This window comes from Theropithecus gelada, chromosome 12 (genome assembly GCF_003255815.1).
Source record: "Theropithecus gelada isolate Dixy chromosome 12, Tgel_1.0, whole genome shotgun sequence".
Classification (NCBI taxonomy): domain Eukaryota; kingdom Metazoa; phylum Chordata; class Mammalia; order Primates; family Cercopithecidae; genus Theropithecus; species Theropithecus gelada.
In genome coordinates this window covers 77,439,372-77,509,561 of record NC_037680.1, presented here as the reverse complement: position 1 = coordinate 77,509,561, position 70,190 = coordinate 77,439,372, and the positions used below count along the sequence as shown (strand labels likewise).

Genomic DNA, 70,190 nt, shown 5'->3' with positions numbered 1-70,190 from the left:
TCCCATCCATCAAGCTTATTTGGATTTTGCTATTATACATGCTGCACGTGTGTGTGTGTGTGTGTGTGTGTAAATTTCTGTGCAGTTTTGTTACCTGTAGCCTTGTATAACTACCTCCATGTATACAGCTGTACCATCACCACAAGACTCAAATGTTGACCCTCAAATGCTAATTTTAATGAATGTTGTTACTCTATAAAGCTGATTTCAACACTGAAGATAAGATTAGCATTGAACTCGGCCGGGCATAGTGGCTCACCCCATAATTTTACTACTTTGGGAGCCTGAGGAGGGAAGATTGCATGAGGCCAGGAGTTTGAGACGAACCTGGGCAACATAGTGAGACCCCATCTCTACAAAAAATAAAAATAAAGCCTTGCATTAATATTGAAATATGCAGGCTGGGTGCGGTGGCTCATGCGTGTAATCTCAGCACTTTGAGACGCTGAAGCAGGCAGATCATTTGAGGTCAGGAGTTCGAGATCAGCCTGGCCAACATGGTGACACCCCGTCTCTACTAAAAATACAAAAATTAGCCCGGCATGGTGGTGCATGCCTGTAATCCAACTACTTGGGAGGCTGAGGAGGGAGAATCGCTTGAACCCAGGAGGTAAAGGTTGCACTGAACTAAGATCACACCACTGCACTCCAGCCTGTGCAACAGAGTGAGACTCTGTCTTTAAAAAAAAGAAAAAAAGGCCGGGCGCGGTGGCCCACACCTGTAATCCCAGCACTCTGGGAGGCCGACGCGGGTGGATCACGAGGTCAGGAGATCAAGACCATCTTGGCTAACACGGTGAAACCCCGTCTCTACCAAAAAATTAGCCAGGCGTGGTGGTGGGCACCTGTGGTCCCAGCTACTTGGGAGGCTGACGCAGGAGAATGGCGTGAACCCGGGAGGCGGAGCTTGCAGTGAGCCGAAATCGCACCACTGCACTCCAGCCTGGGTGACAGAGCGAGACTCCGTCTCAAAAAAATAAAATAAAAATTGAAATAGGCATTAAATGGTTATCTAATGAAATTTTTTGATGGAATTGGGGACAAAGTCTTCATTCAGTTTTGTTATTACTAATAATAAAAGTCCTTAATTGCTGAAGGACTGTTGGAAGTTATTGTGTGTAAAGTTGAGGGTCCATCCATTGTGAGAACTCACAACATTAAATATGGCAATGGCTACTCTAATGCAAGCTTTTTTTTGAGATGGAGTCTCATGGTGTCGCCAAAGCTGGAGTGCAGTGGCGAGATCTCAGCTCATTGCAACCTCCCTCTCCAGGTTTTAAGGCATTTTCATGCCTCAGCGTCCTACAAGTAGCTGGGACTAGAGGTATGCACCACCACACCTGGCTAACTTTTGTATTTTTAGTAGAGATGGAGTTTCACCATGTTGGGCAGGCTGGTCTTGAACTCTTGACCTCAAGTGATCCACCCACCTTGACCCCCAAAGTGCTGGGATTACAGGCATGAGCCACCATGCCCAGTCTAATGCAAGTATTTTTTAGTTTGGCATGCCTCAGTGTCTGTGTGCTGACCTCAGCATTTTCTTATTTGAACTATTTTGAAATTTTGCTTGATTCTGCAAACACCAGTATCATTTAGACTTTACTTGGTATGTGATTGAATAAAAATTTTAACCAAAATTCAGCTCTGGAGTTAGTAGTAGTACCTAGTTAAAAAGTAGTCATTGAGGGCGGGATGCGGTGGCTCACTCCTATAATCCTAGCACTTTGGGAGGCTGAAGTAGGCGGATCACTGGAGGCCAGGAGTTTAAGACCAGCCTGGCCAACATGGTAAAACCTCATCTCTACTAAAAGTATAAAAATTTAGCTGGGTGTGGTGGTGTCCACCTGTAATCCCAACTACTCAGGAGTCTGAGGCATGAAAATCGCTTGAACCTGGGAGGCCAAGATGGCAGTGAGCCAAGATTGCACCACTGCACTCCAACCTGGGCAACAGAGCGAGATCCTGTCTCAAAAAAAAAAGTGTTCATTGAGACGATCCAAAATATGACTATAGTCATTGTTTTCTGGACCTGCATAAAAATGAAAATGCATATAAGTTTTGAATTTTTGGCATACTCAAGGACTGATGGGAGTCTTCGTTTGTGTAACACTGCTTCCAATCCCATAATTCTACCTGGTTCACTCTCCTATGGAAATAATTCAGAATATGAAGAAATAGGTACAGTTTTATTTAGTGCAGAATTATTTCTTCTGTATCCAGTCATCCATTAAGAGTTATTTTTAATCTAAAATTAGAAATAATGTAAACATCCAAACCAATAGGGAAATGGTAAGTTTATGGTACATGGTAGATAAGCAGCTGTTAAAACTTCCTTAAGTTCTTCTTACATATGGCCAAAAAAAAAGAAAAACTTGTTTAGGAGAAGTTTTAAAGATGTGGGAAAAATAAAAAAGTGAAGAAGCAAGGTATAAAGTGCTATATGCAGTATATAAATGTATGAATTTATGGTGTTTCCACCCGCTTCATTCCACAAAGATTTGAGACAACAGCATACCCCATATGATCTCAATACCAAGTGTTAATGGATATTGGATTGATATTTTTCTCTTTAGATGTTATTCTGTATTCCAACTTTTCTACCAAGGCTAACCTAAAAAGTAAGAAAAAAATACTTTCATATTTGTTTTGAGACAGGGTGTCTGTCGCTCAAGTACAGCCTCAAGCTCCCAGGCTCAAGTGATCTTTGCACCTCAGCCTCCCGAGTAGCTGAGACCATGGGCGCATACCACTATGCCTGGCTGATTTTTAAATTTTTTATAGAGACAGAGTCTCACTGTGTTGCCCAGGGTGGTCTCAAACTCCTGGGCTCAAGCAGTTCTCCCACCTCAGTCTCCCAAAGTGCTGAGATTATAGGTGTGAGGCACCACACTCAGCCTATATTTTTCTTTAGAAGAAATAAAAAAGCTTTCTGTTTAAGTAGGCAAGGATATGATATTCCTTGGAGGAACAGAAGATAATGCAGATAGGCCAAGTATTTGACATTTTCTTTGTGTATTTTGCTATTAGTTGTTACCTTTTGATGTTAACGTTTTGGATTTAAATTCTTATTTTTTGTTTTTAGGGGAATTTTCAGGCTACTAATAAAGTACCAGCTGGACAACCAGGATAACCCTTCTTACACTGGTATCCAATATTTATGACATTCAATTGTATAATTTTTGTTTTACCCCATACATTTCCTTTCTCTGGAATTTAATGACAGAAGTGCAGTTTTTCACAGCAGTGAGTAAGTGGTCACTCATGATGGGTATGTCTGCCACATAGCAAATTTTCAAGCAGCTCTACAGATCCACTGCTGAGCAAGGTGTTTGCCAACACAAATTGAAAGACAAACCCAGCTTACTTTAAAAATGTTCTGTGCTAACTATGGATGTGTATCTGCCAATTACATATTTTTTATATTCTAGGCATCTTAGGAGATTGTCTTCCCCTTTGGCAGAAATGATTTCAACAAACATTTTAATAATTGTTCTGCTCTCATGACTGACTTGTTCCTTCTTTAAAAGTCCTATCAATACTTGTTCACTGCTCTGGGATAACATGCAAATAGCACTTTTATTCTGTGTTCTTTTGTATGGGTGTTTGTATATTGGGTCATGTCTTAAGTGCTGACTTATGTTCATATCCTTTTGAACTTGCCAGGCCTTTCTTTTCAAGATTTTTACCAGCAGTGTCGGGAGGCATTCCTCGTCAATAGTGAGCTGACACTCCGGGCCCAGTTAACTGAATTTAGGGACCACAAGCTTATAAGAACAAAGAAGGTAAGACTCCACTGTTGTAGCATTGTATGCCAGGAATAGTCTATATCATTTACTTAAGGATAAGTATACCTTTGACTCAGACCTGATTTTGAAACTGACGTCCCATGTTGGGTCGCAGATTCATTTAGGGGATATGCCATTTGAGTTTGTAGAAAGAGCCGTGGTAGAAGTACCCTGCTTCAGAGCAGAGCAGAGCAGAGCAGAAAACTCCTCATATGTTCTAGTCCAGAGTAATAGGCAATTAGAAACATGGTGTGAGTCAAATAATTCTGTTCTTTGGTTTTTTCCCTATTGCTCATTCATTAATTTGGTCTATATTTATTGAGTATTAACTGCATAGATATTGCACTAAGTATTAGGATACAGTAGTAAGCAAAAACCTGATTGCTTTTCTTATGGAGCTTAAAGTCTAATGGGGGAGATGGACATTAGTCAAGTAATCACATACATAAAATTTTAACTGTAAGGAAGTCCTATGATTAGAAAGTACAGTTCTGAAAGAGTTTATTTAAATAGGTGGATTTGACCTATTTATGGATAGATATCAGAAGAGACCACTGAGCTGAGATCTAAAGGAAGACTAGGAGGCCAGACGTGGTGGCTCACGCCTGTGATCCCAGCACTTTGGGAGGCCAAGGTGGGTAGATCATTTGAGCCCAGGAGTTCGAGACCAGCCTGGCAACACAGCGAGACCCTGTCTACGGGGGGGAAAAAAAAAAAAAAAAAGAGCTGGTTGTGATGGCACACACCTGTAATCCCAGCTGCCCAAGAGGCTGAGGTGGGAGGATCACTTGAGCCTGGGAGATGAAGGCTGCAGTAAGCCATGATCACACCACCGCACTCCAGCTTGGGCAAGAGTGAAACCCTATTTCAAAAAGAACAACACACACACACAGAGAAAGAGCGGCATTTTAGGGAGACAGATGATGAGTTCATGATCTTAATCAGTTTAGACAACTCTGTTTGAGGTTCCTTTGAGATTTCCAGATGGAAATGTCAACTATGCAGTTGGATACCTAGGACAAGAAACCAGAGGAAAGATCTGGGTTGGAGAGAGAAGATTATGATTCTTATGTATTTAGATTATAACTGAAACCAGGCATTGGGGGTACTACCTAAAGGGAGGACATTTAGTGAGAATAGAGAGCTAGGAGGTAAGACCAGAAGTCTGACATTTAACAAGCCAAGTAAAGGATAAGGTGAGAGAAACAGCCAGAGAACTAGGAAGAAAACCAGGATGTGATGTCACAGAAGCCAACAGAAGCATGTTTTAATGCAGAGAAAATAGTCAGCAGTGTCAGATGCTGCTGAGAGGCCAAAAAGATGAAGACTGAGAATGTCTGTGAGATTTAGGAATATAAAATTCCTGATGGTCTAAGCAAACGATGTGATAATGGGAGCAGTAGCTCAGTTGAACTGTGTTGAATGAGGTGTGGAAATGGAGACTGCCATCATAGCCAACTTGCCTGGAGAAGTGCAGAGATAATGTGATAGATGGAGAGGAATGAAGATGTCTAGTGAGGGTTACTGAAAAATTGGACATACTTAAATGTATTAAATATTGAAAAGCCAAAGGGAAGGATCTTGTTGAAAGGAGGAAGAAAGGATAGAGACATCAATAGTGTTAGATTCCGGACAGGGCAGGAAAGTGAAAAATGATCTAAAGCACAATACCCACCCTCTAATTAGTTGTCTTTTCCACTATAAGGCTGTTTAACTGTAACTCCATATATTTAAGTATATATGACTGTGTGCCCTTTTGCCTTAATTTTTATACTTATATATTTAAAATATTACATCAAAGAAATAAATTCATTTTTTCTTTAGCCTCTACAGTAGAAGAGTTCATATACCTCTCATGAATGACTAACGTACAGGTATTCTTAAATCTTTCAGGGAACTGATGGAGTAGAGTATTTATTAATTCCTGTTGATAATGGAACATTGACTGATTTCTTGGAAAAGGAAGAAGAGGAGGCTTGAAGCTTTCCTTTATTCTTGAACCTCCCATGGAAGGGTTGTACCCCAGCTGCCACTCCTCTAGTTGAAAGTGTTGTGTTTACATCTGACATTAAATTATTTTTCCAGCGTACAAGATTTAAATTTGGGAAGGGGTGGGGGATGTCCTCAATTAGAACTTTTGATCGGCCTGGCTGGTACCGTCTAGTACTATGCAGCGGTCCTCAAGTTGGAGAAAATGTGCCTTTCATTCATTACCTCTCTGGAGACTTCTTGCTGGAATGAACAGTGTGCTCAGGGACTATTTGGAACTGGATGTTTTTGAAATATTTTATACTTAGAGATATTCTGAATTTTTTGAGGGCCTTTTAACACTCCCCGAGCTGATTGTTTGCAAGTGTGTTTGTTCCAGAGTGTGGAAGTATCAAGACATGGGCATCACGTAAATTGGCTTTGTTTGCTATTCTGTGTGTCAGAACCAACGAGTGTAATGGAGAAGGCAGGTCATCTCTTACTGTTTCTAAAACAACTTAAAAGGTATAGATTGGGAAGAGGTGGGTGATCCAGCTTTCTCCTTTTGGATTGAGGCTATGTACTTGGTGGGGGCAGGGGAGGGAATATATTATACTACTATTCAGTTGGGATAGTGGGAAAAACAAAGAGTATATAGGGTATCTACCCAGCCTAGAAAGCACAGAACAATACGTCATATATTTGGAACAGTTAATGTCTGTGCCATGACCTTCATGATACCAGTGAGAAGCCAGGCTAGAGAAATAAAATCCTGAATTACATTTTAGTAATTGTTTTCAAGACACAAAAAATAAAACATTTCATTATTCTTGTATATTGACATATTTTTCTTTTCCTGAATAACATGCAGGTGAGTAGCATATTAATGGCTGGCTGTAAATTTAATCTTGATTCCTCTGTCAAGTAGACCTAAAACTCACTGTAAGATATTTCAGTTTTTTCCTTAAAATGATGATTTCAAGCCTCCTAAATATTTGCACGAGACTTTTTTCTTAGGAAAGAAGAAAAGGCTCACCTTGGCTACTGTTGTCAGCTTACAGTCGTCACATACCCCCTGAAATATCCGACACTTGGAAATGAAGTTCTTCCTGAAAATATCACTGCAATAAAATGTGTACTACATCAGCATTTCTCACTCATTTCTTATCTTGTAAACCTCTTTCATGAAAATATTTCCAAAAATCCTTGGAATTTTTAAATAATTTTTCTTGTGGTTTATACTTAAGTAATTTTGGCTAGGCATAATGGCTTATGCCTGTAATCCCAACACTTTAGGAGGCCAAGGCAGGAAGATCTCTGGAGCCCAGGAGTTTAAGAACAGCCTGGACAACATAGTGAGACCTTGTCTCTACAAAAAATTTAAAACATCATCTGGGCATGGTGGCCCATGCCTATTGTCCTAGCTGCTGTGGAGGCTGAGGCAGGAGGATCGCTTGAACCCAGGGGTTCAAGATCACAGTGAGCTATGATTGTGCCATTGCACTCCAGTACGGGTGCAGAGCAAGACCTTCTTTTTTTACTTTTATTTTTTTAAAGGCATTTTTTTAAAAAGTAATTTTATGTTAAGTCCATGGGCTTAGTCTTTTTTTTTTTTTTTTTTTTTTAAAGATGGAATTGCACTGTCGCCCAGTCTAGAGTGCAGTGGTGTGATCTAAGCTCACTGCAGCCTCTGCCTCCCAGGTTCAAGCGATTCTTGTGCCTCAGCCTCCTGAGCTAGGACTATAGGCACACGCCACCATGCCTGGCTAATTTTTGTATTTTTAGCAGAGATGGGGTTTCACCATATTGGCCAAGCTGGTCTCGAATTCCTGATCTCAAGTGATCCCACCTCGGCCTCCCAAAGTGCTGGGATCAGGGGTGAGCCACTGCGCCTGGCCAAGGGCTTAGTCTTAAATATAACCTCTAGTCAAAATGTTTAAACAAATGTGTACATGAATGTGATTTTAAAAATTGTTTTAATAGTACCACAGGATATTCAGTGAAAGTGAGTTTCCTGCCCACTCCCTGATCCACCCAGTTCTTTAGGCAACCACTAATAGCATTTTCTTAAGTATTCTTCCAGATATAGCCTATGCATATGTAAAAGTATCTGTCTCCTTTTAAAAACACAATTGGTAATATACTTGCTGGTTTGCACCTTGCTTTTTTTGCTTAAGCTATCTAGTTTATAATGACCTAATGTGCAAATTTTTGCATCTGCCCTAAATATCTACTGGTTTATTTTTATAATTTTTGTGTCTATACTATTTGCAAGCAGTATCTGTCAGTAGACTTTATTATTAATAAATAAAAAGCCAATTTGGATAGAATCACTTTGTAAATTTGTAGTGCTACTTTTTTACTAAGAATATTTGTAAGTTCTTCAAAAGAAGTTTTATGAGTGCATCTTACAGATCTGGTGAAGATCTTGGCATATTATTGTATGCTGTTTGTTGACTTGTGTCCGCATCGGTGTCCCTCAGGCTCTAGCAGTTATGTCTTGACTGCTAAGGCTCTAATTTCTTCTACTGTGTTAACTTGCTTCTGGCAAGATTGAACAGACCTACTGAAACCTTGAAAGGTTTTCTGGGTACTCTTAATAAAATTACCAAAAAAAAAAGGCACAGGAGATGTCAGACATTTATTGTTTATAAATTTGCCACAGTGCTGAATTTATTGTGAAAGGACTGCTAAATTAGTCCTCACAGTAGTCCTGAAACTAGACTTTCTTAGCATCATTTGTTATTTTAATACATGATCACTTCACTCATATAAAAGATCAGTGTAAACAGGTGCAGTAGCTCACAGCACTTTGGGAGGCCAAGGCAGGCCAATCTCGAGACCAGGAGTTCAAGACCAGCCTGGTTAACATGGCGAAACCCTGTCTCTACTAAAAATACAAAAAATTAGCCGGGCGTGGTGGCACCCACCATGTAGTCCCAGCTACTCAGAAGGCTTAGGTGGCTCGATCATCTGAGCCCAGGAAAGCTGAGGCTGCAGTGAGCTGTGATCATGCCACTGCATTCCAGCCTGGTGGGTAACAGAGTGAGACCCTGTCTCAAAATAAAAGATCAGTTGGTTTGGGGGCTGATTAATAGATTTTGCCTAACTTTTAAACAAAATGACTAACTTTAGAAGTTCACTCTTTTTGTTCCAGCTAATTCAAATGTGGAGGCAGTAGCATTGTTCAGAATGTACTTTTTACATTCTGTGAGGTGAAATTACTCTTCCAGCATAATCCTGAATAGCCTAAATTTGAACACTTACTACACAAAAGGCAGTAGTTGTGAGGATATGAAGATGAAATATGAAATGTCTGTTAAGTGTTTGTTTTTGACAGGGTCTCTTGTCATCCAGGCTAGAGTGCAGTAGTGCCGTCTCAGCTCACTGCAGCCTTGACCTCCTGGGCTCAAGTGATCCACCCACCTTATCCTCCTGAGCAGCTGGTACTACAGGAGGCACACACCACACCCAGCTTTTTTTTTTTTTCTTTTCTTTTTCTGTAGAGATGGGGTTTCACCATGTTACTTAGGCTGGTCTTGAACTTCTGGGCTCAAGTGATCCACCCACTCGGGTCTCCCAAAGTGCTGGGATTAACAGGTGTGAGCCACCTCACCCAGCCTATGAGGTTTTAATAGCATAAGTTAAAGCATCCTTAATGTGTTGAATAAAGCAAATTTCAAAAGACTGATGCTATGGATAACTTTAGACATAGTACAATACAAAGCTCATTCCTAAACTTTTGTAACCATTTTTATATTTATCACTGGCCCCAGGCCTCTCAAGTATTTAGGGTCAACATCTTTACTTTTGCTACCCAAAGTGTAGGCCTTAAAATGGCAGCATTTGCCTGGCACGGTGGCTCATTCCTGTAATCCCAGCACTTTGGGAGGCTGAGGCAGGTGGATCACTTGAGGTCAGGAGTTCTAGACTACCCTGGCCAACATGGTAAAACCCTGTCTCTACTAAAAATACAAAATTAGCTGGGCATTGTGGCGAGCGCCTGTAATCCCAGCTACTTGGGAGGCTGAGGCTGGAGAATTGCTTCAACCTGGGAGGCAGAGGTTGTAGTGAGCAGAGATCGTGCCACTGCACTCCAGCCTGGGTGACAGAGTGAGACTCTTGTCTCAAAAAAATAAAAATAAGGCCAGGTGCGGTGGCTCATGCCTGTAATCTCAGCACTTAGGGAGGCTGAGGTGGGCGGATCACCTGAGGTCAGGAGTTCGAAACCAGCCTGCCCAACATGGAGAAACCCTATCTCTACTAAAAATGCAAAATTAGGTGGGCCTAATATCCCAGCTACTCAGGAGGCTAAGGCACGAAAATCACTTGAACCTGGGAGGCGGAGGTTGTGGTGAGCCGAGATCACGCCATTGCACTCCAGCCTGGGCAACAAGAGTGAAACTCTTGTCTCAAAAAAAAAAAAAAAAAAAAAAAGGCCAGGCTCAGTGGCTCACGCCTGTAATCCCAGCACTTTGGGAGGCCAAGGCAGGAGGATTCCCTGAGCTCAGGAGCTCAAGACCAGCCTATGCAGTGTAGCAAAACCCTGTCTTTACAAAAGTAAAAATTTTAATTTGAAAAAATTAGTAGGGGATGGGTGGTGGCAGGTGCCTATAGTCCCAGTTACCCAGGAAACTGAGGAGGGAGGGTCACTTGAGCCCAGGAGTTCGGAGCTGCAGTGAGCTATGATCACACCACTGCACTCCAGCCTGGGTGACAGAGCAAGACCCTGTCTCTAAAAAAGAAAAGGGAGGGAGAAGATTAGGATTTTGCCTTGGGGGTGAAGGAAGGGCAGGAGAACTCTGATTGTTTCCTGAGGCCTGCCCCTGAGGCTTAACACACCCAAAAGACTGTAACAAGGGCTAGGGGAGTTGTAAGCCAGGAACTGTACAGAAACACCTATATATGTATGTTTTATATATGATAATATGTGTATATTTTAACACCACACATTAAAAATCCAGATTTCCTATGCCCCTGAAAGATCAGGAAGACTTGGCCACGCTGGACCTTCATTCTGCTCAGCAGCAGTTGCCTTGAGCTGAACTGTTGCTGCCACCTCCTGGCCAGCTGCTGCTTTCCTGCGCTAGTGTCTGATTTGGATCCTGATCTAGATTGGTATGCAGCACCCTCCAATACCTGTGCACAAAAGATTATATAAGGTGTCGTGGATGCACAACAAAGGTGGTGACACTGTTCCCTACAATCTGCAACCTTCCACCTGGAATGTACCATCCATTTGGGCATCCAAAGCGACCTTGTAAGTCCTACAGGATGGGGAAGATTTTTCATGTGACGCCTGTGAGAGAATGTGCATGTCCTTCCTCAGCCTTCAGCTTTCAGGAGTAGACAAGGGATTACTAAACCACTATTTCATGTCAGTATGTGGCCTTATTTATTAAATCAGCAAAACAGCACAAAACATGTCATTAGACACTAAGCTTAAAAATGGCATTTCAGGCCAGGCACAGTGGCTCACACCTGTAATCCCAGCACTTTGGGAGGCTGAGGTGGGCGGATCACTTGAGCCTAGCAGTTGGAGACCAGCCTGACCAACACGATGAAACCTTGTCTCTACTAAAGATACAAAAATTAGCTGGGAATGCTGACGGGTGCCTGTAATCCCAGCTACTTGGAATGTTGAGGCAGGAGAATCGCTTGAACCCAGGAGGCAGAGGTTGCAGGGAGCTGTAATCATGCCACTGCTCTCCAGCCTGGGCAACAGAGTGAGACTATGTCTCCAAAAAAAAAAAAAGGATATTTTTTTAAAAATGACATTTCTTTTGAGCAATGTTCCTTTGTATTTTAATAATCCTGTATTTAATACAGATTAAGTAAATATTTAAGTTATAATGGATGTGACATAAAATTTCCTTTAAAGATAGGTAAGAATATATATATATAAGGAAATAAGGGAGTCAAAATACAAGGAAAAAAACACAAAAGGCGGCAGTAATGGAGAAAACATAAGTGAAAGATGCCGGACACAAGGGACCACGTGTTTATGATTCCACTTACAGAAAATATCCAGAATAGACAACTCCATAGAAATAGGATTCAGGGGATGGGAGGAGGGAGTTATTACTTAATGGGGCTTCCCTTTGTGGTGATGAAAAATGTTTTGGAACTGTAGTGGTAACGGTACCACAACACTGTAAATGTACTAAAAGCTACGGAATTATATACTTTAAATAAAATGGTGAATTGGGGGGAGGGGCACGAAAATGGTGAATTTTATGTTATGTGAATTTTACCACAATAAAAAATAAAAAGAGAAAAAGTTGCTTTACACAAAAGCATGAAGTAAAAATTATATGTGGTATGGTAAAACAGCACAAATCATAAAGGCAATCCAAGAATGCCTAAACTGGAGGGAATATTGCTTTAGCCAGATTATCTGAAAACGGGTGGAGAAAGGTGTATCTGCCCTGCCCAACCAGTGGAGGCAGGCAGGGGCCTCGCAGCCCAGTGTGGGCGCTGTTTAGAAAAGGGCATCCACATGGAGAAAGGGCCCAGATTAAATGGGGCAGGATGATATTTTGAGATATCTGACTTCGTTCTTTCTGCTCTGGAATTTCACTCCCTGGCCCTGCCCCCTGCCTGTGTCAGCCAAGTTCATTGCCAAGAGAGGGAAGTGACAGAGCAGAAATTGGGAACAAAGGACTGTAGAAGACAAAAAAAATTACAAGTAAGTCATCTAAAAAGCAATAAAGTAATAGTAATATGAATAATGATTGTGTATATATATATTTAAAACAACATCCTGATAAATCTCATTCTGATTCTGAAATTTAGGTGAGAGACTAGATCGTAGGCACAACTAGGAACAGGGACAAACAGACCTTATCATTGCAAAGAGGCTACTACCTAGAAAGAAGTATTCAAGCCCAAGTTTTTCAAGCATAATGTTAAACTAAGCAAGGGCAAAGATACCCAAATGGATCCATCCCATCCCATCTACAATTAAACTAAGGAGAGAATCACTTGAGCTCCTTCCAAAGAATGTTAAGTAAACAGATTTTATTCAATCTTTCCTAGATTTTATATGAATACTTGTTATTTAATGTGGTAGTGACATTACAGTTTTACTGTATGAGCAATAGAACATTTAGTGAATCTGCCGGGCGTGGTGGCTCACGCCTGTAATCCCAGCACTTCGGGTGGCCGAGGCGGGTGGATCACGAGGTCGAGATCCAGACCATCCTGACCAACATGGTGAAACCCCATCTCTACTAAAAATACAAAAATTAGCTGGGTGCGGTGGCACACACCTGTAGTCCCAGCTGCTCGGGAGGCTGAGGCAGAAGAACTGCTTGAACCTGGGAGGCAGAGGTTGCAATGAACCAAGATCGCGCCACTGCACTCCAGCCTGGTGACAGAGCGAGACTCCATCTCAAAAAAAAAAAAAAGAAAAAAAAAGAATGTTTGGTGAATCAGATTAATAAACCGGAAATGATCATACCCTCTAAGACACTCTTCTAGAAGCACACTAGTCCCACTGACTCATGTTACAAATTCAAGTTGGCATCCAACTAATTTGTACAATGTGTTATCCTGATGTTTCTGCAATTATACCACCTGAAGAGGGTCCCTGTCAGTCTCTGATAGGATAATATTTATCTTATTCTCCAAGTGAGAACCCAGCATATCTCGAAGGTCAGAAAGAAAGCCTCGTTCAGTGTTGCTGTGTTCACAGAGGATGACATTTATTCCTTGGGAAGCAGCATCCAAAATATCATGATGGGACATCTCACCTACCAAAAAGGAAACAGCAAATTCTTAAATGCTAGATATGGAATCTGTGGAATGAGGAAACACAAAAGCAGAAATACCAAGTTTATATTCTATATAAAGTGAATGTAATACAGCAGAACTGTTATAAATCTAGAAAGTACTGTACAGTTTTCTTTTATGTCCTCCAACTTAAAAACAGAGAAAAGTCTGGGCACGGTGGTTCACGCCTGTAATCCCAGCACTTTGGGAAGCCTAGGCAGGGGGGTCACCTGAGCTAAGGAGTTCCAGACCAGCCTAGCCAACATGGTGAAACTCCATCTGTACTAAAAACACAAAAATTAGCTGGGTGTGCTGGCGTGTGCCTGTAATCCCAGCTGCTCAGGAGGCTGAGGCGGGTGAATTGCTTCAGTATGGGGGCTGGAGGTTGCAGTGAGCCGAGACTGCACCACTGCACTTCAACCTGGGTGACAGAGCAAGACTCTGTCTTGAAAATATAATAAAATAAAAATAAAAGCCATCCCATTGAGAATTTCAACTTCTTTTTCCTTGGCAGACCCCAAGGCAATTGTCCAATCCAACATATCTGGCCAGAACCAGATCTGTAAACACCCATTTTACTGTGTTTCCACCGTAAAAAGAATGACCACTGCTAAGTAAAATGAGGCCTTCAGAAAATCTGCCTCTTATGTAATAAATACCTCTGGAGGACATTCTGTGTATACTGCTCAGCAGACTTAGGCTTTGTAAGCACCAGTATTTCTGTCGTCAACTTAGTCTAATATACAAGGATGAAATGAATTTAAGATTATTTCCCGATTAAAACAAAGTATTTTTCTTTGACTTAAGCAAAATCCCTAGAAACTCTGGAGGGAATCTCATCTGTTGTGAAAAGATTTGGGGAAAACTCAAATATTCTGAATTTTTAATTTATTTATATTTGTATTTATTTTTTTAGATGGAGTTTTGCTCTACCGCCCAGGCTGGAGTGCAATAGCATAATCTCAGCTCACTGCAACCTCTGCCTCCTGGGTTCAAGTGATTCTCCTGCCTCGGCCTCTCGAGTAGCTGGAATTACAGGCACCCACCACCAAGCCTGGCTAATTTTTGTATTTTTAGTAGAGATGGGGTTTTGCCATGTTGGCCAGGCTGGTCTCGAACTCCTGGGCTCAAGTGATCTGCCCGCCTCGGCCTCCCAAAGTGCTGGGATTACAGGTGTGAGCCACCGTGTCCAGCCTAATATTCTGAATTTTTAAAAATGCAGTTTGTGAATTTGATGACTTGTAATTTAAAAGCAAAACTGCACTGTGTACAATTTGGTTTGTTCTTTTGAACTGTATTTAGAGACAGAAGGGCATACAAATTTAAGAAAAAAAAGGTTCTTAGAAAAAAAATTGAGTTTTTTCTCTAATTTTCCCACAAGAAAACATCTGTAAGTAAAAAATAAGTTTTCTTAATTCCAGAATTTTTCAGTTCCCCACACTCTTCTAATAAGTGTCATCTCATTATAAGGAATAGTTTTTATTCAAACACCTTTTAAAACATCTTAATCTATAATAGTAAAAGTAAAAAGCAAGAAAAAGACACTAAGATGACCCAGTTGGAAGCCTTGTTTTAGGAAAGATAAGTCTGGCTGCCTGTACTGTGACAAACTCATTGGCCGGAGAAGGCATGAAAGGGGGGAAATCTGTGAAGACCCTGCAATAATTGCTGAAGCCAACGGAAAGAAAAGCTTGGCCCAGGATGGCAGCTTGGGAAAGGAAAAGCAAATGGAGAATGAAACGACAAATGAGAGAACTTACATTTGCAAGGAGCAGGCTCCCCATCTGCTGGTCTTACAGGGTGTTACCCTTAACAACTTAATACAACGAGAACACGGCCTCAGGCTCACAGGAAGCGTGATGAAGTTCAGCAGAGGTCCTTTAGGAGGGGCTTCGCATCTCTGAAGTTACACTCAAAAGCAATGCCTCACAGACCAGAGACATCTAATGCTAGCCAGGTAATATTTTCTATTTCTCCCCACAGCTAGATAGGAAGGACATTTTAACATTTTGGAACTGCCTGAATTTATTTTATGAACATATCATTATATTTTATCACTTTTTAAAAAAACTAGTTTTTAAAAAAGTATTTATGAGGAAATAGATACCCCAAATTGAGCGAGAAGCATAAAACAAAGAGCCTATACTCTTTTAAAAATGTCAATGTTATGAAGACAAAGCTGAGGAACTATTCCAGACTGAAGGGGACTAACAACAACTAAATGCAATGTGAGATCATGGGCTGGATATGGATCAGAAAAAGAAATGCTATAAACTTTTATCAACTGGAAAAATGTGAATATGGACTGTATATCAAGTAAATGTTTTAACAATATTAAATTCCCTCATTTGATAATTGTTCTATAGACTTAGAATGTCTTTGTTCTTAGAAGACTATACACTGAAGTATTGAGAGGTAAAGAAATTGTCATGTCTGCAATCGATTTCTAAAATGGTCCTGGGGGAAATACATCTATATATATAAAATTTTTAACTTGTATATTATATATCTATATATGCACACACAAATGTATACAGACACATATATAATATGTACATAAAGAATGTACAAATATGGCAGAATATAACCATTAGTAACCAAGGTGAAGAGCATATAGGAGTTCATTGTACTATTCTTGCAACTTTTGCATAGGTCTGAAATTCCTTCTAAGTAAAATGCTAAAATGAATTTTAAAATAGCCAGACACAATGCTGTAAGATATTCATATTGAAATTTCACTTTAATCTGGTAGAAATTTAAGGACTTACAAAAATCTTTTATCTTCAGAAGAATGGAAAACAGGTAATAGTCACATACATGTTTTTTTTTTTTTTAAATCAATTTATTGGTTTAGAGCAGTTCCATCAGGCTTTCTCAGATGCTGCTCCTTGGTACTTCGGGATGTGACAATGCTTTCAGTGCAGCAGCCTTTGTAAGAGAGTGTGCTACACAACAAGGCATGGGTGTGGGAGGCAAGGGAAGCATGGAAGTAGCCAAAGGAATGGCCAGAGAGCTAAGAGTCTAGAGCCTGGTCCTCGAAGTGGGAAAAGTAATTCTTTTTTTTTTTTTTTTTTTTTTGAGACCGACTCTGGCTCTGTCGCCCAGGCTGGAGTGCAGTGGCCGGATCTCAGCTCACTGCAAGCGCCACCTCCCGGGTTTACGCCATTCTCCTGCCTCAGCCTCCCGAGTAGCTGGGACTACAGGCGCCCGCCACGTCACCCGGCTAGTTTTTTGTATTTTTTTTAGTAGAGACGGGGTTTCACCGTGTTAGCCAGGATGGTCTCGATCTCCTGACCTCGTGATCCGCCCATCTCGGCCTCCCAAAGTGCTGGGATTACAGGCTTGAGCCACCGCGCCCGGCGGGAAAAGTAATTCTTTAACTCATTCTCTCCTAACCCTAAGAAGGAGGAGGTAAACAAACTGGCAACCCATTAAAATGTCTTCAAATCCTTTGCAGGTATAATGGGCCATGTTTGGTCACATTCCTGAGTAGTAACTACGTGAAGTAATTCTTTCAATAAAAATTAGCCAGGACCTATTAGGTAGTATCCTTAAGGAGAGAGTGTAAGGCCCAGGAGCCAATTACTGTCCAACAGAAGTGCACACTGGAGATCAAGGACAAAGTGATAGGGACCCACAAGAGGCAGAAGCAGGACAGTGTCAGAGAAGGCTTCTCAGAGGGGGTGCTCACTTATCACGAGGAGAACAAGGAAAAGGCATTCTAACCAAAGAAAACAGCATATGCAAAGGGTACAAGAAAGAGGATGCAATGTTCAGGCTCTACCAGACAGATGAAGGAAATCACTGAAGTCTTTTTAGTCAAGACCATCAAATACGCACTGTGAAAAGTTAATTTCAGGAGAACATATGGAAGACAACATTAGAGGGTTGATGCTGTACTTCAAGTAGGAGACACTGCCTGGACAGATAAGGGGGAAGATTCTAGAAAGATTTGGGAGCTTGAATTGATAGGAATTGATGATTGGCTTTAGGCTAAGAGGAACCATTTCCTAGCTAAGGTGACAGGGTAGAAAGTATCCCACTGACGTGAAATCTGAGAGGTTTGGGACAGTTTAGGAAGAATGTAGGTAAAATAAATGCTGACCATTAATTTTTGAGATAATAAATTGTTCAATGATTTCATCCCTCCACAAAGAACGCAGTACGTCCCAGTTCTGTTGTAGTTTCTGTTTAGTTCAAGTTTACAAAACATTAATTAGGTATCATCTATGTGCCAGGTACTGTCCTAAAATCTGCCATTTTTGATTTTGCAAAAAATAAACCAAGAGAGATCCAAAGTCTGTCCTACCTGTGAGGTAAAGGTCAGCCTTGACACCCTGCAGAACGCTGCTCCCAGAACCAGCACACAGGGCCACAACTTTGACTTGAGACTCTTCAAGACAAAGGAAACAAGAGACCAATACTTTACAATTCCCTTTCTTTTTACTATTATAATTTGTACCAAGAATCCTAAACATAATACAGATTTTACTCCTGGTCTCATCATGAGTATACGAATTGTTCTTTCTGCATGTAAAAAAAAAACATGTTTTAATATAAGCAAACAGGTCATTCTTTTGATATTGCATAGCTAACCCAAGGTACAGTTATTATTCCTTTTTCTTTAACTAACAACCTTTGTGAATTGCACAAAATATGGAACAATGCACAAATTTGCATGTAATCTTTGCATAGGCGCCATGCTAATCTATATCATCCAATTTTTAGTATATGTGCTGCTGAAGGGAGTACCGTTATTCCTTTGACATGGCTGCACACTCACAAACCACTGAATAGTACTAATGGTGCAGCTCCAGGCAGTACTGCAACGTTGCTGGGTAAAGTAATCTCACCTGGGTCTTCAGACAACAGTGAGAGGTAGGCAAGTACTATCTCTATTCTCAGGGGAGGAAGCTAAGGACCTAAAAGGACTAGTGAGAAAGAGGAATGCTACGAATGGAGTTGGCACATATTTTTAAATATACTATTTATTCTCAAAAAGCATCCTCTGAAAAGTGAAATAACCGCAACTTTTGAACCAAAATCCAAGTATTTAGCACTTGGGTTTCTAAAATGGACACTTCTTCAGTGGTCACTCCAGTTCAGCAGCACGGTATCTCAAAGATGGGGCTTTGGAGTTATTTTGGAAGTCAAATCCCACCTCTGCTATCCATTTTCTTTGGACACTTAACTCCCTTGGGTTGTTTGATCTAACTGGACTTTTGCATAAGTTACTCATATGGTTTGGCTCTGTGTCCCCATCCAAACCTTACCTTGAACAGTAATCCCCATAATTCCCACGGGTCCAGGGCAGGACCAGGTGGAGGTAATTGGGTCATGGGGGCAGTTCCCCCATGCTGTTCTCGTGATAACGCGTGAGTCTTATGAGATGTGATGGTTTCATAAGCGTCTGGCATTTCCCTCACTTGCACTCATTCTCTCTTCTGCCACCCTGAGAAGAGGTGCCTTCCACCATGATTGTAAGTTTTCTGTGGCCTCCCCAGCCATGCAGAACAATTAAACCTCTTTTCTTCATAAATTAAACCTCTTTTCTTTATAAATTAAAGAGTCAATTAAACCTCTTTTCTTTATAAATTACCCAGACTTGGGCATTTCTTCATAGCAGTGTGAGAACGAACTAATACAGTTACTTATCTCTCTGAACCAAAACTGTTCACCTATAACATAGGAGAAATAGTACCAACCACAAAGCTAACAACAGCTAGCACTTTAACTATACTTAATGTGAGCCAGTCACTGTGCCATGTCACATGGATTATACTACCACCCTCTGAGTTAGGTTTTATTATTAATGCAGTTTTTACCAATGAGACTACTGGGACACAGAGGGCATAAACAACTTGTCAAAGACATGCAGCAAACACACAGGACAGACAAATCTGAAGCCAGGTTGTCTGAGCTCAGAATCTATACCTATAACCACTGTGCCCCACTGCTTTTGCCAGTGGGAGCTCACACACTCAGGACAGACAATCAGTACAGTGCTAGGTTCACTGCAGGTGTTGAACAAATGTCTGTTCACTCTTTTTGTTCTCAAAAGTACCGGGAAAGGCCAGAAGAAAAAATACAAGACTTAGAAACTGCAATGGATCAGATCACTCAGTGGCACCTCACTAGAAAATATTACCAGTCTTGTAAGTGCAAAATTTATGTTGTAATTGTAGCAATCATGATTCCAGCTCTCCTCCTGACATATGGTAAGACTGCACTTTATGCCTCCCTTGGTTGTATTGGATAACATGACTAATTCTGGAAAATAAGTTGAGCAGAAATGAACATGTTTCCTGGAATTTTGAACTGATGGTTTAAGACCCTGCAAAACTCTCTCCCTCTGCAACAACCACCAGTCTACAATGGCCAGACTTCCTAAAATAACCAACTTGAAATGAACACATAGCATGACAGAGAAATAAATCTCATTTATTAGGCCAATGAGATGTATTCCACAGCAGGACCTGGCCTACCCTAATCAATAAAGTAAACCAATGATCTCCTATGAGCTGCTAACACATTCTCTATCACATATTAATACAATCAAGAGTTTCAACCTTTGTCCAATGTTAACAGTAGGCATACTGGATAAATGAAGGAGCAATATTTACCTAAGGTTCTCCCCACCCCAAGGGCTAAGCGAATATGAGATAGTTTTAGGTGTCTTTTGATTCGATCAATCATGGTTGCCAGGGAGACAGATTCATCCAGTGTGCATAAGCGTCCCATTCCAGTATGTAGAAGCAAAGGCTGAGGAGAAACAGAAGTTAGAAATGGTGTCCACTGTCAGTCCTAAAACAACAAATGCTAAAATCAATCAGTATGCACACTGTGAGGTTACTACAGCAAGCTCCAGGCTAAATGTGGGGACACAAACCTGACAAAATCATTCTTCTAGGAGCTCACAGTTTCCTAGGAAGGCAGATGTTTAAATCAATAATCAGGCCAGGCACGATGGCTCATGCCTATAATCCTAGCACTTTGGGAGGCTGAGGTGGGTGGATTGTTTGAGCTCAGGAGTTTCAGACCAGCCTGGGCAACATAGTGAGACTTCATCTCCATTAAAAAATCCAAAAATTAGCCAGGCATGGTGGTGTGCACCTGCACTCCCAGCTTCTTGGGAGGCTGAATGGGAGGTGGGCTTGAGCTACCCAAGAGGCAGAGGTGAGCTGAGATTATACCACCGCACTCCAGCCTGGGGACAGAGCCAGACCCTGCCTCAAAAATAAATTAATTAATTAAACAAAATAATAAAACTGTTTAAATTCAAGGTAGGTTCTACAGTTGCAGCAGCACAAGGAATGACAAACTAAATGAGCTGTGACTTGGGAGGGTTGGGGAGTACTTGGAGGAAGGACTCAGGTCTTAGAGAAAACCCTAAAAGAGTTAAAAAGGGGGAAATAAAAAAGTTTGAAAGGGCGGTGATGTCAAGTGCAGTGTGGCAGGACAGAGGTACGATGAGATGAAGAAAGGCACTCTAAACAGAGAGAACATGGACAAAGGTGCCAAAGACTTGAGAGAACACACTGTGGGGGTAGATCCAAACGAAGACAGTATGGCTACTGTGCAGAGCACGTGCTGTGGAAGGAGAGGAGGCTGGAGGCCCAGGCTGTAGCAGATCATTAAGGGCTTCCGACACCATGCTAAAGAGCCTGGACTGCCTCCTAGGTGCTCGGTGAGACAACTCTCATCACAGAAAATGAGAGTTTCAACTCCTGTGGTGGCAGAGCCAATACAGAGGAGAAACACTGTATAGATATGAGGCCAGAATCAGCAGGGCTTGGAGTCAAGGAGGAGTACGAAAACTTGGAAACTAAAGTAGATAATGATACTGAAATATGAAATATATATTAAAAAAAAGGGGGGGGTGGCACAGGGATAAAGTATTTGGATATATTGAATTTGAAATACTTGTGGGCTCTGTAAGGGCAAAACATCCAGAAAGTAGTTGAAAATATGGATTCTTGTCATTTTTTCCCTTAAGAAAGCATTCTAAGCCAAAAAGTAAAGATAGGAATCATCATCATACAAATGGCTATCAAGTGAAAGAATGAATGACATGGTCCAGGCAGAGGGTATAAAATAAAGAGAGAGCAAACCTGTAACCAAATCTGTAACCCTGAAGAAGTACCACTATTTTCCTATTCCTGGAATGTCTCCCTTTCTCAATTACTTCCTAGAGAATATTATGCTCTCATTGCCATTTTGTACTTTAGGTAACAGTGAATGGCCTGTTGATCTAATAATTTACAAATGAATTTGCTGAAGAAAAATACAAAGTAATGACACTTATCAAACTGTACACATCAAATATGTACAATTCTGAGTATATCAGTTATACTTCAATAAAGCTGAAAATGCACAGTATTTTAAGATCAAACACAAAATATTTTTATTACCTTCTCCAGCGACAGAATTTCTGTCTTCTGATAAAGTTGTTTGTTCTGAGAAAGAAAATCTACCACCTGCATCAAAGCCTTCTGAGTACAATTCAGACTAATCCGTGTTTGTTCCTCATTATCAATCCTAGGGGGGAAAAATCACTCCATTTAGGCCAAATATAGCCAAAATGTATTTTACATAATCCACAGTTTACAAACTTACTATAATAGGAGATTAGATTTATGTAGAACTAAGGATTTAACCAACAGAACCCATTTAATCTGAAACTAATGCATTTTCTAGAATAGCATTTCTCTAAGTCTACTATGCATCAGAATCACCTGGAGGATTATTAAAACACAGATTGCTGGGTCCTACCCCTGGAGTTTCTGATTCATTATATCTAAGTGGGGGTCTGAGAGTTTACCTTTCTAACAAGTTCCAGGTGATGCTGATATTGCTGTTCCAGAGACCTCACTTTGAAACCACTGTTCAAGAACTGTTCTCAATCCCGATTGTGCATCAGAAATTTCCTGGCCGGGCGCGGTGGCTCACACCTGTAATCCCAGCATTTTGGGAGGCCAAGGTGGGCGGATCACTTGAGCCCAGGAGTTCAAGACCAGCCTGGGCAACATAGCAGGACCCCATTTTATTTTTTTATTAAAAAATTAAAGTTAAAAAAAAAAAAAGCCAGGCACAGTGGTTCACACCTGTAATCCCAGCACTTTGGGAGGCCGAGGTAGGTGGATCACCTGAGATCAGGAGTTCAAGACCAGCCTGGCCAACATGGCGAAACCCCATCTCCACCAAAAATACAAAAAAAAATTAGCTGGGCGTGGTGGGGGGTGCCTGTAGTCCCAGCCACTCCCCAGTGGCTGAGGCAGGAGAATCACTTGGACCTGGGAGGCAGAGGTTACAGTGAGCCGAGATTACGCCACTGCACTCCAATCTGGGCAACAGAGTAAGACACTGTCTTAAAAAAAAAAAAAAATTCCTTCTAGCTTCTTAAAATAACAGGTGCTGGATCCTTCCACAGAACCAGTGAAACAGAACATCTACGAATTAGGCTGGGGCAAACTGAATTTTTTTAAAGCCTTAGAGATAATTTTAAAACACTGAATTTGAGAATGTCTTGGACAGATTCTCAGGCAAACTCCATTCTAATTACAAGATCTGAGATGAATACAAAAATCTGCATTTTAAATAAGCACCTCATTAACAATCATGCAGGGGGTCCTTGGATCACCCTCCAGAGCCTCCCCAAAATTATTGGCATCAAGAAAGTTTCACATTTAACCATAAATTCTAAATATAATCATAAAATTCTAGAACTAAAGGACACCTTTAAAGATAATCTGGAAGCATTAATTATAAACTCTGCAATCATCTGTGAAATTTTTAAAAAAGAAAGAAAACCAATGCCTTGGTCCCTATCTAGTGGTAAAACTCAGATATTATCTACAATATGGAAAAACTGGAATCGAACTAAAAAGTCCATCAGTAGGAAGAGGAATGCTTAAAGAAACTACCGTTCATCCATAAGAAGAAACACTACAAGCAATTAAAAATAATGAGAGGTTAGGCTGGGGGCAGTGGCTCATGCCTGTAATCCCAGCACTTTGGGAAATCAAGGTGGACACATGGCTTGAGCCCAGGAGTTTGACACCAGCCTAGACAACAAGTCAAAACCCTGTCTCTACAAAAGATACAAAAATTAGCCAGGCATGGTGGCAAGTTATAACTATAGTCCCAGCTATTAGGGAGGCTGAGGTGGGAGGATGGCTTGAGCCTGTGAGGTCAAGGCTGCAATGGGCTGTGATCATGCCACTGCACTGCAGCCTGGGTGATGAAGTGAGACCTTGTCTCTCAAAAATAAAAAATAAAAAAACAGCTGGGCACCATGGCTCATGCCTATAATCCCAGCACTTTGGGAGGCTGAGGCAGGCAGATCACGAGGTCAGGAGTTCAAGACCAACCCACCCAACATGATGAAACCCCATCTCTACCAAAAATACAAAAAAAAATTAGCCAGGCATGGTGGCGGGCGCTTGAACCAGGGAGGCGGAGGTTGCAGTGAGCCAAGATTGTGCCACTGCACTCCAACCTGGGTGACAGACCTAGACTTCATCTCAAAAATAATAATAAATAATAAACAAACCAAAAAAACTCCTATATCTGCCCTAAATAATGATTGACCTTATAAAGAGGCACTTAATGTATTTTTCACTTGAAGTGCTTGGCACCTATAGTCCCAGCTAATTAAGAGGCTGAGGTGGGAAGACTGCTTGAGACCAGCAGCTTAAAGCCATGGCAAGCTACGATCATACCACTGCACTCCAGCATGGGAATCGCTTTTTTTTTTTTTTTTTTGAGATGGAGTCTCACTCTTGTTGCCCAGGCTGGAGTGCAATGGAGTGATCTCGGCTCACTGCAACCTCCGCCTCCTGGGTTCAAGTGATTCGCCTGCCTGAGCCTCCCGAGTAGCTGGGATTACAGGCATGCGCCACCAAACCCAGCTAATTTTGTATTTTTAGTAGAGACGGGGTTTCTCCATGTTGGTCAGGCTGGTCTCGAACTCCTGACCTCAGGTGATCCACCAGCCTTGGCCTCCCAAAGTGCTGGGATTATAGGTGTGAGCCACTGCGCCCAGCCTGGGAGTCTCTTAAAACAAACAAACAAAGATTATTCAGAAAAGTATTTCCCATGATGTTAAATTAAAAAACTGATTTATGAAAATATATATTTAAAATGTAAAGATAAATATAAAAAAGAAAGTGCTTGGAAATCACTGATTTGCTGGGAACCAATAAAAGCCTCATCACCACATCACTAGGATCTATCTGTGTTCTCTAAAGTGAAAACAACTATCTTTGAACATCACCAGGATTAGAAATACTGTATATAAAATGCATAGTATAGTCCCCTGACATAGAAAATACTTAATAAGTGTTACTTATTGTTTTTATTGTTTTGAAAAAATTCCATAGGTCTCCAGGACCCACAGACAAATGAGGAGTATGCTGCTTTGTAAACCAACTCCAGAGAAAATTATTTGTTTCAAGCCTAAATACCAGGGTTACAGACTTTGTAAGGAAGATGCTTATAAATAAATACACACACAAAAAAAGAGAAAAATAAATTGTACCTAGCAGAAAAAGAAGTGACAGAAACATCATCAATTCCTTTCACTGCAGACATGACTTTGTCCAGGGCTTGGGTGTGGCTAACGTTGAATTCTACTCGGTGGTTTCCCTCTGTAGGGTAGTTGGGAGCTTTGGAAGGATGTATGGGCCTGGAGGTACAAGCTCCTAGAGAAAATATTGTGGGAAAATGGGAGTTTTGGGGGGTTAGAGGTTAACATTTAAAAGTAAGATAAACTACTATAGGCAAAATTTCTAAGAAATGACTTTTTTAAAAGATTCATTCTCATGCTTATATGACATACACACACATACATATATCCTTTAGATATACATCACCAGTCCCCTAGGGCTTTGGTATGGATGTACAAAATCAAATTATTTCAGAATTATTTTCCAAAAGATTCTTAAATCTCTGAAAAACTTGGACAAGAAAGACTGATTCATACATTTTCAGATAATACACAGAATGGTCTACTGTTTGGTAAATCTACCCATGTAAACCATCATTCAGGTTGCAAATGCTCATACTTTATTTGACCACATTAATCCAGATATCATCATAAAAGCTTCAGCCCAAAATGAGTAAACAAAAGACTTACTAAAGTAAAGCTAAAATCCATACATCATTCCCTAGGCATAAGTAAACATTCACTAAAAACATTCACTAAAACCCAGATGTCTATTTGCCTGATTTATCAATCAAGTGTATTCTGGAGAGACCTGAGCTTTCAATTCAACAAGCATTTTTCAAGTGCCCGGGTGACAGGCATTGTGCCACAAAAGTGAGGAGTCACGAAGTTCAGCCCAGTAAGGAAGACTTCTGCTCTCCTAACTCCATAAGAATTAAAAATGTTTCCTTTTTCAAATGCAATTTAACTGCCAAATTTCAGCAACATTATTTTAAATGTATTATACAAAAATGGAATCATACCCTCCCCAACCCTAAAGCAGTTAAAACTTTACTGGAAAGACATTCTAAGGTTTCAAAGTATTTGCAGGGAAAATATCAAATATGAAAGAAGCTTCTCACCAAGCCCTTTAGCCAACCAGTTGTTGACGCCCTGGGGTGCGGCATCATAGGCTGTGTGAGGAGAGTAGATACCGACTCTGTTCTCCAGAGCCTGGATCACCAGGCGCTCCTTCCAGGTGTTCCAGGTTATGCGCTTCATGGGTCGGAAGATAGGCGGATGGTAGGAGAGAATGAGGTCTGCCTTCTTTTGCAGCCCCTCCTCCATCACTTCCTCAGTCAGGTCATTGGTCAGGAAGAGCGTATTTACAGTATGTGGTGGGCTTGGTTCCACCAGTAATCCAACATTGTCCCAACTCTCAGCAAAGGAGAGGGATGCAAAGTCATTCAAGGAAGAAAGGAGAGCCTTCAAATCCATGAAGGAACGGGAAGAACTGCAGATCAGAGAATCTACAAACCGGACTGTCGTGGGGACCGGGCGTACACAAGATGACAACATACAGAAATCAGGTAAAGTTCAAGTTTCTGAAGTCAAAACAAAGAAAATGGTACACAGGTACACTTTAGGCCTGGATCTTTGAGGTATCAAAGCATATGGGCAAAAGAACTGTCATCATAGAGATCTGGGTTCAAATAGTGGCTCTGCCACTTACCAGCACACAGAAACTTAGATAAACCATTTAACCTCTCCAATCTTGTTTTCTCACCTACGAAACGGAGATACTATAGCCCACCTCACAGGCCATCCAGAGGAGCAAATGAATTGTGTAACCTAGCAAAGCCTGGTACATAATACACAAACGTCCATCCCATCTCCTGCCTCACACACCCTTGTTCTTATTCTCCCTACCCTTGCTTCAACCAACCTCCTCCCTAATCCATTTCTCTAAATATTACCCTTCCTTTTCCCAAACCCCCTTCAACTTCTTAAATAAAACTCTTCTTGACCTCCCTTTTCAGCATCCTTCCCAAGGCTCCCAACCCCTCAGTATTCTCATTATTGTGTGTGCCCATTATGCTAAAGCTACTATGGAATAGGAACTATCTTTAATAAATCTCAGTATCGCTAATATAAGCCAGCACTAACTGCTTACTGCATAGAATGACACTGCTCACCTCCCCTGATTGCAACAGAATTTGGAGTTGGGGTGGTATATACTGACATTACAATGTGCTTTACCAAAAAACAGAATAATGTGGCGGGGCGCCTGTAATCCCAGCACTTTGGGAGGCCGAGGCAGGAGGATCACGAGATCAAGAGATAAAGACAATCCTGGCCAACATGGTGAAACCCCGTCTCTACTAAAAATACAAAAATTAGCTGGGCATGGTGGTATGCACCTGTAGTACCAGCTACTTGGGAGGCTGAGGCAGGAGAATCGCTTGAACCGGGGAGGTGGAGGTTGCAGTGAGCCAAGATCGTGCCACAGCACTATGGCCTGGGCAACAGAGTGAGACTCCGTCTCAAAAAAAAAAGAATGTTTAAAATGTCAAGTGCTTTATCAGAATCAAAAATCAAGGAATACATAGGCAGGTCACTCTACAAATGGGCAGGGTCAAGGCAGAAGAAGGGAGAAGCCACTGCCCCTTAAGCAACATTTGCTACACAAAGGCCAGGCTCAAGAGGTGGAAGAGGGTAAGGTATAGGGTACTTTTCCCATGTAGCCTGTAAGCCTTCTAAATATCTACATCCAACAAGGAACTGAAAAGGCTGGCAAAAGAGGAAAGGTGGGAGGGCAATGGAAAGGTAGAAAAAAACTGCTGGCTCCAAAATATGCACAATTAGTAAATGTTTAATCAAATAACCACAAAAGATAATGCTGTCAACCCCATTCTTAAACCTACCACTTATAAACTGTTTGAAGAAAAGCATTTCATAGTATGCACAATAAGAAAGCATAGCCAACTGTAAATTTGATGAAATATCCATAAGCCAATTATTCCAAAAGCAATTTTTCAACGTTTCTATTTAATGAGATGAGGATGCTTATTTAATACATTATTTGAAGTGATACGGGGTCTCCAAAAACCACTCGAGGTCTTGTAAGTTTGTTTTTGTTTTCTTTTTGAGACAGGGTTTCACTAGTTGACTAGGCTGCAGTGCAGGGGCGTGATCTCTGCTCACTGCAGCCTCGACTTCCTGAGCTCAAGCAGATCCTCCCACCTCAGCCTCCTGAGTAGCTCGGACTACTGGCGCGGAACACCACACCTGGCTAATTTTTGTATTTTTAGTAGAGATAGAGATTCACGATGTTGCCCAGGCTGGTCTCAAACTCCTGCACTCAAGTGATCCACCTGCCTCGGCCTCCAAGAGTGCTGGGATTACAGGCGTGAGTCACCGCGTCCGGCCTTGGAAGATCTTCTAATGGTCCTCATAGTACTCCGTTCTCCAGCATCTTCTACATCTGGCAAGCTCGAAAGTGAAACCCTAGTGGGCCACCATTCAGGTTTTGAGTTATTTACTGCAACAGATGAGGAAACTGCGAGGCTACATGGCCACAGTCAACAACGACAACAGGAGGCAGGATAGTATGGTGGTTAAGAGCACCGACTCTGAAGCCAGTCTGAATCCGAGAGCCAGAGCTGTGCAACAACAGGTAAATGACTTACCTATGCATTTTCCTCCTAAAAGGAAGTAGTGCCCAGGCCACAATATCGCGAGATTTATATGTAGAGCTGCAAACAGCTCCTGTCCTAAAGTAAGCACTGTTTACTACTAAGTAGCATCAGTAGGGCCCCTTTGCAAGTTGCAAACCGCTCCCTCAACGTTACCTCATCTATGCCTCATTTCAGCGCCACTTCAGGCCTTTTCCAGGGCAGTGAAAAACCACGAGACACAGCCAGTAAGTCTGAGTCAGGACCCCTGACCCACTAGTGCGCTGTGCTCTCGTGCGGCAGGGCAGTTTTCTGACCCAACCTCTTCTGCTCTGCTCTGCAGCACCAACACAACAATCACAGCCGACCCCAACCGGCACCTACCGCGACGGTCACAACTACACTCGCGGGTTTTTAAATCGCCCACTACTCACCGGTCCCGGAAACTTCGCTGCGTCACTTCCGGTCCTGCGTTGGCGCTCCGGGCGCTGTGGCAATGGGCTCCCCGTAGCGAGAGAGCTGGGCGGAAGTGGTCCTTTCCGTTTGGCAGCCGAGTGTAAAGTATTGCTTGAGGTTGGCCAGGTAGTTCTCGCCTTACATTTCTCTTCCCCGTGCATTAGTAGAGATCCGTTTCACTTTCAAATTTCCAGTTGGGGATAAATTACATTGTCGTTTTGGTTTGCGATAGGAAGGAGAGGGGAAGGAGGAGGTGAGGCGGTAAGGGGCGTTCTCTCTCTTGGGTCCCGCGCCCAACTTCCGCTGGCCCAAAGAAACTATGATTTTGAACTAACAGACCTATGCTGGCATCTGCGATTACATTTTTCCTGTTTTAACAACGGCTGTGCCGGGCGCGGTGGCTCACGCCTGTAATCCCAGCACTTTGGGAGGCTGAGGCGGGCGGATCACAAGGTCAGGAGATCGAGACCACGGTGAAACCCCGTCTCTACTAAAAAATACAAAAAATTAGCCGGGCGCTGTCACGGGCGCCTGTTGTCCCAGCTACTCGGGAGGCTGAGGCAGGAGAATGGCGTGAACCCGGGAGGCGGAGCTTGCAGTGAGCCAAGATCGCGCCACTGCACTCCAGCCTGGGGGACAGAGCGAGACTCCGTCTCAACAACAACAACAAAAAAACAACGGCTGTGCTAGACAAAGTGGTGAAGCCCAAGTATGGAGTAACGTCATTAATTTTTTCATTCACTTATTCGAATGCTTGCTGAGTTTTGTGTTGCTACTGGTTTAGTTCTTGGGATACTGCGAGTGAACAGTTGGGCGGCGAGGCTGTTGTTAAAAGAAGGGCCCTGCATGGTGGCTCACGCCTGTAATCCCAGCACTTTGGGAGGCCGAGGCGGGAGGATCACTTAAGGTCAGGAGTTCGAGACCAGCCTGGCCAACACAGCGAAACCCTGTCTGTACTAAAAATACAAAAATTAGTCGTGCGTGATAGTGTGCGCCTGTAGTCCCACCTACTCGGGAGGCTGGGGCACGACAATCACTTGAACCCGGGAGGCGGAGGCGGAGGTTGCAGTGAGCCGAGATCGTGCCACAGTGCACTCCAGCCTGGCGACAGAGCGAGAGTCCGTCTCAAAATGAAAAAAAAAAAAAAAAGAAGAAGTTCGTAGTATATTAGTGATAAGTGCTGTGGGAGAAGGAAATAGGAATGTCCTAGGGCTAAAGGGCTAACGCAGTTTTATGTAGGATTATCAGGTCAGTTAAACTTGACATTTAACCAGAAATGTGGAGGTGAGGAAATCAGCCGTAGAGATGTTCGAGTGTAAGAATTCCAGGCAAAAGGGACACCCAATGCCTAGACCCTAAGAGTATCTGGGTTATTGGGGGACTTGCAAGGAGGCTCTTGAAGAAGAGCAAGCAGGGCAAGTAGGAGATGGGGAGGCTTGAATCGGGTAGGATCTCTCGTCATTACTTCTGTAGCTGGGTTTTTATTACGTAGAGGTTGCCATTAGAGTATTTGTTTTATTTTTATTTTTTATTTTTTTGACGGAGTCTCGCTCTGTCACCCAGACTGGAGTGCAGTGGCACAATCTTGGCTCACTGCAGCCCCCGCCTCCCGGGTTCAAGTGATTCTCCTGCCTCAGCCTCCCGAGTATCTGGGACTACAGGTGTGTGCCACCACACCTGGCTAATTTTTGTGTTTTTAGTAGAGATGGGGTTTCGCTATGTTGGCCAGGCTGGTATCGAACTCCTGACCTCAGGTGATCCACCCGCCTCGGCCTCCCAAAGTGTTAGAATTATAGGCGTGAGCCACCGCGCCCGGCGAGGATTTTTATTTAAAATGTGCAGTAAAGATGAGCGTGTGTGAGTTAAGACAGAAAAATGAGCCTAATTCTTTTTTTCTTTTGGAACTAGAGACTTATTTTTAAACTGGCTGTAAGGCTCTGAGAAATTACGTAGTCCTTCCTGAAATCACTAAGAGGAAAAATGGTAAGTTTTGAACAATTTTTATGAAATGTCTTTCATTGTAAGTAATTTTTAGAAATTCAGTCAAGGGCAATAAAAGTGCATGGAAATTGCAGTGGCAAGATAGAGAAATTGTATACCATTATTCCACTTAATATGGAATAATTCTTTTAAAAAATACACAAAATTACTTTAAAATTCTTTAATATTGTCACTTAAAATGCACAGAATTTAGTTTCGCTCTTGTTGCCCAGGCTGGAGTGCAGTGGCGTAATCTCGGCTCACTGCAGCCTCTGCCCCCTGGGTTAAAGTGATTCTCCTGCCTAAGCCTCCCGAGTAGCTGAGATTACAGGCACCTGCCAGCACGCCCAGCTAATTTTTTGTATTTTTAGTAGAGACAGGGTTTCGCCATGTTGGGCAAGCTGGTCTCGAACTCCTGACCTCAAATGATCTGCCCGCCTTGGCCTCCCAAAGTGTTGGGATTACAGGCGTGAGCCACCACGCCCAGCCAGAATTTACCTTTTATGGAGAAAGGCTGATTACAAGATAGATAGAAATGGAAAGGGAGAGTTGAAGGAGCAGAAGAGAATAGACAGGTCTGACAATTTTAATTGGATTATTTTGCTCTAGATCTAAAGTGGGCAAGTAAGCTGGGCGCAGTGGCTCACACCTGTGATCCCAGCACTTTGGGAGGCTGAGGTGAGATGATTGCTTGATCCCAGGAGTTCAACACCAGTTTGAGCAACATAGTGAGAACCCTGTCTCTACTTTAAAAAAATAAAATAAAGTGGGCAACTAGAACCTGAAGTAGAAAAAGCAATGAGAATAGTGCCCTGCTTCTCCCTCACACATCTTTAACCTGGTCATATTCTCTAACTGCTACATACTATTTAAGAAGAAGAAGGCTGGGCGCAGTGGCTCACACCTGTAATCCCAGCACTTTGGGAGGCCTAGGCAGGTGGATCACTTGAGGTCAGAAGTTCGAGACCAGCCTGACCAACATGGTGAAACCCTGTCTCTACTAAAAATACAAAAATTAGCTGGGTGTTGTGGCATATGCCAGTAATCCCAGCTACTTGGGAGGCTGAGGCAAGAGAATTGCTTGAACCCAGGAGGTAGAAATTGTAGTCAGCAGAGATCACACCACTGCACTCCAGCGTGGGTGACAGAGCAAGACTCCATCTCAAAAAAAAAAAAAAAAAAATGGAGAAATGAAAAAGGAACCCTCCAAATTGTTTTCTCCCTCTCTGGAATACAGTATTACATCAAGGGGTATACAGGTTACAGAAAAACAGGTACAACAAAAACAAAAAGCAAGCAAGAAAGCACTGTGGTTATCTCTGAGCATTTAGGATTTTAGAAACACTGACACTTGTTATATTTTTGTTAGTCGAGAAAGGAATTATTTTTTAACCTTATTTCTCAGAATTAAATTACCTAAGGAAAATGGTGGAAATTATGTTTTGAAAGATCATTTTCTCATCATTTCTCTATAAATAAGGATGTTGGTGAATTGCCATGTACATCAATAATACATAACAATTGTTTTTATTTTTCTTGATAAAATTCAAAGTTAAAATCTTTCCATCAAAATATTTACTTCCAAATTTTTATCATGGATACTACTTAACCCTAACATTTATATTCTGGAGTTTTTTCTCTATGTTGAGATCAATTTTGAGGAAAAAATACAACTTAGCTCTAAGAGCTGCTTTGTGGACGAGTCATCTCTGAAGCAGTATTTCTGTCTGTTTTTATTCAGATTATCATCTTGAATATCCACATAGGGAAATAAACAATGCATAAAGTCACCTAAAGAAATTTCATTTGTTCTCACATTTTCTCTCCTTTTTAGTCTGTGACACTGCATACAGATGTAGGTGATATTAAAATTGAAGTCTTCTGTGAGAGGACACCCAAAACATGTGAGGTAAGTACCATTTACATATTCAACTTCAGTTAATACAACAAGATAACCACTTTGGAATTGAATAATCTAACCTAAATAACAACAACAAAACTTTCTGTAAAACCATTGTTAAGGAAAACCAGCCATCATAACTTCTGGCCTGATTTCCACTTGTTTGTTCAATGTCAAATGTGGATCAAAGAGAAGGTAGATAATTTTTCGGTAACGATAGAGTAGCCAGTATCTTTTTCTTTTGACTGATTTTCCTCGGGAAACATAATCATTAGGACATTATATTACTTTTTTTCTTTCTTTATTTTTTATTTATTTATTTATTTTTGAGACAAAGTCTTGCTGTGTCCCCCAGGCTGGAGTACAATGGTGCGATCGGCTCACTGCAACCTCCGCCTCCCAGGTTCAAGCAATTCTTCTGCCTCAGCCTCCCAAGTAAGTGGGATTACAGGCGTGCACCACCATGCCTGGCTAATTTTTGTATTTTTAGTAGAGACAGGATTTCACCATGTTGGCCAGGCTGGTCTCAAACTTCTGACCTCAGGTGATCCATGCACCTCAGCCTCCTAAAGTGCTGGGATTACAGGCATGAGCCACCGCACCCGGCCTTTTTTCTATTTTTTCAAGACAGAGTCTGGCTCTGTCGCCCAGGCTGGAGTACAGTGGCATGATCTTGGCTCACTGCAACCTCCGCCTCTGGAGTTCAAACAATTCTCCTGCCTCAGCCTCCCAAGTACCTGGGATTACAGGCACCCACCACCATGCCCAGCTAATTTTTGTATTTTTTTAGTAGAGACGGGGTTTCACCATGTTGACCAGACTGGTCTCAAACTTCTGACCTCAGGTAATCTGCCTGCCTCAGCCTCCCAAAAGTGCTGGGATTATAGGCATGAGCCTCTGTGCCCGGCAGAATATTATATTAAAGAATTGTTGTATATATATATATTTTTTGAGACAGGGTCTTGCTGTGTTGCCCAGACTGGAATGCAGTGGTGCAATCACGGCTCATTGCAGCCTCAACCTCCTGGTCTCAAGCAATCCTCCCACCTTGGCCTCCCAAGTAGATAGGACTACAGCTGTGTGCCACCATGCCAGGCTAATTTTTTAAAATTTTTTATAGAGATGAGGTCTCACTATGTTGCCCAAGCTAGTCTCGAACTCCTGATCTCCAGCCATCCTCCCCACCTCAGCTTCCTGAAGCGTTGGGCTTACAGGCGTGAGCCACCATGCCTAACCTGTTCTATACATTATTTTGCCTGTTTGTTTATATATATTTATTTATTTATTTATTTTTGAGACAGAGTTCTGCTCTTGTTGCCCAGGCTGGAGTGCAGTGGCACAGTCTCGGGTGACTGCAACCTCCGCCTCCCAGGTCCAAGGGATTCTCCTGCCTCATCCTCCTGAGTAGCTGGGACTATAGGTGCCAGCCACCATGCCCGGCTAATTTTGTATTTTTAGTAGCAATGGGGTTTCACCATGTTGATCAGGCTGGTCTCAAACTCCTGAACTCAGGTGATCCACCCGTCTTGGCTGCCCAAAGTGCTGGGTTTACAGGCATGAGCCACCGCGCCCGGCCTGTTTCACCTGTTTAAATGACAAGGATGGAAGGAAGAAGAGTCACCTGTATATATTCATTTATTCAACGATTATTTATGGCTGGGCATGGTGGCTCACATCTATAATTTCAGCACTTCGGGAGGCTAAGGTAAGCTCAGAAGTTCTAGACCTACCTAGGCAACACAGTGAGACCCCCATCTCTAAAAAAAATACAAAAATTAGCCAGGTATGGTGGTATGAGCCTGTTATCCCAGCTACAAGGGAGGCCAAGATGGGAGGATTGCTTAAGCCTAGGAGGTCAAGGCTATAGTGAGCTCTGATCACATGGCTACACTCCAGCCTACGTGACAGAGCAAGACCCTGTCTCAAAACAAAACAAAAAAACCATTATTTGTGAAAGGCTATCTTACCCCAGAGTCTGGAGATACAGTGATGAGCAACAGACGTTCCTTACCCTCATGGAGCCAATATTTTAGTTGTGAAAATAAGCAGGGCAGGAAAATTAAGTAATTATATTTTTAAGAAATTATTTTTATTTATTTATTTATTTTAAAGATAGAGATGAGGTCTTACTATGTTGCCCAGGCTGGTCTTGAACTCCTGGACTCAGGTGATCTTCCCGCCTCCCAGAGTACTGGGATTACAGGTGTGAGCTGCTGTGCCTGGCCTAAAATTAAGTAATTCTAAAAGGTGATAATGCCTTGAAAAAAATTAAGTGTTAAGATAGAGATTAATGGGAAAGGAAGAAGGTGAGGGCAGACGTAGCCAATAAACTAATACTTAAACTAAATGCAAAGGTATGAGGGCATCTCTGGAAAGAGGTATAAAAATAATATTCCAGCTATTCAGATTCAGAAAAGGTTGTGAAATAAAATTTTAAAAAATTCTAAGGTCAGGCACAGTGGCTCACACCTGTAATTCCAACTTTTTGGGTGGCTGAGGCAGGAGGATCATTTGAGCCCGGGAGTTCAAGACCAACCTGGGCAACATAGAGAGACATTGTCTGTACAAAAAAAAAAAAAGAACATTCCAGGTATAGAAATATCAGGTATAAAGTCCCCCAGGTAAGAAAAGCTGCCCCTTTTGGATTAATTGTCAGAATGCTGATGGGGTTTAGGTAGTAAACAATAAGAAAGCAGTTCTTAGTATATGTGATGAGGAGATAAGCCAGGTACTGCAGGGCTTGTTAGGCCCTGCTGATGATTTTGTTTTGTTTTGTTTTGTTTTTGTCGCCCAGGCTGGAGTGCAGTGGTGTGATCTCGGCTCACTGCAACCTCCGCCTCCCGGGTTCACGCCATTCTCCTGCCTCAGCCTCCAGAGTAGCTGGGACTATAGGCGCCTGCCACCACACCCAGCTAATTTTTTTGTATTTTTAGTAGAGACGGGGTTTCACCGCAGCCAGGATGGTCTCGATCTTCTAACCTGGTAATCCACCCACCTCGGCCTCCCAAAGTGCTGGGATTACAGGAGTGAGCCACCATGCCTGGCCGAAGATTTTGTATTTTATTCCAAAAGGAAAAGGAAGCTATTGAAGTGTTCTAGGCAGGGAAATGACATCCAAAGTAATGCCAAAAGTCATAGTTTAAATATGCTGCTATCAGGTTTTCAGTAAATATGATTGGTTCTTTGTCTTAACTAGGTTTCTGCTGCATCATTTCTCAATCATTATTTTTACTCTTTTCAGAATTTCTTGGCTCTTTGTGCTAGTAATTACTACAATGGATGTATATTTCATAGGAATATCAAGGGTTTCATGGTTCAAACAGGAGATCCAACAGGTAAGTTATTCCATTAACTAAGATCTAAGGAACTGAACGTATAGTATGAAGAACTGGGTAAAAAAAGAGGAATTAAAAACGTGGAGTTTTTGTTTTGTTTTGTTTAATAAGTTCTGTTCTACAAGTGCAGAACATGTAGGTTTGTTATATAGGTATATGTGTGCAATGGTGGTTTGCTGCACCTATCAGCCTGTCATCTAGGTTTTAAGCCCAGCATGCATTAGCTATTCGTCCTAATGCTCTCCTTCCCCTTGCTCCCCACCCCCAAACTAGCCCCGCTGTGTGTTGTTCCCCTCCTTGTGTCCATGTGATCTCATTGATCAACTCCCACTTATGAGTGAGATCATGCGGTGTTTGGTTTTCTGTTCCCGTGTTAATTTGCTAAGAATGATGGCTTCCAGCTGCATCCATGTCCCTACGAAGGACATTATCTCATTCCTTTTTACGGCTGCATAGTATTCCATGGTGTAATTTTAAAGCAGAAATTATTAGCACCTACACCTAAAATATGAACAATATTGTGCTCACTTTGGCAGCACATATACTAAAATTTGAACAATACCGAGAAGATTAGCGTGGCCCCTGCACAAGGATAAGACGCAAATTTGTGAAGCTTTTCATGCTACAATATATGTATGAACAATATTTACAAGAAGGGTTATTCTGTTTTGTTTTTTGTAGGTCTGTTTTAATCTTCAGGTCTGTGAAGTTAAATTTGGGGAATTAGGAGAGGCCATATCAAATTGTGTTTATATTTAAGCAGTCAAACTCTATTCCTTAAGTTTTGGGAAATGAACTTGTTATCAATTTTAATTAAATACTTCTTTCGATTTGCTTCTCTTGTAATATAGGAACTGGAAGAGGCGGCAGCAGTATATGGGGCAAGAAGTTTGAGGATGAATACAGTGAATATCTTAAGGTAAATCCTCAATGCTTTAAAAATCTATTTTTTGAAAATATTTTTGAAAAAAAAATTTTTTTTTTTTTTTGAGACGGAGTTTCACTCTTGTCGCCTAGGCTGGAGTGCAGTGGCGAGATCTCGGCTCACTGCAACCTCCGCCTCCCGGGTTCAAGTGATTCTTCTGCCTCAGCCTCCCGAGTAGCTGGGATTACAGGCATATGCCACAACACCTGGCTAATTTTTTTTGTATTTTTAGTAGGGATGGGGTTTCACCATGTTGGTCAGACTGGTCTCAAACTCCTGACCTCAGGTGATCCGCCTGCCTTGGCCTCCCAAAGTGCTGGGATTACAGGTGTGAGCCACCACACCCGACCAAAAATCTGTTTTTTTGATGCCTTGGTTATGCATGGAAACTTTGATACACGTGTTATAGTAATACAAGTTAACATCATTGCAAAATGAGTAGACTTTTTTATAGTTTTTGTACATTTGACAAATGATGTCGGGGAGACTTGATAAATGGTGGTCCTAGCCTGACGTATAATGGAATCCCACTACCACATGGCTCTTGATATTGAGTTCATCTTTGAATCTAACCTGAGTTTAACTAGTAGTGTACCAAAGAGGCTTAATATCTCACCATAAAATTCATATTGAATGACATGAAACAAGTGGCCTTTTTTGAGAGTGGGGAGGAAAGACTATCAAACTTCTGGTTGCAATGTTGCCCATTATCAGTACCCAGCTCTTATCATCTTCTGTTAGATGTTTGAATATCCCTGTATTAATCTGACTTAATACCTGTGGTAGATCACAACTAGGTTAAAGAGAAGTGCATATAAATAGTCTTTACCATGGTAAAATTAGGGATTTTTAATTTTCTTTGTTATATTTTTGTGTGTTTTTCAAACCTCTGTGGAGTCATTTTTTTTTTTTTTTTTTTGTCTAAAATAAAAAACTAGTGCATGCCTAGTTTTAAAAATCAATTCCACTTCCCAGAGATGCCTTCAGCTGATGACTTACTATGTGGTCTTTCAAACTTTGTATCTCCATAGAATGACAACTTTACGACTAGAAAAAGAGCGATGAAGTATCCTCAATCAGGGCCGGGTACAGTAATCCCAGCACTTTGAGAGGCCCAGTAAGGAGGATTACTTGGGGCCAAGAGTTTGAAACCAGCCAGTGCAACATAGTGAGACCCCCATCTCTACAAAAAAAATACAAATATTAGCCTGTTGTAATGGCATGTGCCTGCAGTCCCAGCTACTCAAGAGGCTGAGGTGTGGGGATTGCTTGAGCCCAGGAGATGAAGGCTGCAGTGAGCCAAGATCATGCACAGAACAAGACCCCGTCTCAAAAAAAAAAGTCTATTCAATCAAAATATGCAGCTTAAGTGTATTATTATATTTACATTACATTAAAATGTACCCACAAAAATTCTGAAAAAAAATTCATTGCAGTGTTTATCTCTGGATGATGAGACTAGGAATAATTTCTTTTCATTTTGCTTTTTTTAAAACCTTTTTTTAGAGGCAGGGTCTTACTCTGTCCCCCAGACTGGAGTGTAGTGATGCAGTCTTGGCTCACTGCAGCCTAAATTTTCTGGGCTCGGATGATCTTCCCACCTCAGCCCCCAGAATAGCTGGGACTACAGGTGCATGCCACCATGCCCAGCTAATGTTTGTATTTTTTGTACAGATGGTGTCTCACTATGTTGCCCAAGCTGGTTTCTTTTACTTTTCTATTGTAAGGAAATATATTAGTTTTGTTACAGGAGTTGAGGCTGGGAGGTGATAAACTTTTTGAAAAGTCAACTTTTTCCTGAATGAATAACTAAACAATTTTTTAGGTATTAATTACTACATTAATGACTGCTTCCATATACCAGTTGAAAACCAGAGACTGGCTATGACAGAATCACCTGTGAAACTTTGTTGTTTGTTTTTGAGACTGAGTCTCACTCTGTTGCCTAAGCTGAGTGCAGTGGCCTGATCACGGTTCACTGCAGCCTTGACCTCCTGAGCTCAAGCAGTTTCTCCTGCATCAGCCTCTCAAGTAGCTGGACCACATGAGTGCACCACCATGCCCAGCTAATTTCTGATTTTTTTGTAGAGACGAGGTCTCGCTCTGTTGCCCAGTCTGGTCTGAAACTCCTGGACTCAGATGATCCTCATGTCTTGGCCTCCCAAACTGTTGGGATTCCAGGAATGAGCCACTGCAATTGGCTGGAAGTTTTAAAACTATAACAGATCACAGCCTTGCCCTCCTAAAAATAAACAGTCAGTAGGGCTGGTTAGGACTGAGACTATATTTTAAGGTTCCTAGATGATTCTTTTGCAGGCAGAGTTAACGACCATTACATGCCTGGTGCAGTGGCTCGCCTGTAATCCCAGCACTTTGGGAGGCTGAGGTGGGCAGATCACGAGGTCAGGAATCAAGACCATCTTGGCTAACACAGTGAAACCCCATCTCTAGCAAAAAATACAAAAAATTAGCCGGGCGTGGTGGTGGGTGCCTGTAGTCCCAGCTACTTGGGAGGCTGAAGCAGGAGAATGGCATGAACCCGGGAGGCAACGCTTGCACTGAGCCGAGATCGTGCTGCTGCACTCCAGCCTGGGCGACAGACCAAGACTCTGTCTAAAAAAAAAAAAAAAGAACCATTATGTATTATACACCTTATACACCAAGGTTATAGATATGTATTGACTGTTCATATCTTCTGACCCAGGAATCCATTCCCAAATGTTTACTCAAGGGAAACTTGTAAGTATGCACCAAGAGATGTGTACAGGAGTGTTCTGATATAGTGTTTGTAATAGCAAAAGTCTAGAAACAACCCAAATGTCCCTTGATTGTAGATAAATCACCATGTAGATTGTGGATAAATTGCAGTACATTCATCAGTGAAATATCAGTAAAAAATCAGTAATAAACTATGGCTATGTGTACATGTATGACCTTAGAACTGTAACAGTGTTATTTGTAGAGAGCATTTCCCAGGAGACTAAAATGTTAGGATGTAATTATATTCAGAAGGAAAAGGAAAGAATGTGTTGTTTAGGCATGTGTAATGTGTTAGGGCTGGGCACAGTGGTTCACTCCTATAATCCCAGCACTTTAGGGGGCCCAGGTGAGAGGACCACTTGAGGCCAGGAGCTTGAGATCAGCCTGGGCAACATATTGAGCCCTTGTCTCTACTAAAAGTCAAAAAATTAGCCAGGTATGGTGGTGTACATCTGTAGTCTCAGCTACTCAGGAGGCTAAGGTGGAAGGATTGCTTGAGCCTAGGAGGTCAAGGCTACAGTGAGCTGTGATTGCACCACTGTACTCTAGCCTGGGTGACAGAGCGAGACCCTGTCTCTAAAAAAAAAAAAAAAAATGAAAAAATGAAAAAAAAAGTATTAGAATAGTGGTTACCTCTTGTAGAGGCTGAGGTAATAGATGGAGAGGAGCACATAGATATATGTAATTAATTGGTAACTTTTATTTTTTCTTGAGCTCCCATTATCCAATGAATTGGTAAATTTTAACTCTGAAAGCTGGGAAATACGTTAATGGGTGCTTATTTTATTAACTTATATTTTTATTAACTATATTTTTGTGTATGTGTTAAGTATTACATGTGTATGTATTAAATATTACATGTATATGTATTAAATATTACATTTGAGTGGTAAACACCTTTTAGGGAAACAAGCATTAATATTTTTATATAGGTGCATCTCTATGACTTACTAGCGTCACCCAATGAATAGCTAAAGCTAGAGTAATTGGTGGAGTTACTTGTAGTGTATTACAGGCACCTCCCTGTAACATAGTTCACAGTTATATCTTCATTCTTATCAGTAAGGTCCTTTTAATTTCTCTACACAGTCTCTGGTAAACAAATATGATAGTAGAGCTAGGTGAGACCTTTCTTAGATTGTTCAGTCCTGGGGTTATAAACTGACTGCCCATGAGTGGAACGCCCACAGATGCATTTTCTATGGCCCATTAGTTTAAAAAAATATATTTAATGCCATTAGTTAAGAGATAGCCTATTCATTTTGCCAGACTTCATCTCTCTTTAATGTTTACATTCTTCCCAATTGTCAGTTTATCTGCTTGACCCTTGTGAGCATCTGAATTATGAATAGACCCTTGAACTAGTCCAGCCTCCCTTGTTTTACAGATAAAGAAACTAGCAAGAGTCCATTATATGTGAGAAGAGATTGTGGGCAAATTGGTTTTGTTGCCTACCTGATCGTTTCATTCCAGCACACTATTCCTTAATATAAATGTAAGGATTATTTATATTATTTGTTGGTGTTGCAAAAAGCGTCCATGGCTGTATTTCTTCAAAGTGAAAATGAAATTAATTGAGAAATATGATTTGATATATTAACCTTTTACATACAAGTTTTCAAGTATACAGAAAAAGTAGAAAGGGAACATTTGGATTACCCCTAATAAAAGTTGGTTAAATGTTTTCTTGCTCCCTTAAATATTGTGAAGGCAAAGAGTGAATGTCTTGGCTGGAGTGGTGATTCACACCTGTAATCCCAACACTTTGGAAGCTAAGGCAGGCGGATCACTTGAGCCTAGGAGTTAGAGACCAGCCTGAGCAACATAGTGAGACCCCCATCTCAAAATTTTTTTTTTTTTTTTTTTTTTTTTGTTTTAGTAGAGACGGGGTTTCACCGTGTTAGCCAGGATGGTCTCGAACTCCTGACCTCGTGATCCGCCCGTCTCGGCCTCCCAAAGTGCTGGGATTACAGGCTTGAGCCACCGCGCCCGGCCCTCAAAATATTTTTAAAAAAGAAAACAAAGGTGTGCCTGTCTTCTTTCAATACTATATTTGGGATGGTTATATAAAAGCACAGTTAATACTTTGATGTGTCTTTTTCAGCACAGTGTTAGAGGTGTTGTATCTATGGCTAATAATGGCCCGAACACCAATGGATCTCAGTTCTTCATCACCTATGGCAAACAGCCACATTTGGACATGAAATACACCGTATTTGGGAAGTGAGTATTCTGATTATGGTTTTCTTTTAGCATTTCAACGCAGGTGCATATGCTCAGCTGTGATAGTAGCATAACTAATATTGAAAAGAGTGACGCAGAGCGCAATGTCTCACACCTGTAATCCCAGCACTTTGGGAGGCCAAGGTGGGCAGATTGTCTGAGGTCAGGAGTTCGAGACCAGCCTGGCCAATGTGGCGAAACTCCATCTCTACTAAAAATATTTTTAAAGAATTAGTCGGGTGTGGTGGCATACACCTGTAGCCCAGCTACTCAGGAGGCTGAGGCAGGAGAATTGCTTGAACCTGGGAGACGGAAATTATAGTAAGCCACGATCATGCCGTGGCACTCCAGCCTGGGTGACAGAGTAAGACTGCCTCAAAAAAAAAAAAAAAAAAAAAAGAAAAAGAAAAGAAAAAAAAGAAGAGTGGTGTGAGAGTGTGAGAGCTAAATGTACCTGGAGTTTAAGTGTACTGCTTAGCAACCCTGTGGCCTTGGGAAAGTTATAATCTCCCTGAGCCTTATTTTCCTTATTTTTATAAAAGAGCCCAGTAATTTTTTCAACATTGTTATGCAAATCAACATAGTATATCTATTTTCTTTTTCTTTTTCTTTTTGAGACGAAAGGCTCTCTTGCCAGGCTGGAGTGTGGTGCAGTAGCACAACCATGGCTCATTGCAGCCTCAACCTCCCGGTCTCAAGTGATCCTCCCACCTTAGCCTCCTTAGTAACTGGAACCACAAATGTGTACCATCATGCACAGCTACTTTAAAAAAAAACAAAAAAAAAAACGCTTTTTTGTAGAGACAGGATCTCACTGTGTTGCCCAGGCTGGTCTATTTTCATTAATAATAGCATTTCACAGCAACTAACAGATCTGAAAAATAGTGGCTTAAACAAGATGGACTAGCATGGTGGTTCCATTTTGTTACCAGTGTTCTAGTCTCCTCTGTCATAATATTGGCAGCACAGCTCTTACCAAAACTTCTGTGTATCAGGCAGGAAAGAGGAGGAAAGACAAAAGGTGCTTGCTAGCTGATTCAGCTTTTTTAATTAACAGAACTTTCCCAGGCCTGTAATCCCAGTGCTCTGGGAGGCTGAGACAGGAGGATCACTTGAGGTCAGGAGTTCAAGACCAGCCTGTGCAACGTAATGAGAACCCATTTCTATAAAAAAGTTTAAAAATTAGCCAGGTGTGGTGACAGACAACTGTAATCCCAACTACTCAGGAGGCTGAGGTGGGAGAATCACTGGAGCCCAGGAATTTAAGGCTGCATGAGCTGAGATCACACCACTGTACTCCAGCGTGGGCAACAGAATGATACCCTATCTCTTAAAAAAAAAAAAAAAAAAAATCCGGTGCAGTGGCGCACGCCTGTAATCCCAGCACTTTGGGAGGCCAAGGAGGGTGGATCATGAGGTCAGGAGATCGAGACCATCCTGGCCAACATGGTGAAACTCCGTCTCTACTAAAAATACAAAAATTAACTGGGTGTGGTGGCGTGCGCCTATAATCCCAGCTACTCAGGAAGCTGAGGCAGGAGAATGGCTTGCACCCGGAGGCGGAGATTGCAGTGAGCCAAGATTGCGCCACTGCACTCCAGCCTGGTGACAGAGTGAGACTCTGTCTCCAAAAAAAAAAAAAAAAAGAACTTTCCCGGAAGACCCAGAACTTAGTAATGTGACCACTCCTTACCTACAGTGGAGGGTAGAAAATGTATTTCAGCCACATTGCCACCCTTACTAAAATTAGATTTCTCTGAGTAAGAAGAATGGCTCCTAGGAAGGTGTTTTGCACTTTCTGCCAGGGTATCTGTTAAAAGTACTATATATGGGAGTTCCTTTTATAAATCAGTGGGAAGTCAATTTGTCTGTTCATTCAACAAATAATTATCATGCTTAATAAACCAAGGCACAATTCTAGAGTTTGTTCTATTTAATAGTTTGGATGCCAAGTTAGGTTAATTAAAAATAGAGGACTCCCAGCCTAGGCAACATAGCAAAACCCAGTCTCCACAAAAAAGTTTAAAAATTATCCAGGTGTGGTGGCTCACACCTATGTTCCCAGCTACTTGGGAGGCTGAAGTGGGAGGATTGCTTGAGCTCAGGGAGTCAAGGCTGCAGTGAGATCTAGACAGATCTTTTCTTTTTCATTCCATATACATGTGTCTAATTTACACAATAATAATCAAGGAAAAAAATATTACAACACCTAGTAGTTTGTTTTTTTTGTTTGTAAATAACCCAGTTTCCCTCTTATTTTATCCCTTAACCCATCATTCAAAATTATTGTTCAGTTATTACCAGGACTCATTTTACTGGATTTGTGAGTTTAGAACAAAGATTAACCTTAGGTTCATTAATTCCTTGTTTGTTATATACAGATGCACACAGCTTTTTCTGGGAAGATGATCCAGTAACTTTCCTCTAGTTCTCCAAGGGGTCCGTTTCCCAGATACTTGACTCTACTTAAACTGCCTCAGTTCTACCTGCCGGGTTTTTTTAACTTTTTACCTGAAACCTATGTTTTCTATATTCTCTGTTTCTCTTACTGACACAGAAGGTGAGAAAGCTTTTAAGACTTATAATTTAAAGACTTAAATGTCTACATTTAGGGGTAAAATCAAAATGTTTTGGTTGAAGTGCCCTTTTTGTGAAAATGCAAGATAAAATGCAAATCTGTTAATTTTTTTTTTTTTTTTTGAGACAGAGTCTCGCTCTGTCGTCCAGGCTGGAGTGCAGTGGTGTGATCTTGGCTCACTGCAAGCTCCGCCTCCTGGGTTCACGCCATTCTCCTGCCTCAGCCTTCCAAGTAGCTGGGACTACAGGCGCCCACCACCACATGCCTGGCTAATTTTTATTATTATATTTTTAGTAGAGACGGAGTTTCACCGTGTTAGCCAGGATGGTCTCAATCTCCTGACCTTGTGATCCACCCGCCTTGGCCTCCCAAAGTGCTAGGATTACAGGCGTGAGCCACCGTGCCTGGCCAAAAGCCACTCTTTCTTAGTAAATGTTTTAGACTGAAATTTCCAGAACTTGTATTTGAAGAATAGCTCTCAATATATTTTTTCTTGGTGGTAACATGAAGTGGGATTGCTAGAGGCTGAGTTAACTGTTAGTCTTCTCTTCTCCTATTTTTATTACTTCTTATTGTTACCCAGAAGCAAAAAGTAGAAATACCATAATCAGGCCAGGCACGGTGGCTCATGCTTATAACCCCAGCACTTTGGGAGGCTGAAGTGGGCAGATCACTTGAGGTCAAGAGTTTGAGACCACCCTGGCCAACGTGGTGAAATCCCATCTCTACTAAAAATACAAAAATTAGCTGGGCATGGGGGCATGTGCCTGTAGTGCCAGCTGCTTGGGAGGCTGATGCAGAATTGCTCGAACCTGAAGGAAGAGGCTACAATGAGTCGAGATAGTACCACTGCACTCCAATCTGGGCAAGGGGAGTGCGACTCCATCTCCGGAAAAAAAAAGAAAGAAATACTATAAATAAACAATTAACTGCCGGGCGCGGTGGCTCACGCCTATAATCCCAACACTTTGGGAGGCCAAGGTGGGCGGATCACCTGAGGTCAGGAGCTCAAGACCAGCCTGGCCAACATGCTGAAACCCCATCTCTACTAAAAATACAAAAATTAGCCTAGCCTGGTGGCAGCCTCCTGTAATCCCAGCTACTCGGGAGGCTGAGGCAGGAGAATCACTTGAAACCGGGAGGCGGAGGTTGCAGTGAGCCGAGATCGCGCCATTGCACTCCAGTCCGGGGTACAAGAGTGAGACTTCGTCTCACAAAAAATAAAAAATAAAAACAAAAACAAGGACAAAGTGGAGTGGTCACCTACTTCAGGACTCTCATTGTAGGGCAATATTGATAATAGTGTCATCTACTAGCTTTCTCCAGCTATTTCGTGTAACACAGAAATCTTTATGACTAGTGTGTTGTAATAAGAAATACATATTTGGACTTCATCCCTTGTTTCTAGCATGGTTCTTTTAAAAACCTTGCAATTTCCTGAGTGACAGGAGTGAAAGGAATATTTTATTGTTCATAATAAGCCCCATTCAACCATACCTGAGTTTATGCTAATGAGGTGACTCTTGGTGGGGTTCTGGATAGCTTCAGAATGGAGGGCTGGTTGCCAGAGGAATCAGCCATGTATTTTTAGAGGGCTGGAACATTCAGTGACCTCCTATTCTTGACCTCTGGGAAGGAGAGAAGGGCTGGAGATTGAGTTCCAGTCACCAGTGGCCAGTGATTTAATTAATCGTGCCTACCTAATGTGCCCTCCGTAAAAACCCTAAACAGGGTTTCAGAGCTTCCAGGTTGGTGAACACAAGTAGATACTGAGAGGGTAACACACCCTGAGAAGAGCATGGAAGCGCTGTGCCCCCCTCTCAGACTTTGCCCTATGCATCTCCTCCATTTGGTTGTTCCTGAGTTGTAACCTGTATAATAGCCGATAATAAATAAAGTGCTTTCCTAAGTTCTATGAGCCATTTTAGAAAATTGTTGAACAGAGCCAGGGGGCATGAAAAATCCCAAAGCATATCTGGTTAGTCAGATAGTACAGATCACAACCGGGACTTGGAACTGGCATCCGAAGTAGTAGGGGCTGTCTTGTGGGATTAACCGGCGTCTCTGTTCACTCTTTGTAGTTAGTGTCAGAATTAAATTGTAGGGCCAGGTGTGGGGGCATGCACTTGTAGTCCCAGTAAGACCCTGTCTTTAAAAAAATAAATAAAATTTTGAAAAAATAATTAAGTTGTGGGATACCCAGAGAATTGGAGAATTGGGAAAACCCACACATTTGGTGTTGGAAGTGTGAAAGTGTAGAAAAACAGTTTGTTTTCCCTTTCACTGGTTATATTAGTCCCATTGGTAGCTGTTCTGTGTCAGTGTATGAATGGGGTAGAATATACTTTTAGGTACTATGGTGGAAATATTCCTACCTTTTGTATTGTTAATTAAGGGCATAAAATTATTTCTGAATTTTGATCCGTATCTATGATGGAAAATCAATATTTTGTTGTACATTCAACTAGAGAATTCAGAGATCTGTAAGACTTGATTTCTTTTAAGGAGACTGTAATTGTCATAGATATGGATATCATGTTTCAATTTAAGGAAATTTTCATATGTTATATTGTTTCTCTTTCAGGGTAATAGATGGTCTGGAAACTCTAGATGAGTTGGAGAAGTTGCCAGTAAATGAGAAGACTTATCGACCTCTTAATGATGTACACATTAAGGACATAACTATTCATGCCAACCCATTTGCTCAGTAGCTGTAATAGACCTGGACAAATAACTTGACAAATTGCTGGAACACACTTACTGTGGTTTACCCGGTTTTAATTATGTACCTCCTGAATCTAAAAATTTTTTAGAGATTCATCTCTAAATTTTTCAGAGATTACATCATCCTTCTGCTTGTTTACAACTATGATCTTCTACGAAATGATGATACCAAGGGGCACCCAACAGCTTTTATCCCCATTCTTAGAGCATAGTCTTTATTATAACGATTATCCAACATATTTCTTTAATTTTAATACAAAAAATACATCATTTAATTTTTGTTACATATAAACATTCATTTTTAAATGCTGAGCCTCAAGTGCAGGCATTTTTGAGCGGCCTGATTACGTATTCCTACCACAGCAAGTCCATATCCTGGAAGTGTTACTTTATAATAAAATTAAAAATGTTTTAAGGAATTAAATTGGAGGACAAATTAATTTAAAGTATTGTGTAAAATTACCTTCAGGCTATAAAGGTATATATGAAACATAAATGAACTTCATGTTTAAATTTGGGTCTCATCTCCAAGATATCTTACTATGTATATGCAAGTATCCCCAAATCTGAAAATTTGGGTATTCCTGAAACTGATACCAATGGTAAGAGCTCTGCCATTAATTATTCACTTGATACAGTCAGAAAGAGGAGGGACAGGATAAAAAGTTAGTCTGGAAAGGCCAGCCAATTCGTTTGCTATTTTCTGTGATTTTTTTTTTTTTTTCCTTTTTGAGACGGAGTCTGCTCTTTTACCTAGGCTGGAGTGCAGTGGCGCAGTCTCGCTCGCTGCAACATCTGCCTCCCAGGTTCAAGCGATTCTCCTGCCTCAGCCTCCCAAGTAGCTGGGACTACAGGTGCACGCCACCACACCCAGCTACTTTTTGTATTTTTTTTCCAGTAGAGACAGGGTTTACAGAGACCATTTTGGCCAGGAAGGTCTTGATCTCTTGACCTTGTGATCTGCCCACCTTGGCCTCCCAAAGTGCTGGGATTACAGGTGTGATCTTTGGATTTACAGTAAAGGCTCTCTAAGAAGTCCTGGAGGCCGAGTGCGGTGGCTGACACCTGTAATCCCAACACTTTGGGAGGCCAAGATGGGTGGATCACAAGGTCGGGAGATCAAGACCATCCTGGCTAACACGGTGAAACCCTGTCTCTACTGAAAATATAAAAAATTAGCTGGGCGTGGTGGTGGGCGCCTGTAATCCCAGCTACTTGGGAGGCTGAGGCAGGAGAATCGCTTGAACCTGGGATGCAGAGGTTGCAGTGAGCTGAGATCGAGCCATTGCACTCCAGCCTGGGCGACAGTGCGAGACTGCATCTCAAAAAAAAAAAAAAAACAGACGTCTTGGAATACCGTAAACAACATTTCCCAACTGATTTGCTTATAGACTTTTTTTTTCTTTTTTTTGAGACATAGTCTCACTCTTGTCACTCAGGCTGGAGTGCAATGGCACAATCTCGGCTCGCTGCAACCTCCGCCTCCTGGGCTCAAGTGATTCTCCTGTGTCAGCCTCCCAAATAACTGGGATTACAGGCACCCGCCACCATGCCCAGCTATTGTTTTTTTGTATTTTTAGTAGAGATGGGGTTTCACCATGTTGGCCAGGCTGGTTGCGAACTCCTGACCTCAGGTGATCCATCCACCTCGGCTTCCCAAAGTGCTGGGATTACAGGTGTGAGCCACCACACCTGGCCTGCTTATGGACATGTTTTAAGGCATATCTTTTTTTAAAATTTTAGATTCAGGAGGTACATATGCAGCTTTATTACAAGTGTATAATGCATGGTGCTGAGGTTTGGGCTTCTACTGATCCTGTCACCCAGATAGTGAACATAGTACCCAAAAGCAAGCTTTTCAGCCTTTGCCCCTGCCCCTTCCTCCTCCTTTTTGGAGTCCCCAGTGTCGCTGTTCCCATCTTTTTGTCCATGTGAATCCAAGATTTAGTTCCCATTTATTGTAACTGAATGCAGGCTTGGCTGCACACCACTTGCAAAGTCAATAACAAGGAGGAGATGCAGTAAAAGGAAAGTGACTTTATTCCAGAGCTATTAATGGGGAAATGGCCAAAGCTGGTACCTTAAATAAATCATTTTGAACTTTAGGCTGGGGAGAGGGGCTTAAAAAGGGAACTTAGAATGGGAGGCATGCGGGAGTGGTACAGGGTTTCAGGTCTCTGTGGCTTGCTCTGGTGGCTATCTTGAGTTGTGGTCCACCTGGAGTGGGGGCTGGCATCATCTCAACAATGGCTGGGTTGTTGACTAACCACCTTAAAGTAATCTCTGGAATTTTGCAGCTGGGTCTCCAAGCCTGGTATATGTCACGATTAGCCCTTGATGGGCCAGGCACAGTGGCTCACACCTATAATCGCAGCACTTTGGGAGGCCGAGGCAGGCGGATCAGGAGGTCAAGAGATCGAGACCATCCTGGCCAACATGGTGGAACTCCGTCTCTTAAAAATACAAAAATTAGCTGGGCGTGATGGCACACACCTGTAGTCCCGGCTACTTGGGAGGCTGAGGCAGGAGAATTGATTGAACCCGGAAGGTGGAGGTCGCAGTGAGCCAAGATTGCACCACTGCACTCCAGCATGGGAACACAGTGAGACTCCATCTCAAAAAAAAAAACAAGAAAAAAAAAAAACTTTAAAATGCATTTCAAGGCTAGGATACTTGGTTGTATTACAAGTAAGAACATAAGGCATATCTTTGAAAATATTGAAGAGTGGAGCTTTACAGAAGATCCATTTGAAAAATGCAGTAAACTAGTTAAAGGCACCAGTTTGTGGAGTTCTGGTCTGTGTTTGAATCACAGCTGTGCCCCTTACTGTGTAACTTTAGGCAAGTTAACATCTCCAAGCTTTAGTATTCTCATCCATAAATAATACCTCGTAAGACAATTGTGAGGGTTAAATGTGTGTAAAGCTGCTGGCATGTAGTAAGTAAGTGGAAGCTGCTCTCCTAACATTCATGTCCACCACAGGGCTCTCACCTCATCAGGCCATTCATTGGGTTCTACCATTGATTTCATCAAGACTATATTCTGCTCACTGCCTAGATCACAGTGGTTGGATTTGGGTGTTCCTAAAACTTATACCAGCCGAGCGCAGCGGCTCACGCCTGTAATTCCAGCCCTTTGGGAGGCCACGGCAGGCAGATCACCTGAGGTTGGGAGTTCGAGACAGCCTGACCAACATGCAGAAAACCTGTCTCTATTAAAAATACAAAATTAGCCAGGCGTGGTGGTACATGCCTGTAATCCCAGCTACTCGGGAGGCTGAGGCAGAACTGCTTGAACCTGGGAGGCAGAGGTTGCAGTGAGCTGAGATCGAGCTGAGCTCATACCATTGGACTCCAGCCTGGACGACAAGAGCAAAACTCCGTCTCAAAATGTTTTTCTTGGCATCAGTTCTTGGTTTGTCTCATTTCTTCCAATGGCTGGTCTAATTAATGTTTTGATTCTTTCTTGACTAGTTTGAAGTTAGCTTACAGCTATCCTCTTGTCACCATTTATATCTTCCACTAAACTGAGGTGCTTTTACTAGGAGCGAAGCTGTATCCGTACAGGTCTGCAGCAACCTCAATTCTTGCCTCCTCAGAAGACAGAATTCGACTGAGGGGCAGGAGAGAGTGAGGCACGTTTTAGAGCAAGAGTGAAAGTTTATTAAAAAGCTTTAGAGGAGGAATGAAAGGAAGGAAAGTATGCTTGGAAGAGGGCCAAGCGGGCGACTTGGAAGACAAGTGTGTGGCTTGAGCTTATGACTTGGGGTTTTATACATTGTCATGCTTCCAGGATCTTGCATTACTTCTCCCCACTCGCCCAACTCCTGAGATCTTATCAGGAAGCTGCTGCTCATCAGTTTCAGGTGTTCTCTATTAGAAGACTGCCTTTCCCTGGTGCCAGCTGTGACCAATTACTACTTTAGCAAGACAATTAATAACTGCATGACCATCTCACCTGATGGTTGCCCGATACTCATAGTGTGTGTTTTGGGGGAGCCATCTTCTTTGTTTATACCTGACTAGCTACCTACTGTAACAGTGCCAGTTATACTAGTGACTTTTTTTTTTCTTTTTGAGACAGAGTCTCACTCTGTCGCCTGGGCTGGAATGCAGTGACGCAGTCTCGGCTCACTGCAACCTCCGCCTCCAGGGTTCAAGCAATTCTTTTTTTTTTTTTTTTTTTTGAGACAGAGTCTCAACTCTATTGCCCAGGCTCGTGTGCAATGTTGCGATCTTGGCTCACGGCAACCTCCGTCTCCCGGGTTCAAGCAATTCTCCTGCCTCAGCCTCCCGAGTAGCCGGGATTACAGGTGAGCACCACCACGCCTGGCTAATTTTTGTATTTTTAGTAGAGATGGGGTTTCAGCATGTTGGCCAGGATGGTATCGAACTCCTGACCTCGTGATCCACCCGCCTCCGCCTCCCAAAGTGCTAAGATTACAGGTGTGCACCACCACGCCTGGTATACTAATGACTTTACATTTTGTTTCACTTTTAAAATTTTAATCATTTAGGTTTCTAGAATTAGTATTAAGGCCTTTGGCCAGACCTTGTTTTGCCACTTATTTTTTTTTGAGACGGAGTCTTGCTCTGTTGCCCAGGCTGTAGTGCAGTGGTGGATCTCGGCTCACTGCAACCTCCACCTCCCAAGTTGAAACAATTCTCCTGCCCCACCCTCCCGAATAGCTGGGATTACAGGAGCTTGCCACCACGCCCGGCTAATTTTTTGTATTTCTAATAGAGATGGGGTTTCATCATCTTGGCCAGGCTGGTCTTGAATTCCTGACCTCGTGATCCACCCACCTTGGCCTCCCATTGTGCTGGGATTACAGGCGTGAGCCACCGCACCCGACCTCCTCCAGGTTTTATTCTAAACTCTGCCACTTTTAATTAGTGGTGCAAATATGGTTATTTTTTTGGTTTTAAGAGTGTTAGTCCAAACTGCACCATTTTGTAAATCCCTGCCCCCCGCCCTCCCCCGTTCCCCTGGCCCTGCCCCGTCTCCCCCACAGGCTATTTTGCAGACCTTGGTCAAAGTGAAACATTCCACGGGGGTTCGGGCTGTGAGAAACATCCTGCCCAACCACCTGACCACAAAACGGACAAACGCACCACTAAAGAAACACCTCTGTCATATTCTGCTGTGAGAAAGTGCGAAGAACACCGCATTCCTGCAGGGGCATGGTGGCTCACCCCTGTAATCCCAGCACTTTGGGAGGCCGAGGCGGGTGGGTCACCTGAGGTCAGGAATTCCAGACCAGCCTGGCCAACATGGCAAAACCCCGTCTCTACTAAAAATACAAAAATTAGCGGGTCGTGGTGGCGCGCGCCTGCAGTCCCAGCTACCGGGGAAGCTGAGACTGGAGAATCGCTTGAACTCAGGAGGCGGAGGTTGCCGTGAGCGGAGATCGCACCACTGCACTCCAGCCTGGGTGACAGAGCAAGGCTCCATCTCAAAACAAAAACCAAAAACAAAACAAAAAAACCCACCACCACCACATTCCGCGGGAACAAGGGCCAGAACCGCCTAGTTATGGGAACATCTTAACATCCTGCAGGGTAGCAAGCCAGTAAGCGATATGGCCCAGGCCCCTCCCGCCCTTACCTAAAAGTATCCCACTGGTGGGCACCGGCACTAGGCTGGTCCCCCACTTCTGTAGATCTTAGGCTGGACATAAAGCCTGCATTTGCTGTAGAGCCGCCACTCTGTTTCTTTAACGCTGGCCTTCCCTTCAAAACTTATCAAGGAGTTTTATTCTTAGAATGTGTACTCAGTCACAGCCATAAAAGCATCATAGGGAGGTACGCTGGCTACCCACGGTGGGCCTAATGCAGGCACCATGAGGATCAAGGTGCAGAACACCGATTTCTGTTGGCTCACACTGAGCTGACACGTTCACTGATCCCATTAGTAATCCGAAGCCATCTGACGCTAGTGGTATAACATTTACTTATTTTTTAGAGACAGGGGTCTCCCTATGCTGCCCAGGCTGGTCTCGAAGTCCTGGGCTCAAGCGATCCGCTCTCCTCGGCCTCCCAAAGTGCTACGGTTACGCGCCAGACACACCGCGCCGTTAAGTATTATTTTTAAAGTAATTGTTTTAGTGGTCGCAATCAGGGTACGTGCTATTGTGTATCCTGAGTCCCTCACTTTTCCTTGTTCACAAGTTGTTCCTTGTTCTAGCGTTCAAAAACAATTTTCAGTGAGTGGGGACGACACTCTCCCCCAAAAATTGCAATGTTTTCTCGGTATCGGGAGATTAGAGACAACACAGCAGGCACCTACAGCTTCCCTTCATCACCCACCTCTGGCTCCCGCCCCGGCGCCTGCGCCCACGGTGCTCACGCGTCCGCCAACGCTCCAGACGCCCGCCCCTTCCGCCTGCTCGCCCCGTGCATGCCCCGCCCCGCGGCGGAGACGCGCTCGTTGCGTCATCAGTGTTTTCGAGGCGAGTCCCGACGCAGCAGCTGTCAGCTCCATTTTGTTGTTGGTGCTCGTCGCAGTCAGCTGGGTGATTCCCGTGATTGCGTTACAAGCTTTGTCTCCTTCGACTTGGAGTCTTTGTCCAGGACGGTAAGACGCAGGAGGGAGCGGACTAGGTGACAGGGCCGTTCCTGTGAGCCTCGCGGGCGCCTGGCGATGCCACCACTTCCCGCTTGTTTGCTGCCCGCCGTCCCTGGCGCGATGACTGCCTGCTCCCTTCGCTCCCAGGCTGCATAATGGCGGCGCGCCCCTCTTTCCTGCGCGGCCGAGCCCGTCGCCGCCGGATCCGGCCTGCGGGAGTAGTTACGGTGTTTGCTAGGCCGGCCGCCCTCTTGGAGTGTTCGCCCTCCGCTGAGGGAGCGGCGCCGCCTGACGTGGGAGGGTCGGGCGGGCGCCATGTTGTGGGCCGCCTCGGCCGAGCTGTAAGATGGCGGCTGGGCGGAGGCCGGCCTTGGCACTGTGGCCGGAAAGGCGAGGCTCCCTGTTGGGGGTGGGGTTTGCTGGGGTTCCGGAATGTGCTTGAAGCACGCAGCTGTGGGGAAATGTCGTCTGGAGCAAGTGGAGGAAGAGACGGAACCCGTAGGGGGTTACAGTTAATGTCTAGTGGTTAAAGGGTCGGCGTAAACGTCGCGAGTGGCTTTGTCCTCAGTGGTGTTAACAAAAACGAGACTTGGGAACCTAAGGAAAGAGAAATGCCGGGGTGTATTTGAAGGAGCGTTGTGACAGAAGTCTGGTGACCGAGCATTTTATGCGATGGCATTTCAGCGTACTCCTCTTGGGTTAGCAGTTGGAGCTTTTGTTTCTTGTAGTGTCGCTCTGTCGCGCAGGCTAGAGTGTAGTGGCGCGATCTCGGGTCACTGCAGCCTCCGCCTCGCGGGTTCAAGCGATTGTCCTGCTGCCTCAGCCTCTCGAGTATCTGGGATTGCATGCCCGCGCCACCATGTCTGGCTAATGTTTGTATTTTTAGTAGAGACGGAGTTTCATCGTATTAGACTGGCCTCAAACTCTTGACCTCAGGTGATCCATCCGCCTCGGCCTCCCAAAGTGCTGGGATTACAGGGGTGAGCCACCGCGCCCCGCCTCCCTTTTTTGGGGGGAGGGGGGAGGTGGTCTCGCCCCTGTCGCCCAGGCCGGAGTGCAAGTGGCGCAATGAGGGCTCACTGCAGCCTTGAAATCCGGGCTCAGGTGATCTTCCCACCTCAGCCTCCTGAGTAGTTGGGACTACAGGCGCGCGCTACCACCCCCCGGTTAATTTTTTATTTTTTGTAGAGTCAGGGTCTCGCTTTGTTGCTCTGGCTGACCTCGAATTCCTGGGCTCAAGCAACCATCCTGCTTCAGCCTCCCAAAGTGCTGGGGTTACAGGCATAAGCCACGGCCCCCGACCCGGTTGGAGGGCTTTAAAAATTGTACTCAGGCTGGTCCAATGGTAGTGGGTTATTATAACTTAGTAGTTACTAGTGTCACAAAAATTAGTATACAACCCCTACAGCTAAATTTGACAGGCTTTAAAAAAAAAAAAAAAAAGAATTGTAGCCAAAGACGCAGAGGGGTTCCACTTGGAAGAAGGAACGGCAGTTGATGAATTTCTATATAATGTCTTTTTCAAGTTGTTAGGTTAGAGATTTTCGATTTTGTTCGAAGGATTTCGGAAAAGGAGGTGGTTCTTACCATTCCCAAATTGATTGTGTCAACATTGCGTTTAGGATAAATTATGTCGTATGTGATTGGGAGTGGTACTGGAAAGATGGTGTTTTGTTGTTGTTATATTCTGATGCCATCGTTGCCTTCGTGTGTAATTGAAGTCCTTGGTAGTTTCATTTATTCGTGTACAGAAATACTCTATAATGATGATTCTGTGTGATGATTTTGTCAGCAACTCAGATACAATTCTGATTATGTTTGCAGTAATCAGTAATGCGCTGTTGGTGAGGAACATTTATGATTGCATTTGAGTTGGAGACTAGTTTCTGGTACACGTTTAAAAGGGGAGAATGACGTGTGGACTTCTATAGTACATTTGTGCTGCTGGTAGGGCAGGGGTAAAATTTACCAAAACTAGTAAATTGTGATTCCTCCCTCTGCTTTTTTCACTTTTTTTACATTCTTGCAATAAATCTGGGCATGATATGGCTAATGCAGGGTGCCTGTGAATAAAGTTCAAACTGCAGATCAAATTGCAGAATATGGGACAACACAATCATTGGATTTATCAGTGATTTCAGATTGGGTGACAATGATTCTTAAATTTTGATTTTAAAAAAACGAGGTCACGAGGGGACCTTTGTAAATACGAATTTTAAACAGCTCAGTGTGGGATACAATTTAACTAGGAAAAACTTGCCTTTAATGTAGATGAGACACTCAAAGAGAACTTACTGTCCTGATTGGGATGACAAGGATTGGGATTATGGAAAATGGAGGAGCAGCAGCAGTCATAAAAGAAGGAAGAGATCACATAGCAGTGCCCGGGAGAACAAGCGCTGCAAATACACTCACTCTAAAATGTGTGATAGGTAAGGAGGATACTTAAAATATTTGAATATACAAATAAATTATTAGACAAAACTAGTATCACTTAAATAAGTACTTGATTGCTACCATTCCTTTGTGTTTCTAATGAGAGATGGTTTGTAATGTTTGTAAAATTAAGGTGGTTGTGGGGGAGTCTAAGTGCTGTGCTGTGTTGAGAATGTGAGGATATTTGGTCTTAGCATAAAACATTGAAAATAATTTTTATTTCTCTAGCCATTATTTGGAAAGCAGGTCTATAAATGAGAAAGATTATCATAGTCGACGCTACATTGATGAGTACAGAAATGACTACAATCAAGGATGTGAACCTGGACATCGCCATAGAGACCATGAAAGCCGATATCAGAACCATAGTAGCAAGTCTTCTGGTAGAAGTGGAAGAAGTAGTTATAAAAGCAAACACAGGATTCACCACAGTACTTCACATCGTCGTTCACATGGGGTATGAACTTTTTTAAAACATTTTGGAAATTTTATATCCCATGTGGAACAGGGAAACTTGAATTTTTGCCTTTGATTATTTGAGAAAGTTTTAAGATGAAATCATCTCAGTTTTAACCTGCACGATTTTTTCTGTGTTTGTTCATTGGATAGGAAATTCTGGAAGTAAAGTACACATTTAGCTCTATAATTTAATTATTGGTTGGCTCTTAATTGATATTCCAGTGAAATGGTGGGAATTAATTGATTTAATTTAGATTAGTTGAAAATGATTATAAAATATTCTAAAAGGTTTTTTATGGTACTTCAAGAAATCTGATTAGTTTTGATATATTGAAACCTTATCACAAGAGTAGAACAGGCATTTTATTTTTGTATAATTTAGGATTAGGTATGCTTCTTTGTTCTAACAAGGCATGTTTTCTAACCCTTCTTTCACTAAGCAAACCAAAGCAGATTTGAACTGTTACGGGTTATATGTTAATTTGGAGATGAGTTCAGATGACATTAAAAATGCCGTAGTGTTATTCTTACATGCCAAATCTTTTTTTCCCCAAAATTAGCACTTTAATTTTATTTACTGTTATAATATTTGTTTTCTTAGATTAGCCAGGAAATCTTAATTTGGCCACCGTCTACTTTGACAAGTAAATATTACATCCTACAATTTTGCAACATTAAATTAGAACACTAGAAACTAAAAAATTATGTTTCAGTGAATGCTACAACTAAGCATTTTTTTTTTTTTAAGAAAAACAATTGTATTATGTTTTGTTGCCTTGCCACTTTGAGTATCTTATCTGAAAATCTGTTCCTTGCCATGTTTTTCTCCTGTTAACATAAACTATGTGCCCTGTGAATTTCTGGGGACTGAATTTGAAATTGCTCCTGCCAACCGTTTGTGGCCTGGCCTGTATCTGAATGCCTGAATATCTCCCCGCTGAATGAATTTCGTATTCTGCCCTGAATTCACTCGGGTATATTGATTGGCTGGATGATCTTGGTGCCGCCCACTTGACGTTTCCAGAAGAGTCACCGAAGGAAAAGAACCAGGAGTGTAGAGGATGATGAGGAGGGTCACCTGATCTGTCAGAGTGGAGACGTACTAAGTGCAAGATGTATAGAATATTTTTCAACACTTATTAACTTTTCAGATAACATAATCTATATATAGATTAAGCTTTCAGGGATTTGGAAATCTTTTTTTCTTTCTCTTTTTTTTTTTTTTTTTGTTTTATTTTTCCATTTCTTTTGGTGGGGGGGATTGTATTTTTGCTTTCTTTAGAAATGTAATGTTTGTTATACAGAACTTCCAGAACAGTAATCAAATTAATGAAATTAGACCTAATAATTATGTTTTTTGCTGGTGTTGACCAATAAAATAAATATCTAGTGATAAGGAAATTTGTAGCATCAACTAGAATAATCTACATTGATAGCATTTATTGTGATAAGTACATTGTTTCCACTTCTTGATATGACTGAGATTTATTTCTCTCTTTTAGATGAAATTGTTGATACTTTAGGTGAAGGAGCTTTTGGAAAAGTTGTGGAGTGCATCGATCATAAAGCGTAAGTTTCCCATGTTGGGATTACATTTAGGGAAGTTGGCAATATGGGTAATTTGATTTAGCTTTAGAAAATGGTCTGTGAGTTAGATACATATCTTTATACCCTTTTTTACTTGGATATAAGAAATTTCCAGTTAGAGGTAGTTATCTCTTCATATGTTTTAAACAGCTACTAATAGTATGTATAGTTTCTAATTTTAGTCTGAGAACACACTTTATATTATTTTGAAAGTATTTTTTTGTTGTCCTACTAGACACTGTTGTTAGGCCACACTTTTTTCCCCCGCCATATTAGTGGTTCTCAGCCTTGGTTTTTTGAGAGGTTTGCCTACCCCCAGACCTTTTCAGGGTAGTTACCTAGGAATCTATATATTTAGAAACTGCCATAATTCATTCTGGTAACAGCCAGAGATAACTTAGTGTCCCAAGTTTAATTATGTATGTTTATCAAACTACTGATTGAATTTTTTTTGTTTTTTTCTCTCAAGACAGAGTCTTGCTCTGTCACCCAGGGTGGATGGAGTGCAGTGGCACAATCTCAGCTCACTGCACCCTCTGCCTCCTGGGTTCAGGTGGTTCCCCTGCCTCAGCCTCCTGAGTAGGTGGAACTACAGACACATGCCACCCTGCCTAGCTATTTTTTGTTTTAGTAGAGACAGAGTTTGACTATGTTCGCCAGGCTGGTCTCGATCTTCTGACCTCAGGTGATCTGCCCACCTCAGCCTCCCAAAGTGCTGGGATTACAGGCATGAGCGCCCGGCTCCAGCCATGAAATTTCTTAAGATGGTATAGAATTTTTTCCGTTGCCTTTTTTTTTTTTTTTTTTTTTTTTTTAAGTTCTCTGTTTGTTGTTGTTATTCCTCTTCCTGAATGGCAAAGCAGTTTTGAGGAGGCTTCCTACTATTGATTGGTAAGGACATGAGAGCTAGAGTTCTTTTTTTGTTTTTGTTTTTTTTTCTTTTCCCTGAGATGGAGTGTTGGTCTGTCATCCAGGTTGGGGTGCAATGGTGCGATCTTGGCTCACTGCAGCCTCCACCTTCCGGGTTCAAGTGATTCTCCTGCCTCAGCCTCCCAAGAAGCTGGGATTACAGGCACACCCCACCATGCCTGGCTAATTTTCGTGTTTTTGGTAGAGACAGGGTTCCACCATGTTGGCCAGGCTGGTCTCAAACTTCTGACCTCAACTGATTCGCTACCTTCGGCCTCCCAAGGTGCTGGGATTATAGGCGTGAGCCACTGCACCTGGCCTTTGAGCTCTTTACTTTGTCTCCACTGTATCCTAACTCTTCTGGCAACCTGGACTAAAAGAACATTTGAGATAATGTTTGACAGTGACAGGTACCTAGGAAGAAGTTGTTTAGCTGAAATACCAAAAAATAACTCATGTGAGTGGTGGTTTGAGGAAAGAAATTTGTGTCATTCAGCATGTAATCAGAACTGAACACTAAACCATAAATTAAAAAAAATACAGTGGGTCAGTGTAGAAGCAGTACAGTTTGAAGTCAGTGATAACTGGAATTGAGCATCATGTCTGTCATTCTGAAATTTGCATGCATCTTTCTAACAGGGGAGGTAGACATGTAGCAGTAAAAATAGTTAAAAATGTGGATAGATACTGTGAAGCTGCTCGCTCAGAAATACAAGTTCTGGAACACTTGAATACAACAGACCCCAACAGTACTTTGTAAGTATCAGATTAGAACTTGGGAAGTGGTGTCAGGTATATTTAAATTAGGAGCAACTATACTTAGCTATTTTTCTTGTGTTTATAGCCGCTGTGTCCAGATGTTGGAATGGTTTGAGCATCATGGTCACATTTGCATTGTTTTTGAACTACTGGGACTTAGTACTTATGACTTCATTAAAGAAAATGGTTTTCTACCATTTCGACTGGATCATATCAGAAAGATGGCATATCAGATATGCAAGTCTGTGAATTGTAAGTTCTGGGTATATCTTCGTTAATTTGCTAGTTTTATCCATTCCACAAAATATATCAAAATGTACATCCTAAGTATGTACAATTTTTATTTGATTAAAAATAAAGGAGGGAGGAAGAGTAGGTGTGAAGAGATTTGATCACAGGCTGTTGATCAGTGGTGTACATTTGATTCAATAAGTAGGATATCCATCATATAACAATATACTGTGTTGCAGACTATAATTTAGACTTTTCTGGTGCATAAAAATAGTAACTTCAAATGCTGGCTAAAAATTAAGGCGTGGTATATCATAAAAGAAAGCTTCATAAGAGGTAATGAGTTTTAGTTACTGGTGATTTTCTAGCAGACTGGAATGTTGTTGACCATTCTTCTTTGGGCATATGGGAAAGGAATCAGAGGATTTTTGTTGGGTTTTTTTGTTTTGAGACGGAGTCTCACTTTGCTGCCCAGGCTGAAGTGCAGTGGCGCAGTCTTCACTCACTGGAAACTCTACCTCCCCGGTTCAAGTGATTCTCCTGCCACAGCGTTCCGAGTAGCTGGGACTACGCCACCATGCTCGGCCAATTTTTGTAATTTTAGTAGAGACAGGGTTTCACTGTAATGGTCTGGGTGGTCTCGAACTCCTGACCTCAAGTGATCCACCTGCCTTGGCCTTCCAAAGTGCTGGGATTACAGGTGTGAGCCACTGCACCTGGCCTATTGTGGGGTTTTGTGGTTTGGTTTGATGTTTTCTGATTACAGCAACTTTCTCTTTATTCTCAGTTTTGCACAGTAATAAGTTGACTCACACAGACTTAAAGCCTGAAAACATCTTATTTGTGCAGTCTGACTACACAGAGGCATATAATCCCAAAATAGTAAGTCTTCCAAAGTATTCATAAAGTGAATATTTTATACCTTAATAGCTTATGCCTTCTTAACCATAATATATGATTTTCAGAAACGTGATGAACGCACCTTAATAAATCCAGATATTAAAGTTGTAGACTTTGGAAGTGCAACATACGATGATGAACATCACAGTACATTGGTATCTACAAGACATTATAGAGCACCTGAAGTTATTTTAGGTGAGTATTAATTGTCCTTTGAGAACCTTTGTATTTCCTTATTGAGAGTTAAAATTTTTTTGCAGTTTTAGGTGTTACTTGTGGGGCTTTATCATTTTTTCTTTAAGGGATAAGTATCATGAAGTGCATTAAGGATTTTAAGCTCTCAATTGTACCAGATAATTAGTTCTGGGAATTTGAGCAAGTGGCTTAACCTTTCTGGAATTGTTTTCACATTTGTAGTTATGTGGTAGGGTTTTTTAATGTAATAGTTAATTGCCGAGTGGGGCGCAGTGGCTCACATCTGTAATTCCGAGCACTTTGGGAGGCCGAGGCGGGCACATCACGAGGTCAGGAGATCGAGACCATCCTGGCTAACGCGATGAAACCCCATCTCTACAAAAAAATGTGCTGGGTGTGGTTGTACGCATCAGTAGTTCCAGCTACTCAGGAGGCTGAGGCAGGAGAATTGCTTGAACACCCAGGAGGCGGAGGTTGCAGTGAGCCAAGATCATGCCACTGTACTCCAGCCTGGGCAACAGAGCGAGACTCAGTCTCAGAGAATTGTTTAATGCCTATTATATTCCAGACTGTATGTAACAGTATGTATTTTATTTATTTTTATCATTTATTTGTTTTTTAGATGGAGACTTGCTCTGTCGCCCAGGCTGGAGTACAGTGGTGCGATCTTGGCTCACTGAAACTTCTGTCTCCTGGGTTCAAGCAATTCTCCTGCCTCAGCCTCCTGAGTTGCTGGGATTATAGGCACCCACCACCACGCCCAGCTAATTTTCTTATTTTTGGTAGAGATGGGGTTTCACCACATTGGCCAGGCTGGTCTCAAACTGCTGACCTAGAGCAATCTGCCGGCTTTGGCCTTGCAAAGTGCTGGGATTACAGGCATGAGCCACTGTGCCCGGCCATATATATTTAACCTTGGATTAAGTTATTGCTTTAGTATCATCCAGCTCAAACATCACATTGCATATATATGTGTGTGTGTATATATACATTTTTTGTTGTTGTTGTTTTTTTGGAGACAGAGTCTCGCTCTGTCACCCAGGCTGGAGTGCAGTGGTGCGATCTTGGCTCACTGCAAGCTCTGCCTCCCGGGTTCATGCCATTCTCCCACCTCAGCCTCCTGAGTAGCTGGGACTACAGGCACCTGCCACCACGCCTGGCTAATTTTGTTTTTGTGTTTTTAGTAGAGGCGGGATTTCACCATGTTAGCCAGGATGATCTTGATCTCCTGACCTCGTGCTCCACCCGCCTCGGCCTCCCAAAAGGCTGGGATTACAGGCGTGAGCCACCGTGCCCAGCCAATTCATTATATATATATATTTTAATAGAGATGAGATCTCACTAGGTTGCCCAGGCTGGTCTTGAACTCCTGAGCTCAAGCAGTTCTCCCATCTTGGCCTCCCAAAGCACTGGGATTACAGGCGTGAGCCACTTGTGCCCAGCCTACATTACATATGCTTTTTTAAAAAAGTATTACTGTTGACCGGGTGCAGTGGCTCACGCCTGTAATCGCAGCACTTTGGGAGGCCGAGGCGGGCGGATCATGGGGTCAGGAGATCGAGACCACGGTGAAACCCCGTCTCTACTAAACACAAAAAATTAGCCAGGCGCGGTGGTGGGCGCCTGTAGTCCTAGCTACTTGGGAGGCTGAGGCAGGAGAATGGCATGAACCCGGGAGGCAGAGCTTGCATTAAGCCGAGATCGCACCACTGCTCTCCAGCCTGGGTGACAGAGGAGACTGTCTAAAAGAAAAAAAAAAAAGGTATTACTGTTAACATTTTAATTTCTTTAACAAATATTGAGGATTTTTTTCCCTTACATTTTGCTTTGCTTTGCAGCCCTAGGGTGGTCCCAACCATGTGATGTCTGGAGTATAGGATGCATTCTTATTGAATACTATCTTGGGTTTACCGTATTTCCAGTAAGTGACAATGATGTATTCAACCTTGCTTTGCACAAGAAAAGTGCCTGTTTATATGAAGAAATAAAGTATACGTGCACATTTAGATAGCTTCTTCTCCCATTATAGACTATTAATTGTAGATAGTCATAAATTAAAATGAAACTAATTCATATTTCTTTCATAATTGTTTTATTTAAAACACCTTTAAGTATATAAGCAATTATCCGTGTCCATGTAGGAAGTCATTGGCAAGTTTGTTCTGCAAGCATTAATGTTAGTTTTTTGCTGTCAGCTTTTAACTATGTCTGTTTTGGTGGTCCTCTTCCTCAAGTTTGTTTTTATTTTATTTCTAGACACACGATAGTAAGGAGCACTTAGCAATGATGGAAAGAATTCTTGGACCTCTACCAAAACATATGATACAGAAAACCAGGTACGTTTTAAGAGTTAGTGACATCTTTAGTATCATTTGATCACATCTTCTGATTAGAACTTAATTTATAAAAAAAATTTTCACTCTACCAAGTCTCAGGAGCTGATTAGAACTTTATAAATAATGAAGTCAGACTAATATTTTTATCGGTTAAATAGTAGATTACCTTGGTGCAAAGCAGCTAACGTTTTTATCCCATGGCTGCCATTTAAGTCTCTAGAAAAGTGATCTGGGAAAGCATAGTGATTGATAACCTTTGCTAGCTGTTTTAAGTTTTCAGTGTTATAAACATGAATGGATATTGACTTATTTTTAGGAAACGTAAATATTTTCACCATGATCGATTAGACTGGGATGAACACAGTTCTGCCGGCAGATATGTTTCAAGGCGCTGTAAACCTCTGAAGGTAAGCCTTTGAGGCATTGCTCAAATAGTCAAAACTTTGAGTTTCTTCTGTTTGTCTTTTGAGACAGAGCCTTGCTTCGTTGCCCAGGCTGGAGTAGAGTGGCACGATCTTGGCCCAGCTCATTGCAACCTCTGCATCCCAGGCTCAAGCGAGTCTCAGCCTCCCAAGTAGCTGGGATTACAGATACACGCCACCATGCTTTTTTTTTTTTTTTTTTTTTTTAAAAATAGTAAAGACAGGGTTTTACTATGTTAGCCAGGCTGGTCTTGAACTCCTGCCCTCAAGTGATCCGCCTGCCTTGGCCTCCCAGATTGCTGGGATTATAGGTGTGAGTGACCATGCCTGGCCTCTTTTCTGTTTTTATGGTGGTTATATATATGTGGTTTACTGTTACACAGTGTAGTAAATGGTAGTGGAAAAGGCTGTTGATTTTCTTTTTTTTCTTCCAGGAATTTATGCTTTCTCAGGATGTTGAACATGAGTGTCTCTTTGACCTCATTCAGAAAATGTTGGAGTATGATCCAGCCAAAAGAATTACTCTCAAAGAAGCCTTAAAGCATCCTTTCTTTGATCTTCTGAAGAAAACTCTATAGATCTGTAATTGGACAGCTCTCTTGAAGAGATCTTATAGACTGTATCAGTCTAATTTTTAAATTTTAAGTTATTTTGTACAGCTTTGTAAATTCTTAACGTTTTTGTATTGCCATGTTTATTTTGTTTGGGTAATTTGATTTGTTAAGTACATAGCTAAGTAATGAACATCTTTTTCAGTAATTGTAAAGTGATTTATTCAGAATAAATTTTTTGTGCTTATGAAGTTGATATGTATCAGAACAGTTTGTTCTAAGTACCGTTTTTCTTCCTACCTCAAAGAATGGACGTAGATTTCTGTTTTTGGAGATTTCCTCAGGTCTGGGAAAATTTAGCTTCATTTCCATTTTAGGGATCGTCAAGATTGAGACTTTACTGCCCCGTAAGTTAAATGTAATGAAACCAGATTATGGGACACACAAAACTAAAGATCAGCCGAGAAGAATTCTGTCTTTAATCCTACTCAAACTTAGTATTGCGGTTTGCTGTTAATTGTTGCACAGGATCTGAAGTCATTTGCAGAATCCCACTGTGGTGGAGCCTTCATTTCTTTGCAGCCTAGTCTGAATTTATCAAGTGAGTGTTTGTAATACAGCAAATTTTTGTCTGGTTTCATCTATGTTTGATCCATTTGGGATCCTGAGGCTTAGATCTTTCCATAGTTTTTTTGGTTTGGGAGGTTTTCTTCCTTTCTTTCCTTTGCTTTCCTTCCTTCCTTTCCTCCCTCCCTCCCTCCCTCCCTTCCTTCCTTCCTTCCTTTTCTTCCTTTTCTTTCTTTTCTGTCTTCTTTCTTTCAGAAATTTTTAAATGCTGGCCAGGTGTGGGGTGGCTCACGACTATAATCCTAGCATTTTGGTAGGCAGATCGTTTGAGGCCAGGAGTTTGAGACCAACATGGTGAAACCCCATCTCTACTAAAAACAAAAATTAGCCAGGCGTGGTGGCAAGCACTTGTAATCCCAGCTACTTGGTGATGCTGAAGCTCGAGAATAGCTTGAACCCGAGAGGCAGAGTTTGCAGTGCGTCCAGAGGAATACTACTCAGCCATAAAAAAAGAACAAAATACGGTATTCATAGCAACCTGGATGGAGTTGGAGACCATTATTCTAAGTAAAGTAACTCAGGAATGGAGAACCAAATATTGTGTGTTCTCACTTGCAAGTGGGAGCTAAGCTATGAGGACGGAAAGGCATAAGAATCACGGACTTTTGGGACTTGGGGAAGGGTGGGAGGGAGGTGAGGGATAAACAACTACACATTGGGTACAGTGTACACTGCTTGGATGACAGGGTGCACCAGAATCTCAGAAATTACCACTAAATAACTTACCCATGTAACCAAAAACCACCTGTTTCCCCAAAACTATTGAAGGAAAAAGAAACAGAAGGGGGAAAAAAATCTTCAATGGCTTCAGATCCTGCTTTTGGGGAGAAAATGACAATTAAAAAAAAAAAATCCAATGGCTTCCATGTCAGTTTCACCGAAGTATTTACAGTCATCTTTAAAAAGGTCTACAATATAGCCTGTACCTGACCACGTGTCTACTTTCCCCCACATGCAGCCCTGTAGCCTCACCAAGTATAGTCCATCCTCTTAGGTATCTACATCTCCTTCCCTTCCCCTCCTGTCATTCAAGAGTTTATTCATTTCAGTGAAGTATCCTCTGACTGCATTACTTAAAATTGCAATACCCTTCCTTGTCAACTCCATTGACATCCTCTTCTCTGCTTCCCCCCACCCCTACTCGTAAGAGTTTTTACTGGGGCGGGGCGCAGTGGCTCTTTCCTGTAATCCCAGCACTTTGGGAGGCTGTGGCAGACTGATTGCTTAAATCCACGAGTTCAAGTCCAGGCTGGGCAACATGGCGAAACCCCCTCTCTACAAAAAACAGAAAAATTGGCTGGGTGTGGTGGCATGCACCTGTAGTCTCAACTGGTTGGTGGGGTTGAGGTGGGAGGATCGCTTGAGCCTGGTGGAGGTTGCCGTGAGCTGGAACCATGCTACTGCATTCCAGCCTGGGTGACACAGTGAGACCCCATCTCCAAAAAAAAAAGTGTTTACTACCCAGATGCAGTGGCTCATGCCTATAATCCCAACACTTTGGGAGCCCCAAAACATTGCTTGAGTCCAGGAGTTCGAAACCAGCTTGGGCGATATAGGGAGATCCTGTCTCTGCAAAAAATTTAAAAATAGTCAAGTGTGGTGGCATGCTTCTGTAGTCTCAGCTACTTGGGACTCAAGCAATTCACCTGGGGGTGGGGGCTCACACCTCTAATCCCAATACTTTGGGATGCCAAGGCAGGCAGATTGCTTGAGTCCAGGAGTTCCAGACCTGACTGGGCAACATGGTAAAACCTCACCTCTATTAAAAACACAAAAATTAGCCAGGCATAGTGGCGCTTACCTGTAGTCTCAGCTACTTGGGAGGCTGAGGTGGGAGGATCACTTGAGCCCAGGAGGCAGAGGTTGCAGTGAGCTTAGATCATGTCATTGGACTCCAGCCTGAGTGACAGAGTGAGAGACCCTGTCTCAAAAAAGCTATTTGGCCAGGCATGGTGGCTCCCGCCTCTAATCCCAGCACTTTGGGAGGCTGAGGCAGGCAGGTCACCTGAAGTCAGGAGTTCAAGACCAGTCTGGCCAACACAGTGAAACCCCATCTCTAAAAAAATACAAAAATTAGCCAGGCAGGCATGATGGCAGGTGCCTGTAATCCCAGTTACTAGGGAGAATTGCTTGAACCTGGGAGGCGGAGGTTGCAGTGAGCTGAGATCGCCCCACTGCACTCCAGCCTGGACGGCAGAGTGAGACTCTTGTCTCAAAAAAAAAAAGCAATTCACCAGCCTCAGCTTCTCCAGTAGCTGGGACTACAGGTGCATACCACCACGCCTGGCTTTGAGAATATGTGTCTTAAAATTATTCCACCTAAGGGGCCAGAAATAGAGCTATTTATACACCAACTCCTGTCAGTCACTGAGTTAGGCTGCTATGACTTCATACCAGGGGATGTTAATCTTAAGCATGGTGCATTCACATTGGGCTCACGCAGGCAAAGAAAGCCTCAGCCAAAAAGACACAAGTGGCTGGGCATGGTGGCTCACATTGTAATCCCAGCACTTTGGGAGGCCGAGGTGGGTGGATCGCCTGAGGACATGAGTTCAAGACTAACCTGGCCAACATTGTGAAACCCCGTCTCTACAAAAATACAAAACTTAGCTGGGGATGATGGCAGGTGCCTGTAATCCCAGCTGCTCGGTAGGCTGAGTTGGGAGAATCACTTGAACCCAGGAGGCGGATGTTGCAGTGAGCAAAAAAAAAAAAAAAACTCCTGCTGGCAGGAGACATTGGACCTGTATGTACTAAGTAAGGCCTAATAAGATCAGGGAGGGAGCCAAAAATGTCTGCTAAGGCCACACCTTGCACCGCTGAGATCCACTCAAGCCCTATGTTAAACTTACCATGTCCTTGGCACTGGTCTTTTTTTTAAAAAAAAAAAAAAGATTATAAGGCTGGGTGTGGTGGCTCATGTCTGTAATCCCAGCACTTTGGGAGGCCAGGTAGGATCATCTGAGGTCAAGAGTTCAAGACAAGCCTGGCCAACATGGTGAAACCCCGTCAAAAATACAAAAATTATCTGGGCATGGTGATGGGTGCCTGTAATCCCAGCTACTCAGGAGGCTGAGGCAGGAGAATCACATGAACCCAGGAGGCAGAGGTTGCAGTGAGCTGAGATCGAGTTACTGTGCTTCAACCTGGTTGACAGAGCAAGACCCTGTCTCCAAAAAAAAAAAAAAGATTTTATAACAGGAGGATGAATGGAATAAGCTATCAAGTCTCCACTGTGGTACTTGGTCCTGAGGTCAATAAAGATAACACCTCTGTACTGTACCACACATTGAAGATTTTCATCTTACTGGTCTGGAATGCTTGTCCCTGATGAGGTACAATGATATGGCAACATAATATGAAATCCATATTTGAGACCAGGCACAGAGGCTCACATCTGTAATTCTAGCACTTTGAGAGGCCAAGGCAGGTGGATTGCCTGAGCTCAGGAGTTCGAGACCAGACTGGGCAACATGGTGAAACCCTGTCTCTACTAAAATACAAAAAATTAGCCAGATGTGGTGGCACACACCTGTAATCCCAGCTACTTGGGAGGCTGAGGCACGAGAATCGCTTGAATGCAGGAGGCGGAGATTACAGCGAGCCAAGATTGCACCACTACACTCCAGCCTAGGTCACAGCAAGAGACTCTGTCTAAAAAAAAAAAAAAAAAAAAAAGGAAATACATATTTAATCTTTGTCCCCAGTTCAGACCTTTTAAATCCCTTGAAGTTGCCTAGGAGACAAGAGGTGAGATAAGAGGGAGATGAAGGTAAAATCTGGAGATTGACTGAATCACTAATGGCGGATGATTTAATCAGTCATGCCTACCTAATGGAACCTCCTTCAAACCTGCAAATGATGGGGTGTGGGGAGCTTTTGGGTTGGTGAACACATAGAGGTGCTGGGAGAGTAGGGGATCTGGAGATGGCCTGGAAGCTCCACGCACCTCCCTTGTACCTTGCCCTAGGCAGCTCTTCCACCTGGCTGTTCTTGAGTTGTATCCTTTATAATAAACTGGTAATCTAGAAGTAAACTGCTTTCCTGAGTTCTGTGAGCTTTTCTACCAAATTACTGAACCCAAAGAGGAAGTCATGGGAACTACAAACCTCCAATTTATAGCCAGTCAGCTCTCAGCTGCCATTTGTAAATTCTCCCAATACTTTGAATAGTTGACCCCTATGGATCACCCTTTTCCTTTCTCAGGGATCTTAGCCCCTCGAGTCATCACTGCCTTGGTAACTGCTGGGGTTTTTTAACTTAAGTATTTTACATTTTGTCCAGGTTTTGTAGTTTTTTTTAGTGAGAGGGTTTGTTGGAATAAGTGATCCTGCCATAGCTAGAAGCAGAACTCCCAGGCATGCAATACTGAAGGAAGAAAAGTGAGCATAAAAAGAGTCCCTTGGGCTTTGTTAACAAAGACCAACCAAATCAAAACTAAACAGTCTATAGCCCTACCACCCTGAATGCACCTGAACTCAGAAGCTAAGCAAGCTCAGGCCTGGTTAGTACTTGGGTGGGATTCTTACCGGGTGCTGTAAGCTTTTGACCCCTGACTCACTCTTGCCAGGTACAGTGACTTGCACCTATAGTCCCAGCTACTCAGGAGGATCGCTTGAGCCCAAGTATTGGAGTCCAGCTTAGGCAACATAGTGGGACCCTGTCTCTAAAAACAAAAACTTGGCGTTTTATCCTAATAGCAAG

At 42.4% G+C, this 70,190-nt stretch overlaps 4 protein-coding genes and 1 non-coding gene across 11 annotated transcripts in view; 4 read left to right on the top strand and 1 right to left on the bottom strand.

The window, feature by feature from the left end:
- The window catches only part of ORC2 (origin recognition complex subunit 2), a 59,160-nt gene extending 52,261 nt beyond the window's left edge, over positions 1-6,899 (top strand). For both annotated transcript variants that reach the window (XM_025405011.1, XM_025405012.1), the window contains exons 16-18: positions 3,083-3,144; positions 3,664-3,782; positions 5,679-6,899. In XM_025405011.1, the coding sequence (XP_025260796.1) occupies positions 3,083-3,144; positions 3,664-3,782; positions 5,679-5,765 (268 nt within the window). In that variant the 3' untranslated portion in view covers positions 5,766-6,899. The remainder of the gene's footprint in view (positions 1-3,082; positions 3,145-3,663; positions 3,783-5,678) is intronic.
- A 6,241-nt stretch (positions 6,900-13,140) lies between these two features.
- On the bottom strand, positions 13,141-29,074 carry NIF3L1 (NGG1 interacting factor 3 like 1). 3 transcript variants are annotated; one of them, XM_025405038.1, is made up of 8 exons: positions 28,803-29,036; positions 27,876-27,936; positions 26,094-26,555; positions 25,066-25,228; positions 21,938-22,064; positions 20,150-20,288; positions 17,836-17,919; positions 13,170-13,507 (listed from the first exon to the last, which is right to left on the bottom strand). In XM_025405038.1, exons 3-8 carry the CDS (start codon positions 26,527-26,529, stop codon positions 13,323-13,325), a joined length of 1,134 nt encoding a protein of 377 aa, XP_025260823.1. In that variant the 5' UTR covers positions 26,530-26,555; positions 27,876-27,936; positions 28,803-29,036; the 3' UTR covers positions 13,170-13,322. The 3 variants fall into 3 exon arrangements, with proteins under 3 accessions (XP_025260822.1, XP_025260825.1, XP_025260823.1); XM_025405037.1 differs by having other exon boundaries at positions 13,141-13,507; positions 26,094-29,074; XM_025405040.1 differs by lacking the exon at positions 20,150-20,288 and having other exon boundaries at positions 13,141-13,507; positions 26,094-29,074.
- A 54-nt stretch (positions 29,075-29,128) lies between these two features.
- PPIL3 (peptidylprolyl isomerase like 3) lies at positions 29,129-47,970 on the top strand. Of its 2 annotated transcripts, none has more exons than XM_025405042.1 (7): positions 29,129-29,207; positions 30,990-31,064; positions 32,896-32,970; positions 36,203-36,296; positions 37,148-37,215; positions 42,086-42,204; positions 47,367-47,970. In XM_025405042.1, the coding sequence occupies exons 2-7, from the start codon at positions 31,062-31,064 to the stop codon at positions 47,491-47,493; spliced, it is 486 nt and encodes a 161-aa protein (XP_025260827.1). In that variant the 5' UTR covers positions 29,129-29,207; positions 30,990-31,061; the 3' UTR covers positions 47,494-47,970. The 2 variants fall into 2 exon arrangements, with proteins under 2 accessions (XP_025260827.1, XP_025260828.1); XM_025405043.1 differs by lacking the exon at positions 29,129-29,207 and adding an exon at positions 29,708-29,790.
- On the top strand, positions 36,817-36,923 carry LOC112636885. Its single transcript, XR_003122340.1, has one exon. It is a non-coding gene; the product is annotated as a U6 spliceosomal RNA (small nuclear RNA).
- A 5,932-nt stretch (positions 47,971-53,902) lies between the features above and the next one.
- On the top strand, positions 53,903-65,110 carry CLK1 (CDC like kinase 1). 3 transcript variants are annotated; one of them, XM_025405009.1, is made up of 13 exons: positions 53,909-54,083; positions 56,346-56,506; positions 56,739-56,967; positions 57,994-58,084; positions 58,472-58,538; positions 60,105-60,221; positions 60,310-60,476; positions 61,243-61,337; positions 61,421-61,550; positions 63,389-63,471; positions 63,807-63,886; positions 64,203-64,293; positions 64,743-65,110. In XM_025405009.1, the coding sequence occupies exons 2-13, from the start codon at positions 56,346-56,348 to the stop codon at positions 64,884-64,886; spliced, it is 1,455 nt and encodes a 484-aa protein (XP_025260794.1). In that variant the 5' UTR covers positions 53,909-54,083; the 3' UTR covers positions 64,887-65,110. The 3 variants fall into 3 exon arrangements, with proteins under 3 accessions (XP_025260795.1, XP_025260794.1, XP_025260793.1); XM_025405008.1 differs by having other exon boundaries at positions 53,953-54,547; XM_025405010.1 differs by lacking the exon at positions 57,994-58,084 and having other exon boundaries at positions 53,903-54,083.
- The last annotated feature ends 5,080 nt before the right edge of the window (positions 65,111-70,190 follow it).

Coding starts and splice junctions, on each gene's coding strand:
- PPIL3 (XM_025405042.1), top strand. Junction 32,971..36,202: donor GGACACCCAAAACATGTGAG/GTAAGTACCATT, acceptor TACTCTTTTCAG/AATTTCTTGGCTCTTTGTGC. Junction 37,216..42,085: donor AATACAGTGAATATCTTAAG/GTAAATCCTCAA, acceptor TGTCTTTTTCAG/CACAGTGTTAGAGGTGTTGT.
- NIF3L1 (XM_025405037.1), bottom strand. CDS start 26,529: ATGTTGTCATCTTGTGTACGCCCGGTCCCCACGACAGTCCGGTTTGTA. Junction 22,065..25,065: donor GTCACTTCTTTTTCTGCTAG/GTACAATTTATT, acceptor TTTCCCCCCTAG/GATTGATAATGAGGAACAAA. Junction 13,508..17,835: donor GGCTGACCTTTACCTCACAG/GTAGGACAGACT, acceptor CCTTTTTGGTAG/GTGAGATGTCCCATCATGAT.
- CLK1 (XM_025405008.1), top strand. CDS start 54,230: ATGGCGGCGCGCCCCTCTTTCCTGCGCGGCCGAGCCCGTCGCCGCCGG. Junction 56,968..57,993: donor CACATCGTCGTTCACATGGG/GTATGAACTTTT, acceptor TGACGTTTCCAG/AAGAGTCACCGAAGGAAAAG. Junction 61,338..61,420: donor AGGCATATAATCCCAAAATA/GTAAGTCTTCCA, acceptor TATGATTTTCAG/AAACGTGATGAACGCACCTT.